Source organism: Triturus cristatus, chromosome 8, assembly GCF_964204655.1.
Source record: "Triturus cristatus chromosome 8, aTriCri1.1, whole genome shotgun sequence".
NCBI classification, from domain to species: Eukaryota; Metazoa; Chordata; class Amphibia; order Caudata; family Salamandridae; genus Triturus; species Triturus cristatus.
Window position 1 is genome coordinate 1060050549 of NC_140591.1, and position 72089 is coordinate 1060122637.

The following is a 72089-nucleotide window of genomic DNA, read 5'->3' on the forward strand; positions in this document are numbered from 1 at the left end:
TTGTGCAAGGGAGACTATTGCACATAGTTGCATAGTGTGAATCTTGGTAAATCTGCTCACAAGTGTACTGAATTTAGAACGTGCTAGATCAGTAAATGCAAACAAATATAATTACCCCTTCAACACCCAAACTACTTCATACTCCTAATACCTCTGCCTTATATTAACCCATCCTATATTTAAACTATCCAACCTTTTAAATTACTCCTTCTACCCTCACATTATATCACCAAAACTCACACACTAAACCAGGCCCGGCTCCAGGAACTTTTATTTGGGTGGGCCAAGTGTGCATTCGGGTGAGCCACTACAGGCCCGATTTGTCGCTTATATGTCTAGCCAGGCCTGCTTCCAGCCCTCCTTTATCTCTTCTTAGTCTACCAAGGCCCAGTAAAACACACTTGTTTCCAAATCTCTTTCTAAATATTATTACTCTCAAAAAGTGTTTTTTTTCTCCATGTAATGTCCCTTTGATGGGAAGAGGAGATTTCTAAGGTGGGAGTATCAGGCAAGTGACACTACTCAGGCTCCCTCCGTGCGAGCCTTCAGGAGGAATCCCTCTTCATTACTACCTCCACCTGACCCCAGACTCTGCAGCGTGCTCCCTTACAGGCTTTATTATTCACTTTTCTACCACCCCTCTTCAGTGCATCTTATCTCACAGCTGACCTTGGGCCCCAGCCCCATATGAGCCACCAACCAGTTGCATTTTCATTATTCCTGGTAAAAAAACATTAGTAAAATCACCTTCAAACTTGAAGCATTGAATATAGCAGTAAATGTAATTAGCATGCACTTTAATGTATGCTTCACAGTTTTCCTAATCACCCGACTGTTAATTAAAAATATACGAAAACAGAAAGGCCATGACAGGGTTGGATTTAGTGCTGGTGCAAAAGTCTTTTTTGGGGCCCTAACAATGACCTCTTTCTCCGTAGATACCTTTACTACCATCCTCCAACAGTGTCCTTCATCTCTCCGCAGCCCCTCCCCCTCATGACCTCCTCCTCAGACTCCATCACTGCCACCCTCCACCAGTGCCCCTCATCGCTCCGTAGCCCCCCTACCCCATGACCTCCTCCTCGCTTACCACACTGCCACCCTACACTAGTGCCGCTCATCTCTCTGTAGTTCCCCCCCACCCCATGACCTCCTCCTTGGCTTCCCTCACTGCCACCCTCCACTAGTACCCCTCATCTCTCGGTAGTTGCCCCACCCCATGACCAGCTCCTCGTATTCCCACACTGCAACCTTTAACCAGGGCCCCTCATCTCTGTTGCCCCTCTCTCATATGCATTCCATTCGTTGTATTGCGCTACTCATATCAGTGTAGGGTGTCACAGTACTTTACATAACGCACACATTACACAGAGACAATAAATCAGTCTACGGGGAATGTCACATAGGCCAATGAGGATTACACGTGTAGGAGTCACATGTCATCCATACTGGTGGGCAATATATTTTACAAGGCTTTAGTCTGGAGAAGCACAAACTCAGGACTTAAATAGTACTCCAGTGGTTGGAGGTTGGCTTTACTGATGAAAATGTATGACTTCCCAAACAAACTCTTTTTAGCGACATCAGAATAATGAAAGACTGGAGAAGTTCTAACTATATCACAACAGAAAAAAGGTGAAGTTTGTATGCAGCTCTTTGATGACAGTTCCGAGGTCACTGTCCTATTTTAGGATTGTAACTTCTGAACGGCAAGTAACACAAGGATCTCTGTGACAAAGGCAGTAACCCACCGATCTACCCACATAAAATACAGATTATCTGCATTTAAAAACTAGCAACAGACAAATGATTGCTCTCCGGTAAGATCATAAATCACCAGTTATCTGAACATTTTTTATTATTGTTGTACATCGGTTGCAGATTAATTGCCATTGCCAAAGCCCACCCGGCCCACCCCCTAGAACCGGGCTTGCACTACACTCCGTTTTGAAAAACTGCCCAGTCAGACCCACTGTGCTCTCAGGCACCATAGCTGATTCATCCACGTCATCGGGGAATGGTGGTGGGGTGCAGGAATCCATCCCAACCCCTGCAAGCGCTCTCCCTGGCTGCACCGGAAGTAGTGGGCTGCTCGACGTCACGGTGCACGCGCTGGAGCTTTTTCCACCGCGCGCCCAAATAGCCGTAGCCCAATCTCGCAACGTGGTGCGTGTGCTTCAGGCGGCAATTTGTTGCTTTTTGCAAGCACGTGAGCAGTGCTTGTACTTCAAACGGCGGCTGCGCGGTACTGGCCCGTTGCGGCGGCCTTTATAATTTATTTGGGTACATTGACTGTCAGTGTTCCCAAATAAATTATAACGGCCGCCGCAACGGGCCAGTGCCGCGCGGCCGCCGCCGCCCTCAAAACAGTGCCGCCTGGGGCGGACCGCCCCCCACCGCCCCCCCTAGCTACGCCGCTGGAGACAATGACTTTTAAAGTAGTTGGATGATCACCCAATGACACTGGAATGGCTTCTAAACTAATCTTGTTCAGTGGCGGCCGCCGCAAACAGTGGTGGGTGGCTAGAGGCTGTGCATGGGGAGCGCAAGGGGGGGATTTAATGATAATAAAAAGAAAGAGACTTACCTGAAGGTGCCGGCCGCCTCCTGCCTCGCGCCTTGGTCCTCCTGGTCCCAGCTGCTCATGGACGGCATCACAGACTCGCTGTGCAATCCCCACGCTGCTCTCATGGATTGGCCTGAGAGGACTGGTTTGACGCTCCGCTCAGGACAGGGAGTCTTTTTTCCCAACTCGGCTGTGCAATGCAGCCGGGTTGGCAGAACCTAAGTTGCCCATGCCAACCATAGATGCGCACTTACAAGTGCACCCCCCCCCCCCCCCCCCCTCGCATGGCACCGGACCTCCCTACAGTGCTGGCTCAGAGCCAGAAGTTGAAAAATAAAACGATGATAGTGTATTGTTTTTTTTTTCCAGGTGCTGGCTGGCTCTGAGCCAGTGGGCGATGCTCCTGCGCCATTGTGGAGGAGCCGTCCCTGACCTGTTTGAGATGGGGTGCTCCACAATGTTGCCTACAGAAAAGCTGGCACAGGTGCCTGAATAATGCACTTATCCGGACACCACTGGACTTCAGGAGCAGCAGAGGTATGCCCGGAAGATTTGGAAGCCTTGCACTAACACTGGCAGCAGATTCAGGAGCTGGGAGTGCTGGCTGCCATGACTGCCTTCAAGTCCCACTGCGATGGTGCGCACTCAATGAAGAGAGGGACTGAAGGTTTTCAAAATAACTGCAGAAAGTTGCAAAATACATTGCACAGCTGCAAGAGGTGCCCACAGAGCTGGTAAGGGAGAGCTAAAAGCGTCGGCTGGGGTAGCAAAAGTTAAGGACGCAATTTTAACTTTACCACATTTTTAGCTACTCACCCCGCTTTAAATTGAGAAATGAGGCATCCAGCGCAGCACATTTTGTTTCTGTTGCTCATTTCGTGAACAAGAAATACAATGCTGTTATCTTGTAGCAGCATGTATTATTTTCTATTGCATTTTTCTTGAATGTGAGATTACGTAAATTATACGAAGTTAAATGTTATCCAATGCTGCCATCTCGTGGTCAGAGAATGTATTACTTAAGTGCATTTTTACTTGTCAAAGGTCGTGTGTTTTGAGCTGCAAGTTTAAGGGCCATATGTAGGAAGGCAAATTGCGATCGCAAATGCTGAAATTCGCCGAATTTCGGCGTTTGCGATCGCAATTTGGGCAGTGTGCTATGTAGCACACAAAAACCCACATGCAAAATAAGGAATCGCAAATTTGTGATTCCTTATTTTGCTAATGCATTTAAGGAATCCCAAATTGCGATTGCTTAAATGTAATGTAGGAAGCACCCAAGTTGGGCAATTGTGGCTTAAGGAATCGCATATTACCACCAACCTCAGGTTGGTGGTAATTTGCGATTTCCTTGAAAAATGCACTTTTTTGCATTTTTCAAAGTGCCATGTGGCGCACATACATGCCCTTAGCGCATGTATGTGTGCCACATGTGCACACATGTTTATTTCAGGGGTGCAAAAGGGTGTCCTACTGACACCCTTGCAGCCTTGAAATTGCATTCTCAATTTGCGATTCACTAATTGAGAATCGCAAATAGAGAAAGTCTTCCTATTCATTCCTATGGGCCTTCTAGCCCATAGGAATGAATGGCAAGGTATTCCTTATTTGCGAATCTCAATTTGGGATTCGCAAATAAGGAATAGGTAGGAATCGCAAAATATTTTGCTAATCCTACCTACATTCCGTTTTACAATTCTCTAATTGCGATTCCCTAAAAATTGCAATTAGAGAATCGCAAAACACGTTGTACCTACATATGGCCCTTAGTGAGTAAATCTGGTCTCTCCGAGACTGGTTGTAAGTTAACGACGCTGTAATATTTCTGAGAATTCTACAGCACGAATTACTGTGTTCTGTGTGAACTTCACTGATTTGTCTACATTCCATTTGTCATGATTTTCTACATCCCCTGTCTTCTCTAAAGCTGCGGACTTGCCACTGAACAGGACATTGCAGAGCAACAAGATAGTCGTGCTCAGGAAGCTTTCTTGCGGGAGATTCAGAAAAGAATTTATATAAGGACGGGAAGGTGTACTCTAGGAGCACTACTCCCCATAATCATGAATTACTTTGTCAAACGACCCCCTGGTGTACAATCATATTTTAATAAATATATCATTGGTGAGTATTGTTCACGGCACACCGTTTATTAAGAAAGTAATTCTCAGGGGCCAATGCACAAAAGCATTTATGAGTAAAGCAGGCATTTCTCTTGGATTACTCCATTTTGTACTCATAGGGGTATATTCACAAGAACGTGTGATAACTACCGCAAGAGTAGCGTGACGCAACTTTCAATATTGCAGCCCATCGCGGGAAAATAACCCTGTGACAACGTGGGATTCACAACAAGGTGGTAGCATGCAATAGTCACCAGATAACGTGCCAAATGTCAGCGTCAAAATCAACGCCATACCACAGAAATGTGATACGAGAACGCAAAATAACATGGATGAGGCCAACCGCGGCACAAAAAGTAGCGAAAACCAGCCACAGACCTGCAAATCCCACGTGTCTGGTGGAACAATGCACTATAAAAACCACAGAAAAAATACACCAAAAATAATCCAAAGTGCGTAGCAACATGGATGCACCCTAACACAGCTCAGGGGCCAACCCGAACCCCACAACCTCCACAGACTACAAGCAAGGAATAACGGGGTCGAGCAAAGCCAAGGAGAAGAGGGAGAGGAAGACAGGGTGCAGACCGCCGGAAAACAAGACCAGCGTCACGAAGGTGACAGAACACTACCAGCAACTGACCCACAAGCAGACCACCTGGATTGCAGTCGGAGTGCCCAGGTGGCCAATCCAGGAGGCCAATAGGCGCCGGCATGACGTGACTACCTAAACCAGGCACAAACCCGCCACCAACAGGAAGGCAGCAACGGCGACAGGAGGTCGGATTCCAGAGCCACCTGAGGAGCTGAAGCAAACCCAGGCCACAGTGATCAGTGTGGAGACTGTGCAAGGAGTAGGGAGTACAGACACAGCTCGAGAGGACCTGACACAAAATCAACAGGGACTGGGGGGACAGGGGGAGTGGGCACAATGGCACACATGCACAACAAGGTGTAGCACACTGCACACCCACAATCACCCAGGTCCATAGTCCCGATCCCCTTGGCAACCTGCAGCACAAACACATCGCACAAACAGCACACCCGCATTGATGACAATGAGGAACAATGCACATAGCTGACACTGCAGAACAGATGACACCACTGGCTCCGCACATGCACAGAAACATGACTGCTACATCTGACGAAGCCAGAAACTACGAAATGGAAATGTACACATACAACATCACATCCCTCATGTAGACCAAATCTACACTGTCCCACAGAAGAATCCAGCACCCCACAAACAGTCACAATGTACATTGCCACACAGTCTGCATGCAAAAAACCTGCACAATGCGCCAACATATATGTCAACGCAAAGTCAATACGCATCAGTGATGCCGGAGAGGACCACCACACCGTTGACACCGATGCCCTACAACAGCACATGGATATCCCATGCAACCCCCCACTAGGACCCGGACAGCCAAGCTACTCAGAGGAGAACACGCAGCCTGCAACAGACCACACAGCAGGAAGCACCCGCAAGCACAGCTGGCCCACAACACTTCACCCACACATCACACCCCAATGCCATGTTCCTGCACGACATAAGGAGAAGACCCAACAGGTGTGGGTGGGGGCCGAACCCATGGAATGCAAACCAGGTCACATAAGTAGGTGTCCATCACCCCTTAGGGGCCACCAACACCCCACTAAGGAGACCCACACTGCCATAGAGACACATGCAGTCGTACATTCACAGTACAGAACCACCGGCAGGGGCGCACAAATGCCAGTCACACACCCATGTTGGCTCTGCGTATGACGGCCCTGGCCACTCCCCTTATGAATTGAGTGGGTGACGACAAAGCTACATGTCCAAGCTCCAACCTGTTGCCTGTGGTGACACGTCTGCATCCGATGTACACAGCACAATGTAATGTCATAGGGCCCAGGGCCCTCATGCATACAACAAGACCACAGGGACAAACGCAGATATTATGTTGAACTGGCTATGGGCACGTGCGCCCGGACCCTTTATTGGCAGGGCCACATGTACAGTGACGCCTGTGCGGGATGTGTGTGGGGTGAGTGTAAGCCAGCCCGCACGGAATGCCTAGTGCTGGCAACAACTTGAACATTGGACACCAGTGCAATGAAAAAAGCAAACACATGCATTACATAGTCAACTGCACAGCAACATGGAGGTAGCCGGAGTAAGGACAGAGGTCACCCGAAACTCAATCAGGAGGTTCCGTGAGTTGAAGTGCACTGAGGTAGGGGCACTAGAGATGAGCGCGCTCATGTGAAGGAAATGCTAGGATTGTGTCACTTTGTGTTAGTCCTGATGCAGATGTAGTGGGGTGTGTTAGACCTGCATCAACTTCCTCATTAACGTCCCAGGTCTCCCACACTGCCTGAGGTGACAGTTGCGTGCGCAGTCCACAGCGCATTACCCAGTAATGGTTCCGGGTGTGTGGCTCGACTACCACCTCCAGTCTGCATTTCTGCCTTGGGGATGTTGCCTCCGGCCCTCAAATTGTCTGTGCCATCTCCCGTCTGCACTCTTGGCACATCTTCCTCATCATAGTCCCAGCTCTTCAACACCGCATGAGGTGACATTGCTGCGCAACATCTCCACAGCACACATGGCAATCAGTAATGGACAATGGCTTGCGGTGCACTGAGTCACTGGCACCTGGAGTGCTGAGCAGGGTATCAGGCCGATGATGGCATCCACGACAGGTCTGAGCAACTCTGTAAGTCTGTCAGGACCACCGTTTCGACTGTGGCAGATGGCTGTTGGAAGTGGTCCTTGCGGTGGTGGCGTGTGCTTCCTGCTGTGATGCCACGTCCGGGCCGGTCAGGACTCGATTTGGTGTGTGAGAACTGCTGGGACACTCTTGGTCCCGGAGGCTGTGTACAGCGCAGGGCGACAGAGAAATGGCATTGATGACCCCAAGGCCAGCGCTTCAGGGGCCATCCAGTTTCTCAGAAGAAGGGGCCCAGACCTGACTAGTACAGAGTTAGTGGCCCCAGATGCACAGCGGCTGGCACAGGCACCCAGCCACGGGATGGTGACTTGCGGTACAGTCAGAAGGGACACGCGACCTGAGCGGGTCACCATCAACGTCCGAGGTGTATGTTGCGGAGGGTTTTGGGGGACAGTGGAAGGTGTCCTCCAGGGCATTACGCCGAAAGGTTAGATTTTATCCGGAAGCAGCAAATAGAGGAGTGGAATGCGGCAGCCTCGTTGCCACCACCAATTCGGTATCAGTTATATGAGGATGAAAACGGCCCCATGATCCATAGACTCAAGACGCCACCAAAGTTAGACCAGACAGTGTCCATGATTGTCGGGGAAAAGACTTAGTGGCACCGGGGCTGAGAGGGGATGCAGTCTGCGATGATGCCGGTACGCTGATATGAACTCAGCCAATGCAAAATGAAGAGTCTGTGACCTACTGGACTGCAGTGTAGGCCGGAGGCAGCGGTCAGCACGGACCATTCACTGAGTGTTGCTGGCATAGGTTGGTGGCCCCACTGGCCTGCGTAGTTCAGGTTCAGTGGCACCACGTGTTCGCTCACCTCCGTGACTGTTACCCGGCTTTCGTCCGGACTGAGCCGCATCTTCCTCTTACTCCTCTCCATGCGACCACTGGTGTGGACTCTGCCATTCCTGATTTGCACCAAGATGCTGGATGTGGGACCTACTAGTCCGAAGGGTAGTCCTGGTCCCTCATTCACATGTTGCTGGTTGGCGTTGAACAGGTTTAGTGGCACCACGTGTTGCATGGTGGCGTTGAACATGGTTAGTGGCACCATGTGTAGCAGGCTGGCATTGAACAGGGTTAGTGGCACCACGTGTCGCAGGCTGGCATTGAACAGGGTTAGTGGCACCACGTGTAGCAGGCGGGCGTTGAACCGGGTTAGTGGCACCACGTGTCGCAGGCTGGCGTTGAACAGGGTTAATGGCACCACGTGTAGCAGGCTGGCGGTGAACAGGGTGAGTGTCACCACGTGTCGCAAATAGCCCATATGGAACTTTGCCTCACTGATCGGGGTGGGTCTGGTGCTGTGGCCGCTGGCCTGGAATTGGGGTCACTGCCATTCATGAATCTGGACACATTTTCGCACAAGTGACCAACTGGGCCGAAGAGTAGTTCGAATGCGGCAGTAGAGTACATCAACAAGAAAGGAGTTAAGCGGGCCTGTGTCGTGGAGGCTGTGATGGACTGAGGAGGCTGACAAGGTCGCGGCCCTGGGGCTTGGAGCTTGCGCCGGCACGTCGTAGGCCCTCCTTGACACACACCGGTGTCGGCAGGTGATCTATGTGGCCTGGCTGCGCAGGGGCGGGCCTGACGAGTTCATGGTCCTGCGTGCCGGGGTCCGGCAGACACATGGCATCGCAGGCAACTCCGCTCACGAGGTTGCCTTGGCCTAGTGGCAGGGTTAGAGGCGCCGCCCTGGCAGAGACGTTGTGCTTTCCAAAAGAGGACCACACCCAGAGCTACGTGCTTTTTATTTACACCCCTATGCTGGCGTGGCATACGCCAGGCCATCCCACTCCAGTCACGCTTGAGGGAGGCATAACAGTTAACATTTGCGCAAGGTTCCCCACTGGCAGGGGTGAAATGCCTGCATCCACTGTCCACTGGACTCCATACACTGGAGGTGTGTGCCATCATGGATATGGGTGTGTTCTGCATACTGCGTTCTGTCCAGCACATCTCCGCCACTCTTGGCATTGTGTACTTTCCCAATCATGATTCTACTGCATCCTTCACACATGCCTGGTTGCCACATCTCCCCACATTCGGATGTTGTGTGGCTGATGTGCCATGTCGTTGATGGCTCATGTTTACGGCTTGGCCAGGTAACCATTGTGAGTTGTTCTGTCATGTCTGGTAGGTGGTCATGTTGTTGTGTATGTTGGTAGTGGTTTTGTGACGTGTGCATTGGCAGGGTTGTGAGTTGCATGGTTGTGGAGATGAGGTGAGTAGGGTGTCCATTTGAAACTTGCCATGGGGTTGTGCATTTCCCTTGTTTCCATCCTGGGTACGCTGGTTGCTGATGGACTGTCGGAGGATGGAGGACTCATGTACACTGGCTGTGTATTTGCAGGCAACATTTTTGGAGGTTCCGCGGTGTTCTGTCGTTGCCTGCACATTGATGTGAGACGTGTGCATCCTGTTGCGGTGATTGTATGCTGTGTTACCAGGGGACACAGGTGGGGCATCTGTGCTGTGGAGTGCCCCCAATACGTGCGTGCATCCTGCTATGGCGTATGATCCTTGCCTGGTCTCTAGCGGATCCTGGGCATTGTGTTGGACGTATGGGGACTGGGGTACCAGGGTGATGGTGATGTCCAGGATGTGAGAAGTTGGCCTGATATATGCTGTCCACTAGTTATAGTGGGCACCTTGTATCAGTCCAAACAACCCCTTATTGGTTATAGGTTAAAGACAGCGCTGGGCCTGATTCACAGAACTAACTTAAGACAAAATCCTAAACTTACTACTTTTGGTATTCACAGAAGTTAGGATTTTGTCTTAAGTTTGTCTTAAGACAAACTTAAGACTAACTTAAGACAGTCTTAAGACTGTCTTAAGACAGACTTAAGACAAACTTAAGACAGACTTAAGACAGACTTAAGACAGACTTAAGACAGACTTAAGTTAGGATTTTGTTTTAAGTTTGTCTTAAGTCTGTCTTAAGTTTGTCTTAAGTCTGTCTTAAGTTTGTCTTAAGTCTGTCTTAAGACTGTCTTAAGTCTGTCTTAAGTTTGTCTTAAGACAAACTTAAGACAAAATCCTAACTTCTGTGAATACCAAAAGTAGTAAGTTTAGGATTTTGTCTTAAGTTAGTTCTGTGAATCGGCCCCAGCCTTTATTGGAAGCTATCCTAGTGGTAGCTATGGAGGGCAGCCTTCAAGCTAAGTCTTGAAGTAATGTAAAGCAGCTTGTTTTGCCAGTCTGTAATCTCTTGAGTCACTAAATGAAAGATATCCACACCAGGTATATATAAAATATATGTATTTATTACTAAACACACCCTCCTAGTCTCTTTATGAGACTAGATGTCAAAACACATAAGTTACACTTCAATAATCATAGTAAAATAGCACAAATACACATCAGGCCCTAGGGACGAGCCAAACCATATACTAAAATAGTGTTATAAGAACCACAACTTAACTAGACACAAGGCCTAGAGCCTATAGAAGTGCTGGGACCCCAAGGAACCACCCAAGGTAGTGACACAGGGGACCCACAGGGGCCGTGTGCAGTGTGTGAACACAGCCGCGAGCTCCCGTTAGCTTCTATGGGGAAAGTCGCAGTTGGATTTTTAAAGATTAGGGACACTTAGAAATGAGTCAGGACCAAACCCTTAGGAAGTTCTAGGGCTAGCACCCACGGGAGCACCAGAGTACTCGTGTTACCTCACCCAGGGAAGCCGGGTGCATAGGTGTCTTTTGGTGTCGGGTCGCGTCGTCGATTTCAATGGGAGCTGGCGAAGAAGTGCTGCTGCCATGAAGATGCGAAGTGTCCGAAGAGATCCAAGCCTGGATGGAGGATGAGAAGAACCTGAAAGCAGAGGTGACAGAGTCTAGGTCACTTGCCAGTGACCAGGAAGGCGATGAGCAGATGCCCACCGATGTCGGGGGATTTCAGGTGAAAGAGGTGAAGCTTGACTCTTCAGCCACGAGGACCAGGAGGCATCGAGGACAACCAAAAGCTGGATTCGAGCTGTCCCACAAAGGATGTCGAGTGCTGCAGTGTCGGTGCCCGGATTGGACATAGCAAGGTCTGTGGGACTCACCACTTGGTTGGGAGTCAGGGCATGTCTGGAGCAACCAGGGAAGCCCAAGGAAATACAAAGTTACCCGCTCAGGGACCCACCAGTCAATGGACCAGGGATTGCGATGGGACCTCAAGACGAAACACAAAATGGCGGCCCACGGGTCACTCGGAATGACCAGGCTGACAATCTTCGGTGGATTCAGTGCTCGAGGTGGGGGCTACAAGTTAGCCCAAGTACAACTTCAAGAGACGTCAAGAAGTCAATGCACTTGCAGAAATGCACGGTGACCAGGAGTTCCGGTTCCACGCTACTCACGAGGGCTGCGGGCCTTAGCTTTGCTGGGGACTCGGGTTGGCCTCTGATATGACTGGAAGTCCTCTTCCTGGGCTGCAAATACTTCGGAGTCCGGCGGGAGTTTCGATAATGCAGACTGGCAAAATGCTTTGTTGGTGGCTGCCAAGCAGGGAAGTCACTTCTTGACCCCAAGGGAGATTTCTTCAGTCCTCTGGTCTTGAGCAGAGCGTCAAAGGTCCAGGATTCAGCTTTAGAGTTTCGTCCAGGGTAATATAAAGTCCTAAGGACTGGGGTCCAATACTTATACTGAGTTAGGGAGTTGGACATACTCTGGGGACCCACCTAAGGGAGGGTTTGGAAAGAGGGGTGGCTACACCCATTTCCTTTGTCCAGTTTCACGCCAGAGAAGGGTCTGGAAGCCCCTGAACCGGTTTGAGCTGGACTATGCACAGGGACACCAAATGAGCCCGCAGTGCAGGACTTCAAAGCACTCAGAGAGTGCTCCCACCCAGCCCCAATACACATAAGCCTGTCTGGGAGGTGGTTACACCTCCCTGTGACAGGAAACCTATTGTCCAGGCCTCCCCTGCCGGAGTTTCGGTCAGCAGCAGGAGGCCAGACCCGTGTCTGTGGCTGCAGCATCCATTTTGTGATGCCAGGGCTCTATTAAGTTTTTACCGGGTATACCAGTGGTGTCATGTCTCTCCCTTTAGAAGGGTGGGATCATACTCCCACACCAGTTACTGGTGTGGGTGTATGATTCCAAGGTGTTTGACACCAATCACGACATGTTTCCGTGCAGCCAGTCCAAAGTTAGCATTTACCGTTTGGTTATAATGCACTTAAGAGTATATGGTCAGGCTGCACTACAAACAGCATCAGAGAAGGGTCTCAGAATGCTGCAGAGGGGCTCTGTTCATGCAGGGGCACCCTCTCACATAAGAACCAAGCACTCTGCCTTCAGGAGTAATAAGGCCTGCCATAGGAGTGACTTATAGGTTTATATGTGTGTATATATATAGTGATATGAATGAATACTCCTCTCACACCAGGAATGACGACGCCATGTCTTGACAATCTGGATCAGATTTTAATCAACGGCAATGTCGGACGCGTTTCGCCTGAACCAGCAGGCTTGTTCACCAACAAAGTTTTGTCAAAAAAACACCATTTTAAAGCTGTGAACATGATCAGTCACATGATGAACTACAAATAAAGTGCATTAAAAGACAGACTCGTAGTTCATTTAGGTTCGATTACAAAACAAAAGCAGACATTTGCGGAATTACTCTCAATTGAAATTCAACTGGTACCACAACTATTCCTGCGTAAATACGCGCAAAAGAACTGTGCTGCTTGTCATGTTTATCACATACGTCAAACCTTAATTAGAGCTCTAGTGGGCATACGTAATGATTCTTACTGTTGTCTAACTAATTAGGCCCAAGTGGGCATGCACTGCATGATTTTTCAACCTCTTACAAGCACATCATGACTTTTCTTATTATATCGAATAAAGTGCTACCCAGTGTAAACTCACAAAACATACAATTTATACAATCTTACATTTAAAATTAACATAAAAAGAGAGAATGCAGAAAGAGAGTAGCAAAAACATAATCCTAATGACTTAAGTTTCAAGTCTTCATAGGTGTGTAAACAGGTCCTCTTCCATATTGAGGCCTGCCGGGGCTCTGCTATTAAGCTCTAAAATATAGCGGGACTCCAATTTTCTAAGATCTTTTTCCCTGTTGCCCCCTCTAATATTGGGCGCAATCGCATCAATGACAAAGTACGTAAGACCTACATCATTATTTTCATGGTATTTTGCAAAGTGACGAGCCACAGGGTACGTCTTGTCCCTATTCTTGATAGCTCGAAGATGCTGCAAAATTCTTTTGTGGACAGGTAAAATAGTACTGCCCACATAAGATAAGTTGCATGGACAATTAAGTACATAGACGGCAAAATCAGTTTTACAATCAAATTGCCCTTTGATGTTCTTTTCTTTTTTCGAGCAGCCCGTTACATATTTAGAGGTGTTCTTACCATGATGACACGCTTTGCACTTAGTGCATTTAATAAAGCCATTTTTGCGTTGCAACCAAGCAGCTTTGGAAGGTACAACAATAGGTTTGGGTGCCATATTGCTCACTAACATTTGCTTGAATCTCCCTGACTTCATGTTCACTGCAGTTGCGTTTAGTTCTCAAGCATTCCCCGTAGGGAATGCTTCTAATCAAGCTGTACGGATGGAAACTAGTTGCATGAAGCAAAGTGTTGCCTGCCGTCGGTTTCAATTTGTGAATCAGCTGCAAACTAATAACCTAAATTTGAAATTCACTAGTAACATCAGTGATTCTGAAGTCAATTTCCTTGATCTTACAGTTTATGTAAAAGATGCCAAGCTACAAACTAAAATCTATCGGAAACCGACGGCAGGCAACACGTTGCTTCATGCAACTAGTTTCCATCCGTACAGCTTGATTAGAAGCATTCCCTACGGGGAATGCTTGAGAACTAAACGCAACTGCAGTGAACATGAAGTCAGGGAGATTGAATTAACAAACTTGCAATCCCGCTTTAAATCTCGAGGTTATGGGGATGAATGCATTGATGCAGCTATTCACAAGGTTAAGAACAAAACGAGGGAAGATATTCTGTTTAAAAATACAAGGCCCAACAAGAAAGTCAAGAATAGGGAAATTGTATCGAATGACTGCAGAATGATAACAACATACAATAAACAGCATGGACAAGTAAGGAATATATTGTCGAGACCTTGGCATTTAATTCGCAATGACCCTATTCTGAACAAAATAGTATCGGCCAGACCTTTAATAACTTTCCGTAGAGCCAGATCATTCAAGCAAATGTTAGTGAGCAATATGGCACCCAAACCTATTGTTGTACCTTCCAAAGCTGCTTGGTTGCAACGCAAAAATGGCTTTATTAAATGCACTAAGTGCAAAGCGTGTCATCATGGTAAGAACACCTCTAAATATGTAACGGGCTGCTCGAAAAAAGAAAAGAACATCAAAGGGCAATTTGATTGTAAAACTGATTTTGCCGTCTATGTACTTAATTGTCCATGCAACTTATCTTATGTGGGCAGTACTATTTTACCTGTCCACAAAAGAATTTTGCAGCATCTTCGAGCTATCAAGAATGGGGACAAGACGTACCCTGTGGCTCGTCACTTTGCAAAATACCATGAAAATAATGATGTAGGTCTTACGTACTTTGTCATTGATGCGATTGCGCCCAATATAAGAGGGGGCAATAGGGAAAAAGATCTTAGAAAATTGGAGCTCCGCTATATTTTAGAGCTTAATAGCAGAGCCCCGGCAGGCCTCAATATGGAAGAGGACCTGTTTACACACCTATGAAGACTTGAAACTTAAGTCATTAGGATTATGTTTTTGCTGCTCTCTTTCGGCATTCTCTCTTTTTATGTTAATTTTAAATGTAAGATTGTATAAATTGTATGTTTTGTGAGTTTACACTGGGTAGCACTTTATTCGATATAATAAGAAAAGTCATGATGTGCTTGTAAGAGGTTGAAAAATCATGCAGTGCATGCCCACTTGGGCCTAATTAGTTAGACAACAGTAAGAATCATTACGTATGCCCACTAGAGCTCTATTTAAGGTTTGACGTATGTGATAAACATGACAAGCAGCACAGTTCTTTTGCGCGTATTTACGCAGGAATAGTTGTGGTACCAGTTGAATTTCAATTGAGAGTAATTCCGCAAATGTCTGCTTTTGTTTTGTAATCGAACCTAAATGAACTACGAGTCTGTCTTTTAATGCACTTTATTTGTAGTTCATCATGTGACTGATCATGTGCACAGCTTTAAAATGGTGTTTTTTTGACAAAACTTTGTTGGTGAACAAGCCTGCTGGTTCAGGCGAAACGCGTCCGACATTGCCGTTGATTAAAATCTGATCCATATTGTCAAGACATGGCGTCGTCATTCCTGGTGTGAGAGGAGTATTCATTCATATTCCGGACTCGGTTTGCGAGGTCTGCGCGACGACGCACCTGCTGATCAGGAGCGCGGTGGCTGTTCGCAAACGTTGTGGAAATATATAGTGATATATGTAACCTATATCAAAGTAAGGGGGGCATGCACCACCTTACCCAAGTTGCAGTAGCAGACCTGTGATGTCATTTTGGGTGGCTTTCTAGGGGTGGCATAATACATGCTTCAGCCCCTGGTAGGTAAGGGTGGGCGTAGTTCGCGAAGTAGCACTTCGCGAAGCTACGCAAAGTGAAGTTCGCACTACGCGAGCTACGCGTAGCACTTCGCGAACTGCGAAGTAACATGTTCGCACTGTGCAAGATGTTGTTTTCAATGATTGCACAGTGCGGACAAGCAACCGGCACTGTGCAATCATTGAAAATGGCATCTTGCACAGTGCGAGCTGTAGTTTTCTGCTGCTCGAGTAGATTTTTACTCGAGCTGCAACTTTCTCAACGCGAACTGGTAGTTTCTCATCGCGAGCGGTCGCGAGCATACGCGACCCCTCGCAATGAGAAACCTGACCTTCTCGCGTTGGGAATCTCGCCGGGAGGTTTATTTTCCATGCTCGCGATCGCGAACAAGGAAAAAGTCTCGCCAGGATGTCATTTTGCTTGCTCGCGGTCGCCAACTTGACGTTGAGGACCGCGAGCAAGCAAAAAATGACCGCAGCACTACGCAACACTACGCTACGCGTGTTCGCACTGTGCTACGTGCAGTTCGCGTAGCGCGAAGTAGCGCGAACTTCGCAAACTACGCGAGCGTAGCGTAGTGCTTCGCCCAGGCCTACTGGTAGGCCTCTGGGGTACCTATGCCCTGGGTACATAGTATACCATATACTAGGGACTTATAAGGGCATCTCAGATCCAATCTGAACTGTACCTAAAGTACATGGAACATTTTAGAGAGGAAGCAGCTAGGCTGGGGCCCTGATTAGCAGGGTCCCAGCCAGACTAAAGTCGAAAAACAGTGAAACACCAGCAAAAAGTGGGGGTAAACATGTGAAGCAGATCCTACTCTCCTACACAACCCCTCCCCAAACGCAGGGACAATAAACTAACCTTGACCAGTTGAGTCTTCATGTTCTAAGTGGAAATATCTGGAGAGTCCATATGCATTGGCCATGTTACTCCCAGGTCTATGTTCCACTGTATAGTCCATCCCCTGTAGGGAAATGGAGCACCTGAGCAATTTGGGATGTTCACCCTTCATCTGTTTTAGCCATAAGAGGGGCTTATGGTCTGTCTGAACAATGAAGTTAGTACCAAATAAGTATGACCTCAACTTCTTCAGAGCACAAACCACAGCAAAGGCCTCCCTCTCAATGGCTGACCAACGTTTCTCTCTGGGGGTCAACCTTCTGCTTATGAAAGCTACCGGTTGATCCTGGCCTTCATCATTCATCTGTGACAGTACAGCCCCTACCCCCAACTCAGATGCCTCTGTTTGGACAATGAACTTTTTGGAGTAGTCAGGACTTTGCAGAATGGGAGCAGTGCACATGGCCTGCTTCAGGTCATCAAATGCCTTTTGACAGCTAGCTGTCCACTAAACCTTTTAGGGGCATTTTCTTAGAGGTTAAGTCATTCAGGGGTGTCACTATTGATCCATACCCCTTGACAAATCTTCTATAGTACCCAGTCAGGCCTAAGAAGGCTCTCATCTGAGTCTGGGTAGTTGGAGCAACCCAGTCCATTATTGTCTGGATTTTGCTCTGCAATGGTTGAACCTGGCCTCCCCCTACAAGGTGGCCCAGGTACACAACCTAACTCTGCCCTGCCGTAGCCTTGATAGGTAGGCCTGCTTTTTGCAAGGCCTCCAAAACATTCCTCAGGTGGACCAGGTGATGCTCCCAGGTGGAGCTAAAGACATCAATATCATCCAGATATGCTCCACTATAATCTTCCAGGCCTGTAAGAACTTAATTCACCAACCTTTGGAAAGTGGCAGGTGCATTCTTCAAACGAAAGGGCATTACCACAAAATGATAGTGCCCCCTAGGGGTAGAAAATGCTGTCTTTGGCTTTGCATCATCAGCCAGTCTGATCTGCCAGTAGCCAGCTGTCAGGTGAAATGCGCTTAGAAACTTGGCTGAAGCCAAAGTGTCTATTAGCTCATCTGCCCTGGGGATGGGATGGGCATCAGTCCTAGTGACTGCATTGAGACCCCTGTAGTCTACACAAAATCTCATCTCTCTCTTGCCATCTGTGGCGTGAGATTTAGGTACCAGCACTACTGGACTAGTCCAAGGGCTAACTGAGGGTTCAATAACTCCCAAATCCAACATCGTTTGGACTTCTGTCCTTATACAGTCCCTGACATGGTCAGCTTGCCTGTAGATCTTATTCTTCACAGGCAGACTGTCCCCAGTGTCCACTTCATGAGTGCACCAGGTGGTCTGACTTGGAGTCAGAGAAAACATATGTCTGAACTGACTGAGAAGCTGTCTGCAGTCAGTTTGCTGCTGGGAAATGAGGCTGCCTGCCAAGGCTACACCATCAACTGACCCATCATCAGTGTTTGGAGAAAGCAGGGCAGGGAGTGGGTCACTCTTTTCCCCCTGTCCTTCATCAGTAGCCATGAGCAAGCCCATGTCTGCCCTGTCAACATATGGTTTTAGTCTGTTGACATGAAGTACCCTGTGGGGACTCCTAGGAGTTCCAAGGTCTACCAAGTAGGTGACCTCCCCTTTCTGTTCAACAATTGTATGGGGGCCTCTCCATTTGTCCTGGAGGGCTGCTGGGGCCACAGGTTCCAACACCCACACTTTCTGTCCTGGCTGGTAGACAGTCAGTACAGCCTTTTGGTCATGCCAGGCTTTTTGTAATTCCTGGCTAGCCTCAAGGTTTTTGGTTGCCTTTTTCATATACTCAGCCATCGTGGAGCGGAGACCAAGTACACAGTCCACTATATCCTGTTTGGGGGGCTCGTGAGGTAACTCCCATCCTTCCTTAAACAGACACAATGGACCCCTGACAGGGTTACCAAACAAAAGTTCAAAAGGGCTGTATCCAACCCCCTTTTGAGGCACCTCCCTGTATGCAAATAAAAGGCAGGCCAAGAGTATGTACCATCTTCGCCTAAGCTTTTCTGGGAGTCCTTTAATCATACCCTTTAAGGTTTTGTTGAACCTTTCAACTAAACCATTGCATTGAGGGTGATAGGGTGTGGTGAACTTGTAGTTCACTCCACACTCCTTCCACATAGCAGTCAAGTAACTAGACATGAAGTTTGCCTCCCTGTCAGATACTACCTCCTTAGGAAAGCCTACTCTTGAGAATACACCCAAGAGAGCTCTTGCCACCACAGGTACTGTAGTGGTCCTTAGGGGAATTGCTTCTGGGTACCTGGTGGTATGATCCACCACCACCAGAATAAACCTGTGCCCAGATGCTGTCGTCTGAGGATCCATGGGACCAACAATGTCTATCCCAACCCTCTCAAAGGGAACACCCACCACAGGTAGTGCTATCAGGGGGGCCTTTGTGGTTCCACCTGCCTTGCCACTGGCTTGGCAGGTCACACAAGAGCGACAAAACTCCTTAGTGTCTTCAGACATGTGGGGCCAGTGAAAGTGAGGGGCAATTCTGTCCCAAGTCTTGTTCTTGCCCAGGTGTCCTGCTAGGGGAGTATCATGGGCTAGTGTCAATAGGAAGCCCCTAAACTTCAGAGGTATAACCAACCTCCTGGATGCACCAGATTTGGGGTCTCTTCACTCTGAATAAAGGAGTCCATCATCCCAATAAACTTTATGGGAGCATCGAGCATTCCTAGCAGCCTCATCAGCAGCTTGCTTTCTGAGGGGTTCAAGAGAGGGGCAGGTTTTCTGTTCCTGTCTCAGATCAGACCTGGAAGGCCCCCCTCTCCCCAAGAACTCAACCTGGTCAGGTTCAAGCTCCTCTGGGACAGTTCATTCTTCAGGTTCAAGATCATGACCCTGAGGAGACTGATCTGCATTCTGAGTCAGGTGGGAAGGCACTGCCTTAACCCTACTGCTCCTCCTCTTGGGAAGCACCTGGTCCATTATGCCAGAATCCAGGGGCTGTCCAGTTTTAGAAATATTGGCCTGTGACCTAGTCACAGCAAAGACATGAGAAGGGATCCCTAACATTTCTGCATGTGTCCTGAGCTCCACTTCAGCCCAAGCTTAAGTCTCTTTATCATTGCGAAGCAAGCACTGTACTGGTAGGTCTGCTCTTACCACAACCTTCCTAAGGCCAGTTACCCCAACCCAGAAGAAGTTAACAACTGCCAGAGAATGGTCTGTTCTGACATTGCTAGCATTGGCCACTTGGTACATTTCACCAAGTATAATCTGCCCAGGAGCTACAAGATCTTTTGTCACCATTGTGACACTTGCTCCTGTGTCCCTGAATGCCAACGCCTCTATTCCATTTATTAAAGGCTGTTGTCTGTATTTGCCCAGATTACTGGGACTCATAAAGGGGGACATATCCATGCCCCCATCACAGACTAACACAGCCTGAGTTGGAACTCTGACTAGGCCAGAGTCAATCTCAGAACCCAGGGTCAACCCTACTACACCCTTATTCTGAACATTACCACCACCAATTGTAGCTGTACTGGGGGAACAGTTGCCTTATGGGCAATGGTGGTTGGAGTAGATTCTTTGGACTTGGTGCAATCACTGGTCCAGTGAGTTTTCTGTTTACAAATCTCGCACCATGGTTTCTTTTGGCCTTTTCCCTTGTTAGACTGTGAATCCCCACCTGAAGAAGATTTTTGGGGGCCTTGTGAAGACTTCTGGTCTTTACCCTTCTCCCTACCCTTATCAGAGTTTTTAGGATCTTGCTTCTTGGGTTCACCACCTTGGTTCTGTACCTTCTGCCTCACCCTGGTTCTGACCCACTTGTCTGCCTTCTTTCCCAATTCTTGGGGAGAGGTCAGATCTGAGTCTACCAGGTACTGGTGCAACAGTGGATTCTGGCAATTATTAAGGATCTGCGCCCTCATAATTAAATTGTACAATCCTTGATAGTCATGCACTTTACTGCCAAGTAACCAACCTTCCAGAGCCTTAGTAGCACAATCTACAAAGTCTACCCAGTCCTGAGTCTGTGTTGTTTGGGTATCCCTGAACTTTAACCTGTATTGCTCAGTGGTTAGGCCAAACCCATCAATTAAGGAACTCTTCAGACTGTTGTATTCATTTGACTCCTCCTCTCTAACAGTGAGGAGTTTATCTCTACCTTTGTCTGCAAAGGAGAGCCCTAAGATTGATGCCCACTGCTCCTGGGGGACCCTTTGTACCTAACAGGCCCTTTCCAGTGCATCTATCCATTTGTGGATGTCATCCCCACTCTGGTAGGGAGGGACAATCTTATTCAGGTTTCTATGGTCATGGGACCTTTCCCTATCTCTAGGGATGTTGCTGCCACCATGGGACTATAGTCCCAACTTTTTTCTAGCTCTGTAGAGCTCTAGAGCCTCCTTCTCTAGGGCTACCTGCTTTCTTCTGATTTCAAGCTGAGCTTCCTCATATTTAAGCAGTCTCTCCCTTCTCTCCTGAGAGGTTTCCCTCCTATGAGAGGAGATTGAGGTCCCTATGGATGAGTTAGAATGGTTAGACTCCACTGAGGGAGATCTTGACCTTCTTGGCCCACCATCAACTCTCCCAGGAGGGACAACGAGGGGTCCATTTTGGTCCTCTCCATCACTGTCTAGGGGAACCGGTTTTTCCAGGTCCAGATCATTGTCATCTGCCTCACCAGCCTCAGAGGTCAGGTCATGGGGAATTCCACCCCTAGGCCTTTCCTCAGGTGCTGTCCCACCCACTCTGCCTAGCCCTTCAGATCCTAAAGATCTGCTAAGGTCATCCAGCCTCAGTACGTCTATGAGATGCTGGTAGGTTGGACTTTTGCCTGTCTTCAGTTTCCTAGTTGTACATAATGCTCTCAGTTCCATGAATGGGAATCTATCATACTGGGAATCTTGAAGCCCATTGGCTTCTGGCAAGGACCTACTGGTTCCTGGCCTTGAAGACATTACTAGTTTAGTGTGGTGTATTGCACTACCTACTCTAGTGTGGCCTACTAAACTCTCTTGAGTTGTAGAAAGGGTGTGCTATCGCTTAACACACAACTCTAAGTTCAGTAGAACCTTCTGTATTCTAAAGCTTGTATTATATGTACCTAAGGTACCTTTAGTGGTTTTCAGTTAGTTACTCAATTGAGATTATCTGGTAAAACAATAGCAAGCTGGAATCCCACACGCTGCACACCAATGTGAGAAGTTGGCCTGATATATGCTGTCCACTAGTTATAGTGGGCACCTTGTATCAGTGCAAACAACCCCTTATTGGTTATAGGTTAAAGACAACCTTTATTGAAAGCTATCCTAGTGGTAGCTATGGAGAGCAGCATTCAGGCAAAGTCTTGAAGAAATGTAGAGCAGCTTGTTTACCAGTCTTTAATCTCTTGAGTCACTAAATGAAAGATACCCACACCAGGTATATATAAAATATATGTATTTATTACTAAACACACCCTCCTAGTCTCTTTATGAGACTAGAGGTCAAAACACATAAGTTACACTTCAATAATCACAGTAAAATAGCACAAATACACGTCAGGCCCTAGGGGCGAGCCAAACCATATACCAAAATAGTGGTATAAGAACCACGACTTAACTAGACACAAGGCCTAGAGCCAGTAGAATCGCTGGGACCCCAAGGAACCACCCAAGGTAGTGACACAGGGGACCCATGGATGCCGTGTGCTGTGTGTGAACACAGCTGCGAGCTCCCGGTTAGATTTTTAACGATTAGAGACACTTAGAAATGAGTCAGGATCAAACCATTTTGGACTTAGGAAGTTCTCAGGCTAGCACCCACGGGAGCACCAGAGTACTTGTGTTACCTCACCCAGGGAAGCCGGGTGCATAGGTGTCGTTTGGTGCCGGGTCGCGTCGTCGATTTCTATGGGAGCTGGCGAAAAAGTGCTGCTGCCATGAAGATGCAAAGTGTCCGAAGAGATCCAAGCCTGGATCAAAGCTATCGGTCTTTTATTCGGGGACGAGAGAGACGGGGAAAATCTAGCGGAACCCGCGATCACTATTACGATCCCAAAACGAAGGTGGATCTGAATCCTTGCATTCTATGATATGATCGTTTAAGCAAATACACATATATAGAAACCCTGTCCTGAGTTCCCTGGATATATTCTGTTGGATCTACAGTTAAAATAATACATATAATCTAGCTGAGGACCAGATTTTTTAATATAACTCCATTGAGAGTGGAATTCACAGACCACGTTAACTTATTCATAAAATATTCGGAATAGGGGTTAGCGATAAGACCACCCCCTCTGATCTCATTTAAATCATAGAAGGTTTTTTTAATTTTTCATGAAAGACGGAGAGAGTATTATTATTCTTGTCCTGATGAAGGTGGGATTTCAATAAGTGTCCACCACCGAAACGCGTCGATGCTTGTGCCTTTAGAACTGGTTAGATCCAGGAACTACCTCATGTCGAAATCTACTATGAAATAATAGACTGATGGTTCCATATACATTGATTCTCACTGGAAATAACCATTCTTCGATGAATGTAATGATTTCACGCTATGTTTTTGCTCTCTAGTCTCTTTTCTTTTTAACATACATTTTTATATTGTATTTTATCATTGTTGATAATTGCCTATGTGATTGTATATTTTTAATAAATTGTGTACATTTTATATCATTTTAGTTCTTATCATTTTGTTACATGTGGTTGTTCTTTGGGGTTCACACTGAAGCTTGAGTCTGGATTCTGATTTGGGTGCCTTCAACTCTGGTTAGGATGAATGGTGAATGATGCTGTATGTATGACACAATAGTATACATTTGTGAAAAAGGTGGTCACTATAGATTCCCAAGAGAATATCTTTTTTTACATACTCGAGGATGAGAAGAACCTGAAAGCAGAGGCGACAGAGTCTGGGTCACTTGCCAGCGACCACGAAGGCGATGAGCAGATGCCCACCGATGTCGGTTGATTTCAGGTGAAAGAGGTGAAGCTTGACTCTTCAGCCACGAGGACCAGGAGGCGTCGAGGACAACCAGGAGCTGGATTTGAGCTGTCCCACAAAGGATGTCGAGTGCTGCAGCTTCGGTGCCCGGATTGGACACAACAAGCCTTGGCAACAGCAACCCACACAGAAACAAGAAAGATGCTTCGGTACAGACCAGCAAGGTCTGTGGGACTCACCACTTGGTTGGGAGTCAGGGCACATCTGGAGCAACTAGGGAAGCCCAAGGAAATACAAAGTTACCACCTCAGGGACCCACCAGTCAACGGACCAGGGATCACAAAGGGACCTTGAGACGAAACACAAAATGGTGGCCCACAGGTTACTCGGAATGACCAGGCTGACAATCTTTGGTGGATTCAGTGCTCGAGGTGGGGGCTACAAGTTAGCCCAAGCACGACTTCAAGAGACGTCGAGAAGTCAATGCACTTGCAGAAATGCACATTAACCAGGAGTTCCGGTTCCATGCTACTCACAAGGGCTGCGGGTCTCAGCTTTGCTGGGGACTCGGGTCGGCCTCTGCGATGTCCGGAAGTCCTCTTCCTGGGCTGCAAATACTTTGGAGTCCGGCGGGAGCTTCGATAATGCAGACCGGCAAAATGCTTCGTTGGTGCCTGCCAAGCAGGGGAGTCACTCCTTGACCCCAAGGGAGATTTCTTCAGTCCTCTGGTCTTGAGCAGAGCGTCGAAGGTCCAGGATTCAGCTTCAGAGTTTCTTCCAGGGTAATCTAAAGTCCTAAGGACTGGGGTCCCATACTTATACTAAGGTAGGGGGTTGGACATACTCTGGGGACCCACCTATGGGAGGGTTTGGAAAGAGGGGTGGCTACACCTATTTCCTTTGTCCAGTTTCGCGCCAGAGCAGGCGCTGGAAGCCCCTGAACCAGTTTGACCTGGACTATGCACAGGGACACCAAATGCGCCCCCAGTGCAGGACTTCAAAGCACTCAGAGAGTGCTCCCATCCAGCCCCAAAACACATAAGCCTGTCTGGAAGGTGGTTACACCTCCCTGTGACAGGAAACCTATTGTCAAGGCCTCCCCTGCCAGAGTTTCAGTCAGCAGCAGGAGGCCAGACCTGTGTCCGTGGCTGCAGCATCCATTTTGTGATGCCAGGGCTCTATTGAGTTTCTACCGCGTATACCAGTGTTGTCATGTCTCTCCCTCTAGAAGGGTGGGATCATACTCCCACACCAGTTACTGGTGTGGTTACTGGTGTGGGGGTATTATTCCAAGATGTTTGACACCAAACACGACATGTTTCCATGCAGCCAGTCCAAAGTTAGCATTTACCGTTTGGTTAAAATGCACTTAAGGCCTGCCATAGGAGTGACTTATAGGTTCATATGTGTGTATAGATATAGTGATATAGGTAACCTATATCACAGTAAGGGGTGCATGCACCACCTTACCCAGGTTGCAGTAGCAGACCTGTGGTGTCATTTTGGGTGGCTTTCCAGGGGTGGCATAATACATGCTTCAGCCCCTGGTATGCCTCTGGGGTACCTATGCCCTGGGTACATAGTATACCATATACTAGGGACTTATAAGGGCACCTCAGATCCAATCTGAACTGTACCTAAAGTACATGGAATCATTTTAGAGATGAAGCAGCTAGGCTTGGGTCCTGATTAGCAGGGTCCCAGCCAGACTAAAGTCGAAAAACATTGAAACACCAGCAAAAAGTGGGGGTAAACATGTGAAGCAGATCCTACTCTTCTACACAAAACAGGTGTGGGGGACTTGGATGTGGCTGGCCGTGGGACTCCTCTGACTCTGGCGGGTGTTGTTTGGGGGGTGCCAGGGGCCAACAGGTGCAGCCAATCCAGCAGCTTGGTGTGGGGTGGGATGTTGCTTGTCCACTATGTTGGTGCCGTAGGCCTGTTAGGCGAAGATAGTCAGGATGCGCAGAATGGTTGTCCCTTTCAGCCTGTAGTGGACGGTGACATTATCAGATGTTGGGTCTGTGATGCTGGTGCATTTCCTGGAGGTCCGCTGTCTTTGTCTGCACTGCCTCTGTGGTTGTCCGGGGGGTTTTCCGGGTAGGGGGTGGTGTCCTGGGGTAGTGTCGGTAGGTGTTGTGGGCCTCTTGGGTGTCCAGGCACTTCCAATGTGGCCCTGGGCTGGTCTCCCTTTTGTGGTGCTGGCTGCCGTCCAACTTAACACCAGGTCAGAGCAGGTGTAGATTTACTGGTGCTAATGCGCCTTATCGCCTGTTTTGTGTTTTTATCGCCGATCTGTCTGGTCGTTGAGAATGTTGAGGAGTGGTGTGGTCTCGGCTTTTGGCATGGGAACGCCCACTCTGCATCTCATTAGCGATAGTTGCGGGGGTCCTCTGTGGCGAGGTTTTTTGCAGCTTCTATCGCGGGTAAACTGGTGCTGTGGGCTTTTAGCACCAGCTTGTGAATGGGGAGGTAAATTTATCACGACTTTGGCTGCGCTAAAGTGCTGTTAATTTGGTGATAGCTCCTTGTGAATATGGCCCTTAGATGCATCTCAAATTAAAAGACGCAGGCGTACATTAACCTTGGGATGATCATGACATGTACTTTTTTTGAGAATTAAAGATGGCAGATCTTACATGATGTTTCAGTTATTATAACACTGCCACTTAAGCGCCAAACATTTTAAATAACAGGCTTTGTGCTTAAATCTATGGACACTTGATTGGTAATTGAAATTAATTTGATAAGAAATGATTTGGTATGCTGGCACACTTGTCTTCTTGATACTTTCTCCAAGTATTATCCCCTCTTTCTCTTAAGTTCCCTTCTGTCTTAGATTAATTTCCTTCCCAGATTTCCACTCCTTACTCTTTTACATTTTGTGAGAAAGAAAACTAGAATGCTCTTTCCTACTTTCTTGCTCCCTACTTTCATTTGTTGGGAAAGGCTATTTGAGATTGGTTTGGGAGAGTATTTTGACACTCCGACGAGTATCCACACAAACGCTAAGGCTATTATAAAAGAGGCGCATCACACCTGGGAAATCACGCGTCATACGCATTCTGAGGCGACAGGTCGCAGTTGTTTGTTTACAGCAATTTTATTTAACCTTCACTACTAATATACAGACACGATTCCTTTTAACAAGATTTCCTTTAGCCACTTTGCACTTTCTAGTGGCATTTCTAAGACAATCCGGGTGGACCGACAATCTCATACCCTGTCCTTGTGATAACACGGCAACCCAGAGCACGCTACACTTTATCCTATTTTGTTCACTTTACAAGGAACCAAGGGGAAGATTTTTGGCACCACTATTAAAGAGTATTCGGCCATGTACATATGTTGATGGCTTCAGGCATCTGCATTCACTGACCAGCTATGCTATTTGTACTGTGGTGTCAAATTTTATTAAAGTTGCAATGGCTATTGGAAAGCGTTATGAACTATAATCAAATGGGAAGGAAAAAAACTTTTTATTGTATAATTTTAATCATTATAAAATTTCATTGCTGATGATGTTTCTTTTTAGATGTGATTTTATTAAAAAAGATCTGTAAATTTTAAATTGTAGTGTCTGTTTGTCAAACTTTTATAGTCCTGGCACTGAATAAAGTTATTCTTGACTTGACTAGAGTAAAGCAGACATTTCTGTAGGAGTACTCCATTTTGTACTCTTAGATGAATCTTAAATTTTAAAGAAGCAGTTGTACATTAACCTTGGGATGATCATGACATGTACTTTTTTGTAAAATTAAAGTTAGCAGAACGCCGCAGCAAGACTTGTCCTCTACCTGCCAAGACACTGCCACATCTCCCAGCACCTGCGCACACTCCACTGGCTGCCCATCGAGGCTAGAATCATCTTCAAGATTCTCACCCACGCACACTTGGCCCTCCTGGACACCGGACCAGCATACCTGAACAGGCGACTCAAATTCCACGTACCCCAAAGGACCCTACGGTCAGCCCAGCTCTCCTACGCTGTGGTCTCCTGCACCAGAAAGACCAGATCAGGAGGCCTCTCCTTCTCCTTCCTCACGGCCAGAGCCTGGAACGCCCTTCTGCTCCACCTCAGACAGACAACATCGCTTCCTATCTTCGCAAGAAACCTCTGAACCTGGCTCTTCGGCAGACCCCCTCCTTGATGGACTGGAACCTGCACCCCTCCCCCCAGCACCTTGAGACCCTTACTGGTGAGTAGTTGTGCTTAATAAACACCTGATTTATTGATTGATCTTACATGATGTTTCAGTTATTATAACACTGCCACTCAAGCGCCAAACATTTGAAATACCAGGCTCTGTGCTTAAATCGGTGGTGACTCGATTGGTAATTGAAATTCATTTGATAAGAAATGATTTGTTATGCTGGCACACTTGTCTACTTCATACTTTCTCCAAGTATTATCCCTCTGTCTCTTAATTTCCTTCCTGTCTTAGATTGATTTCCTTACCGATTTCCTCTACTTATCCTTTTACATTTTGAGAAAGAAAACTAGAATGCTCTTTCCTGCTATCTTGCTCCCTACTTTAATCTGCACTGGCCCCTCTTTCCATTTCTTCTGCCCCATCATTGCTTGAAAGAGACCAGATAAGACAAGATAAGATACCATCCAAACCAACAGTACCCCTGGCACATTTAGTGGCTTATTTAAAAGACCCTTGCGCCACCCGTGCATCACGTTGCGTGACGCACCAGCGGCACAATCATCTGCGTGATATTTACAAGCACAAGTAAAGCCACCCTGCTTGGCTTTAATGTGCTTGTAAATATCACCTCTTTTCACGCAACACTTTGTGTGTTAGGTTCCTGACATGTGTGTTGCTGTGGGTGTTCCCACGCAACACCCATCTCCACTGATGCATTTCCAGATTTACCAGCAATCGTAAACCTGGAAATGTGTCAGAATGCTACGCCACCCCAGGAGTGGCAGAGCGAGGTGCAACAAGGAGAGATGTTTTAATTTCTCCTCGTTCTTTTCCTCTTTCAATGCGTGCTGCATTCTACAGCACGCATTGGAAGAAGAAATCACCTCAATTAATCTCCCCGTGATGCAGGCATCTTTGCACCATGGTGCAAGTGTGCCTGCGCCGGCGCATGGCAGTAGCTTGTGCGCCTGCGCAAGGAAAGCACAGAGATGCAACATATTGCTGTAAATATGTCACATTCATGTGCTTTGAAACTAATACAGCAAGGTGCAGAAAAATGACTGGTTGCAACATGCTACATTCGTTTCTCGTAAATAGGACCCTTGGGGAACAGAGCATTGCCAGTTTTCTCTCGATTGAGACCCCAAACACTCCTAGGATGGAATGCTTCCTTTGACGGCCCAATGGAGTAAGGGCTGTCAGACAGAGGGCAGTACACCATCTGCCCTATTTAGGGTAGATGGTGGGATATCTTTTTTTCTGCGCTTTACTGCAAGGTAAAAACTGGTGAAGAGGGACAGAAAAAAACAAATAATGACCCCTGTACCCTGGGAAAAAACTCTAGTGGTGTGCGGGTCATTAGTTATTTGTTTTTGGTAATTTGTTTCTGAAAAACAAAAACTTTAGTCAAGTTTGGTGAGCAGCCATCTAAACCGATGGCTGCTGTCCACCAAACCTTTTGTACCTTGACAGAAACTGCTGTGAAAGTGCTTTCTGTTAAGGTACAGAGATCACAGCTGGGCTTTTGGTGATCTGTAAAGTGGCGGATGGGAGCCCTTCAGGGTGGTGATGTAAAGACCTTCGCTACACTGACGCCATCTGCCAAATACTCCATCTGCCAAACACTAGACATGGCCATCAGCCTGCAAAGCCACACTCTGCATTTGAAAAACTTAGTATGGCCTTTTTTAATAATTCCAGGAATCCTTATCTGGTTATGTCTGTTGTGTCAATACAGACCATACTAACTATTCCACAGTTGGTTTGAACCTGTGTGTATTAGGTGCCCAATGAAATGTTCTCTACCATTGGAAGCATGGACCTCAATTCACTGAAATGCCAGGGGTAGCAGAAGTGACATCACACGCCCTGTGACCTCCACTTTCACTCACACACACATACTTATACATACACACACATTCACACATATACACTCTCTCACACATAAACACAATCTCACCCGCCAGCACACACTCAACGTACATTTAAAAGCATTTTTTTTACTTAGATCAGTTGCCATGGAAGGGCATATTCCAGCATATTGTACTCCATTTTTATTACTCTATTAGTGAATAAGTTATTTTATTTATTCACTATTAGTGTAATAAGAAATTGACTAAAGCTGCCCCTGTGTTCCTGGCACTAAGTTTGCCACCTCTGAAGCCAGGGTTGCAAAGGGCAAGCCAGGGGTCGCAGCTGAGACCCCTGCTTACCCCTAAATGACGTCCAGGGTTGAAGGCATTCTCATAGGAGAATTTCACCGCCTTTATTCTTATAATAATGTCATATGCAGTTTAACGTTTTGTTTACCACTACAAGGCTGAGCAGATCTAGTTAAGTTTTCATGATGGCATGGTGACCTCAGGATCTCTTCATTCTTAAATCAAAATTCATAAATATCAAGTGGCTCCATGTCTTAAAAGTAACTTTCAGGAAGTCCTCTGTTTGCCATTCTACAGAAGAAGGCATCATGTGATTGTCTGTCCTTCACTTACCCCAGGAAATGTGCGAATTCGACCTTCAAGCATGCTTAACGCTGTTGGTTTGAAAAAGAAATAGACTGAAGGTCACCTACACGTCACGGGCCCCATGACAGGTGTAGTAACTTTACAGATTTCAATTTAGCGTTCATGCAAGGTACAATCATGTCACCGGTGTACTTTTCGGGACGATTTCAATCGCCTTACCAGCATAATGTGTTCAATTCTGTTTAGCATATACCAATCTTTAATTGTTAAATGTATGTACTTTGACTTAGATCGAGCCACTGGGTGCCCAAATCTCAAAACAATTTGCCCAACTAAGCAACAACAAAAAAAACGTGATGACGAAATTAAATAATTAAAACTAAAATTATTTACATCAGCTCATAGTGTCTCTTGTAATTGCTGCTGATAGAGTGTGCTTTAATTTGTTTCTTTTTAAAAGTGTTTTCTTCCTTTCCTGTTTTCAAATTCTTCTGCTGATTTTAGTTGGGCGTTTCCAAATGACAACTCGTGTATTCAGGGGGGATTCAGTCAAATTTATTTTCAAGGTTGCTGATCCCCATATTCATTCCTGTAAACATCTTCTGAAGATGCTCTAGTTGCCAAGCCGTTAATTGCTTTGAAACCTTCTTTTCTGCCAGTGTGACTGATAGTGATGGTCCCTATTTTTGTTTCGTTGGGGACATGGGTTACATTTTTAGGGGGCTTATTTATGAGCCCTTGCAACACTTTTGCGCCGCCGGTGCGTCACTTTTTGTGATGCACTGGCAGTGTAGAAAATGCACCATGTTGTGCCCTATTTACAAAGTGACGCATCTAGGCAGATGCGTCACTTTGTAAACCCCCGCGCTATATTATACCTGCGTCAGGTATAATGTATGCAGGGTGGGCGTTCCCCTGCATCAAAGCCTCGTAGAAGGGGCTCATTGAAATCTATAAGATTTCAGTGCACCACTTTTAGGACGCCATTGTGTGAAAACCTTACGCCTGCCTCATGGCAGGCGTAAAGGTGATGCAGGCCCTTTCACATTGGACCTTTTAGCATGTGAAAGGACATATTGCTGGAGTTGCGACTGTTTTCAGACACACCCCAGCAATGCACAACTTTAGTGCATACAGATAGGTCAGAAATATTCCGTACTTTAAATACGGCGCATCTATGATGACATAAGGAGGGTGCACTGAGAAGTGTTGCATCACTGCTTTGTTGCAGTGATGCATACATGAGGCCCTAGGTATTTTCAGGCATATCAGAAGCTATTACGTGGCCTGGAACAACAATTTAATAAAATGTAAAACATTTTTTAAATGATTATAGATAACTTTCAACCAAGTTTACTAAAAATTAAACCAAAATAAAATGATTAGTGAGGGGGTGTACTTTTTTAAGTATTGTTTAAAATAATATATATTAATTGCATTAATATATTTAAATTATTTCATTATTTAATACACTTTAAAAGGTCTTCGCCCCAGTGGCATACATGTTTGCCAGCTAGATGGAACTGAGAATACAGTAGTAATGGTACTTTTATTAAGTTTACAGTCACAAATTAAAGCTTAGGAGGCTTTACAACATTGTTGGAGGAGGTAGAATATATAAGAATACATCTACGTGTGAATCTCTACTTGGAAATGTTGAACAGCTCTCTGTTGCAAAGGTCTGTGCCCCAGTGGCATACGTTTGCCAACTAGACAGAACAGAAATTACTGTCATAAAGTTCCTTTTATTACCTTTACAGTCGTAAATGAAACAAGAATAAAACGAGGCTTCCCCTCCTCATTGGAGGAGGTAGAGGCATATAAGTCTACACCTAGGTGTAAATCTCTGCTCGCAAATAGTGAAGAGCAAAAAAGTGGAGCTACACCTAGGTGCAATCTTAAATATTCATGTGAGTACATTTACACAATAATATTTACCTTTGTGCCCAATAATGTCCGCAGTGAAAGATAAAAAATGGCAAATCCAACATCTGGTGCCATCTAGTGTAATAAGATGCTAGCTGTCTCATCATTAATAAATATGGGAGGCATGCTTTTAACTCTATAAATGTTGTAGGATGAGTGTATGGCCCTCGAAAGCACAGGGCTAATTGAATTGTTCATCTTCTGATGATGACGTTTGTGGTTGAGGGTTTAATTTCCTGCTGGTTGGCTGCCCCGAGAATATGCCTTTTATTTGGCAAATTTTGCTGCAAGGTGGGAATTGATGGGCATATTTATGTAGGTTTTGTGTTGCCATGGAGCCACGCATGGGGGTGCAAGGGCAACACAAAACCTAAGCTGGATTTATCAAGCCATGCTATGCCACCTTGCATGGCCCTGTATTACTTGATCGATCCAGTGTAATGCAACACCGCAACACAGCACAAATCGCTGTGTTGCGGTACTCTGCCCTGGGAAGGTGTTCCACGGGTAGATGCGTGGGTCCAAGGACTTTGGCGCATTCCTATATTTACCAACAGAGGTAAACCTGCGGATGTGTCAAAATGCTCAGGTGAGACTTAACGAGCATCTTTATTTCTCCTTGTTACTTCCTCTTTCTGTGTGTGGTGCCCTATCGTTACAATGCCTCTCAGGATTGTTTTTGTGCAGGAAGGTCTTCCTTCCTGAACAAAAGCCATCCTGCTTACAATGCAGGCACCATTGCACCATGGTGCAAAGATGCCTGCGTTGGTGCTATGCAGCAAACTGTGCGCCAGCAGTAGGAAATGTCAGGAATGTGCCATATACTGGTAAGTACAGTGCATTCCTGCCCTTTCCCTATCACCCAGCACAGTGCAGACAGCGCAGCAAAGTGACTTCTGTGTGAAAAGTTTGTAAATATGTCCTTAAGTTTCAGTGTCTTTTTGTGCTTTAGAGAGACTCGTATAAGGCGATCAGCTGTGACCTTTCTGTTTCTGTATCAACAAACCAAATTACCTTTATGTAGCTTTCTTTTGTCATACTATTGAGAACCTAGGAGAATGTCTCACCGGACAGCCACAAAGTGGCCTGATCGGAATGCTATGTCGATTGTGTTGGTATGCAGCAGATACATCTGGAACATCACTTAGTCAAAACATTGCTGGAAGAGAGATTTTGCAGAAATGTTGGGAAGAATGTGTTTAGTTTGAGAATCTTTTGTATTGATGAATCGCCGAATAACACTCTATCACGTTAAATAGTATCTATACTCAAGTAAAATTTCTAGCATTGCTTTTAGGTGCACAGTTCTTACAACACTGCGATAGAGCGCTGATGAATTATCTTAATTGCTACCTTATGAATGCTGTAGAGTGGTACTTATTAGAAAAAAGCAAAGCCACATCTTGCTCATGATCCAGGGCCACTGGAATTATGTGATTCTGCGGCCTCAGCTTTTTCCGCATAATTGTGGATTTGCCACATTTGCCACAAAATTCCTCTGCTGCATAATTGAATCAGTGACAGAATATCGGAAACACAAATATCATGTGGACAGAATATCATGTAAAAAAATCGAGGACAACAATATTGCGAAGGTAAGTGCAAATAGATAAGTATAAATTTTGTATTCGTCTCTCCAGATCTGCATACCATGAAGATATATATATCGTCAAGGTATATATATGTGGAGTTGTACATGTCAAACTTTACTTACCCATAGGAAATTACATTCCGAATATTCTTGTCCTCAATATTTTTTACAAAAAATTCTGTCCCACAATATTTGTGTTTCTGATATTTTGTCCAAAAACTGCATAATTTGCAGATTTTAACAAAAAAAGTAGTTTCTTGCTAAAACAGATACAAAGTTACTAAAAAAGTTGCAACATGTGTTTGCACACTGTTGAAGGCCCTTCATAAAGATTAACTGTTCATCTTTCAATTGCTTATTTCTGTATTTGGTTGTTAGACTGGTACTACTGAGTGAAATTTTTGCCTAGAGAGTTTTACCAAGTGGAAAAATTAGAAAATAATGAAGCAATACTATAAAGATTTACCACATTCTGCCACATCAATTTATTTTTCTTGCAGCATAATTTAGTGAATCCTGCTACATAGTTTGGTGCTCACCTGCTGCATAATGCCTGTGGCCTTTGAAGGAAGTGGCCCTTAGGGGCCACCGGGTTATTTACATCCACCTGCAATGCCTTCCCAAGTAATGAAGAGTCGGTCAGACAGTAGAGAATACAAACAGGCTTTAATTAGCAATACTGTGCAGAGGAGTCCAATCTGACCTGCACCCTAAGATGTCTGCCGAGGGACTGACCCCCCCAACAGCCCACAACACTTAATCATTCCTCCCAGAACCCCCAAACCACGCCCACAGTGGAAAGTTACCAGCTCAGGCCGAACGTGAACAAAGCAGGCACAGAAGTATTGGCTACCACCTGCCAGATGGGTACATCCTATCAGTGTCTCAAGGTTGCCATGCTGAGGCTCGGCGTCTCCTAACATGGGAGCAAAGTTACACACTAGGATAGGAATGCAAGGGCAGAATGGCCTATTCATTAGTAAGCCAGAATCCAACCTTAAGCAGGGAAGGGAATAATAGCTGAATACAGTGTTCTGCTGAGGCAAGCAATACAAATAATGAGGCCTAGTTCAGACACAGCCTAATGAGGATTATGAAATATAAAATGGAGTCACGTGTGCTAACTGAGGCTTACACATTACTGGGATAACTCAGTGGGTTGCATAAAAGGGATATGAATGATGCCTAATTTAGCCGCACACTGCTAACCTAATATAGCATAGAACAAGTGTATAAGATAAAAGGATTTTTCAAACCTAACACCTTGACTGTGACAACATGCACACATCAGCTCTCCACATGTTGTAGGTACTAGGTCATGTTGATATTGAAACTACAGAAAGTTATGGTAACTCTAAAAACACTCATGTGTTATTGAGTTGCTAGATTGCACCGATTATTCACATGGCTGCAAGGTGATGTAATAGTAGCACTATACAAGAAGCACTCGCTAGAGCTGCCGATTGGGCATCTTTCTCAATAAGACAGAACACTACACATTGCTAATTGATTCTACTATACCGACACTTCATAAGAAGAGTCAACCTAAACTTACAGAAATCTCGAGGTGACTACTAAAAGACATCCCTAGTCACCCACTTTCCCAAAAACTGAGGGGCATATTATCAAGGGCCATATCGCTGCTTTTCCAGCACTTTTTGCCGATAAAGCGGTGATATTTTTATCGCCCTATTAGCAAGCCGGTGCTAACATGCATTAGCACAAGCTTTCAGGCGTTAGCTTCCTCTTTTTCTATCGCCTTGCATGTCAGAGATATTTATCGCTAATGACATGCAAGGTAGGCGTTCCTAACCAGAATTACACGTTAAAAGTCGCTAAGACTTCATCGCTGTATTATCAAAGATGTCCCACGATAAAAAAAGTCGCGTTAAGCCCTGCAGATCGCAGGATTTTAACACCTGATAAAAACCTTACTAACAATGGTGCTACATGGAGGTACATAAGGGAGACTAGCCCTGATCTCCATCTGAGGATCCACAAAGACTAAAAACTTACAGGTTATGCTGCATTATTAGTACCTTACCATGTAGGTGCATGTAAGCCAGTTACAGCGTATTTCTGCTAAGGTGCCGTTGTGTTGTGTTGTAAGGGGGTACATTGCACTACGAGAAACACGACACCCCATCACATCACAGGGGCTCACAATGTCATTCTCCCAGTGCCCCCGGTGTTCCTTCTGCAGAGTGGCCATGTTAACTGTGGGACTTGCAGGCACTCCATGGGTCAGATTGCTGTTAGCTGAAATGTTATTGCCACTAACGCGCTTTTCCAAAGCTATCGCAGTAATGTGTACTGCATGTTAGCGGGCGTTATCGCGTTCTTTCCCGGACACTATCACATGTTACCGACGTGTTGATAATACGTTGATAACAATGCGCTAAGTTTCCGGGAAAGTATGCGATACAAAAAACTGATGATACCTTGCGCAGGCGATCTTTATCGCCATTACTAGATAATTCTCTAGCAAAACTGTGGTATATTCCACATACACTAAAAATCGTGTTATTTATTGAAAACATGCCACACTAGACACCATCAATATGATTGCCCTAGTAACAGAAAAAACATCAGAGAGAAATCCTGCTCATACTATTGAAAACTTGAAATTCCTGAATCATTGCAAGTCTCGAAAGATTAAAGAAAAAAACTCAAAGGTTAAGTTTTCATCACTAAGGTGAACTATTTAAAAATCACAGATGAGCAAGGCCTCAAACTTTCGAAGAACAACCTTCTAACCCATTAAACATTTTGTCAACCCAAATCAAAAATTCTGTAACTGAGTGAAATTTGGGAAAAATGACACAAAATTTGCAGAATCATGTGCAATGCAAATCTGGCATTTAGCGCTATATTGTAGTACAAAATGCAAAAGGTGCGCAAAACACATAGGTGCCTCGACTAACAGCAGCTTGCTTTCTGTTTTATTCATATTGTTCTTTTGCTCGCACAATCACATTTTTACCAGGATGAACTTATAATTTCATGGCACGGTATAATGGTGTCTTTTTAGCAATTTCCCAAAACAAGCTTAATGCAAAAAGCCAGAAATGACTTGAGATTCAGCCAGTGTACAGAAAATTTCATCTGGGCCTACTCAACATCCTTTACTTCAAAATGGGGCTCTCATCCTTTATCACACCAAGAGGAAACTTTTCAAAATATGAACTCCTTCAGATCTCCTCTTTTCTGCCTTAAAACTACTATGTCACAGGGTTCAACTTACTGTCAATATGCCAGTGTACCCCTTATTTACAGTTTAAAAAACAATAGTATAATAGATGTTTTAACTCATATCAAGGCAAAAGACACACAATTGATGAACGGAATGCAGAACAAATCAAAACATTATCCCCCAGTCATGACATCTGGGTTAAATCCATCATTCTTTTGCTCACCATGCCACCCCAGTTTAGACCTGGCCATATGCAAATCAGTCTTGAGCCTGTGCCTCATGGGAACAGTCCAGCCCGAACTGCCAAGCCAGGTCCTCCCTGGACCAGAAACAAGCATCCTAGGACCGGTTTCGGGGTTTCGGGCTGGACTGTTCCCATAGGGCACAGGGTCAAGACTGATTTGCATATGGCTAGGTCCAAACTGGAATGGCATTTTGAGCAAAAAAACAATGGATTTAGGCCCAGATCTCTGTACTGGGGTGAATGTATGACATTGTTCTGCATTCTGTCCATCAATAGTTCTTTTTGCATTTGTTACCCCGAGTGGGACGGGTATGCTCAGACGTGAGTCCCGTGCTCTCCATGCCACTGGAATCAAGCTATCCTGGCTGAATAGGGGTGAAACCCCAAAACCGGTCCTAGGATGCTTGTTTCCAGTCCAGGGAGGACCTGGCCTGGCAGTTCGGGCTGGACTGTTCCCATAGGGCACAGGGTCAAGACTGATTTGCATTAGGCTGGGTCCAAACTGGAATGGCATGGTGAGCAAAAAAACGATGGATTTAGGCCCAGATCTCTGTACTGGGGTGAATGTATGACATTGTTCTGCATTCTGTCCATCAATAGTTCTTTTTGCTTTTGTCACCCCGAGTGGGACGGGTATGCTCAGACGTGAGTCCTGTGCTCTCCATGCCACTGGAATCAAGCTATCCTGGTTGAAAAGGGGTGAAACCCCGAAACCGGTCCTAGGATGCTTGTTTTCAGTCCAGGCAGGACCTGACCTGGCAGTTTGGGCTGGACTGTTCCCATAGGGCACAGGGTCAAGACTGATTTTTATATGGCTGGGTCCAAACTGGAATGGCATGGTGAGCAAAAAAACGATGGATTTAGGCCCAGATCTCTGTACTGGGGTTAATGTATGACATTGTTCTGCATTCTGTCCATCAATAGTTCTTTTTGCACTTAACTCACAACAATGCATTTATCTTGAAAAGTCCATCTTTATGCATGGTTCCAACTTGAATCTGAGCTCTGAATGGCTGCTAAACATCGCCCAATTCATGGACTCTCACACCAAAATATGGTGAATAGTTTGCCAACCCCGGTTGGCATATCTGTCTTTTAGATTTGGCCACAGTACATTGATGAAAAGGTCAAATGTCAAAGGCCGGCTGCAGTGTGGACCCCAGAAGCCATACCTAGCAGAGTGAGAGGTTTAGGAGTGACCAGGGGAAAGATATCCAGCATATCCTGGTCTGGAATTTAGTGAGTCAAAGTGATAGTAATCTGGCATACAAGAGAGATGCCTTGTGGCCCTCCGCATGTTCCTAGAGACCTCAAGTCACCTCTGTATGACACCACAACCCCTGGAGGTGACATTCCATGCTGGACTACCTTGCTTGAGGGATTCAATGCACAACTATGAGTAGGCTGCAACAACACAGCGAGGAAGCATTGCCAGTTCCACTAAGCTTCAGAAAACAGGCCCCTTAGCCTGCCTGCGCTATGTAAGATCCATGGTGCTGAACACATCTCGCAAAAAGACAAGTGAGATAAGAAGGCCTTTCAGGCTCCAGCTACTGCAATCTCTGAAAGAGCATTGCAAACATCACATGCACTCAGAGATGGCGTCTTTGTGTGGGTGTGACAGAACACCCTCTGAGGCACCTTGTTTCAATGGAGAGGACCAGAAAGAAATAACAGATCAAGGTATGGGCTTAAACAGAGGAAGCTGACACACAAGAACATTCACTGGGTGACTAAACTATCCAGTGTAGTGAAAACTGCAGCCAATTACTGAAATAACAAGTGTCACAAATTTCACTGGTTTTATATACAGGAGCTTCAACTCCAAGAAATGTAGGAGGGATAGCTAAACAGTAAAATAGTTGAGTCATTTGCAGTTTAAATTGGAAGTTATGAAAAGTTTGAAGGATCTTCTAACATTGAGGCAAATATGAATGAAAAGCCAGTGAATGTTTAACAATTCTAAATGTCCCAAAGAAGTGAGGTTCAAACTTGACACTTAACTGCCGAGTATGCAAAATTGGAAAGACATTCAGCATGACATAGATTTTGAATTATCTGCCCTCTACAAATATATAGGTTCTCCAAGTAATCGATGACTGCAGCATTCATTGGAGTTATCTAAGGTGCAGATCAAAAAAAATTGGGAGCTAAATTTCTGGGGACAATAAAAATAGGGAACATATGTTGCAGAAAGAGTAGCATTGTTGTAACCAAATCCATTATTGGTAACTCTTCAAACCAGTTGTTTTGCATTGAATTATTATAACACTAAGGGCCTTATTACGATCAGGCTCGTTTAGCCTCTGACCGCAGGAGCCAGTCGGCCAGTTGGAGACCGGCACGTAATCCCAATGGACTGCATTTCCGCCGTTTGGATCACAATGCTTGCTTTCTGACAGGCTTTTCATGCTGGGCTTTCTGACATGGAAAGCCTTTCAGAAATTGACTCGGGGGGCCCCTAGCAGGGCCCCCTTCTTCCTGCTGCCTCTGTTTTGGGGCCGAGGGGGCACCTATGACACCCCCTGTTAATCCCTGGACTGTGTGGCAGGTACCTTGAGGTGCCTGCCACTCGGTGCACAGATTAACAGAATCACCAATTTCTCTATGGGAGCTTGTGCTATGGCCAATTTACTGCCGCAGCACAAGCTCCAATTGAGAAATGGGAGTATGCGACTGCACCAGAGGTCGGTAGGTTCCGAGACCATGACGTGTCGATCGGAAGCAACTCTGACTGACATCGTAATCGAGCCCTAAGTATTGTTCAAGATACTGATTTGCTCTTTCTGTATAACCAGTCATTTGTTGATGGAAGACATGCAATAACAACTGTTGGCTGTCAAGTGATGAGCAAATTGTCTGCCAAAGATCGGATATGAAACAAGAACCTCTGCGCTATGTGGTTGTCCATGTAAGTAAAGTACATATGTTAGAAAATGATTGTGCATACTGTCAGCTGTATGCAGAATTCAAATTGAGAGAAGTGGGTCATCTTATAGGAAACATCAACAATGACCATGATAATAAGATAACCCGCAGAGTGTGGTAGATACACAATAAAATCCGATGATATCATATGACACAGCTGAGTTGGTAGGAGCAAAGGTTGTAAATACACAGCCTGTTTGTCATGCATCACCTTTGCTTGAGTGTAAACTGTAAAAGAGAGAACATATAGTTCAACATCATGATGAACAGAAGTACACAAAAATGAACAAATTATCGATTTGAGAATAGTCTTTACCTCCCAATGTCCTGCTCCAGCTATGTCATAGCACATTCTCAGTACTTTTTTGTAGTAACTTTGTAAGAATAATTAGGACTTGGTGGTAAAAATAAACTTTATGATAGTAGGTCAGTAGCGTCTTAGTAGCAGATGTACGATCATTTGCTTTTGCAACTCGCTAATTGCGAACAATTGCGTGCCACAATTGGCGAGTCACAAAAGCAAATGTACAACAGCATCAGAGACACTGTTAGCTATTCTCAATGCGGTCTCAAAATGCAAGGCTTATGACTATCAAAAAGCCACTCGCAAAAAGTCAGCAAATCAAGTAAGACAATTCCATCACAAACAAAGAAACGTCTACAAAGTCATGATAATGATTACGTAGTAAAGACTTAGAAACAATGGTAGGCACGCTAGTGGCTTCAACAAAACTCTCTTCAAAAGGAGACCACTAAGTATCTGTTGTGTAACAATTATCTACACAATGCATAGAAGATAATAATATTATCATATGCTTAAGACCAACGCCCAAGGTGTAATTTCTTTACCACAATGGAGCCTGGGACAGACACACCAAATGGATTAGTCCTGGTGAAAGTCTGGAAGTCAAACAGTCAACAAAGAATGGGATTTTGTCTTTTTTCTGAAGAAACATTTTAAAAGTTCGTCTAAGTCTGAATACAGAAAGGGACTTTGTCGCTTTTTGACAAGAAAAATCATCCTCTAGTGGAGTGGACCGTTGCTGAAATTATAGTTGCCACCATGGAACCAAAGCATCTAAAATGCTGGACCTTTGGAAATTCCTAGCTGAAATGTTCCTAATGCAGAATGGGGCTAAGTTGTTCTTTTTGGGGTGCTGAGTGCCTTGAGCTGTTCGATGTGGAATTGTCACTCTGATACTTTTTTCCAAGAACTCAGGTGAGGTACATAGAGGCTATCAGTGCTTCCAGCAGAGGACAACAACAGGGTTCAGTCCAGGTGCTACGGGCCTCCTGCAGCTTATTGTGTCCCTGTAGCCACATAGGAGGTCAGCCACCTTATTTTTGAAGTCCACTTCATTGGCCTGGGCACAAGTGGGAGTAGGTCCAGCAGTTCAGACTAGACCTGCTTCAGCCCTGTGAAGTGACCTTCCCCTCATAGGCCTCAAACAGCAGGTACAGTTCTCCCACAGGTCCATTGAGTGTTCTAAGGATGTGGCTATGGGGTGTCATATTTAGGCCTGGCATCAGGAAGTGGGTTGGAGTGACTCCAGGCTCTTCCTTATCCGTTGGATTAAATATTCCCAGGGGCACCCCATCCACTAATGCAGCAGTTCCTGTTTGCCCTATTTCAAACAATCCCACAGTGCCGTTCACTCTCAAATTCCAAGGTGGGGTATCCCTTCTCCCTTTGTGCAGAGCCTGAGTGTCCAACCAGAGGAGGGGATTGTGTAATAAGCAGTCCCCTACTCCGTGGTCGCTCAAAACCTGTTCTAGGGGTAAGTTCCCTCTTACTTGGTTTGGTGCCAGCTTTACCATGGGGACAAAGGCTGTGGCTTTTTCATGTTGGTCTGTCACCTGTCCCAAGAGGCGAAGTGCACACCACCAACCTGAAATAAGCTGGGCAGGTATTTTAAGGCTGGGTAGGTTTCCTCTATGTTAGTACTGAAAGCAGGAAAATCCCTGCCAGATAGGGTGGGCATTCCTCCACCACTGCAGAACAGGCTTAGCCTCCACTGACCTGGCATGTGTGCAGGTCCCACAATGTAAACTTACAAAATAATAGTGGTAAAAACAACCAAGTTATCACAATGGCAATCCCATTGTGTCAGCTCCTGCATAGAGCGTTTGGTGCAAAAACTAAAAGTGTCAGTGGGATTAGGAGTCTTTGGCCATGTGGCAAACCGGTGCAAACAGCCACCTACCTTGCACTATGTGAGCATTTTTACTTACTGTAGAACGGGGTCAACAACTAGACGTTTTCAGACCTAGGATCCATGCTTTTACTTGTTACAATTTCATCAAAAATTTGTAACTCCTGGTTCCTTAACCCACACTGAGTGTTGTCTTCTGTTTATTTCTAATTACTTTCTTATAGTACTTAATTGATTTGGAAAATTCTACCGCTTGAGTTATTGACACTAATGTTGCTCTGGGGCTGCCTAAATATGTTACTCACATTTTTACTTGAGGGAAAACTTTTGTTTGACAATCAACACTGTGAGAGCTTCACCCTAAATGTCACAATACACATAACGTACCCTAAATACAGTTAAAAAATACATCTTTCGAAGAATGTTCTGTAATAGGATTCATACTGTATATAGTTCTGACAAGTAAACTCTGAACAGAGTTTGCAGCTCTTGCAGTAAAAGTAAACAACTTCCTAGAGCTTTCCTCAAAGTTGCTAAAAGACTGGGCCCCTTCATGCCTATGCCCTACCTCTCACCCCTAAGTTTGCCCTTGCATCCCACAAGATTAATGGCAGCCTTGAAACCTTCATGACCATTCCCATCGCAATGAACAATAAGGGGGTATAGATTGTGTAGGTATGCTTTCCCTTCATTGCTATGCAGTCCATCCTTTTTGCCTGGCTTGGTGAAAGCCCATGTATTCACTGTGGCCAGTGGGTATACCAGTAGTATTTCCTAATGTGTGGGACAGTGAATCCACCATCATACACGCCCTTGCTGACTGTTTTCTGCAAAACTTAGAGCATACCTCCCTTTCCCTCACCCGTGCCTAGAAATCCCTCCACAACATCGGACCCAAATACCTCAGCAAAAGAGTCTCCTTCCACGTACCCAAAAGGAACCTCCGCTCCACCGACCTCGCCCTGGCAGAGACCCCATGCATCTGCAGAATCAGAGCAGGCAGAAGAGCCTTCTCCTACGTCACAGCAAAAACCTGGAACGAGCTCCCAGTCAACATCAGACGCTCCCCCAGTCTGCACACCTTCAGTGCCTCAAGACCTGGCTCTTCGATTGATCTGGAGCTGCACCCCCCCCCCCCCCCCGGGTGAGTAGAGCGCTTTATAAACCTCTGATCGATTGATTGATTTCCCGCAGAAAAGTCCCTAGCACTCCAATGACTATATTGAGAAAATCCTGCAGTATCCAAAATGGTTATTGTCAAAATATTGACCACAAAAATATTATCTTACATATATGTTGACTCAGAAATATCAAGGTGCACTTAATCAGCTACATTCATCACCTGTTGTGGACCCTGTCTCACAAAAGTCTCTGTCATGTTGTGTCCTCTCTACAGGCATCCACAATTTTAGCCCAAGGTTGAGACACCCAGTTCAGGATCCCTTTTCAGCTTTTCTCCGTCACCCTCAGGACCCTCATTGTCCTGCAGCAGGCTTCCATTGGATGCCAATATGCGAAGGTGGCTCTACATGTTATTTCAGAGTCACACATGCAGAGACTCATCATCGTGTGTATAAACACACTACTTGCACTGTTAGGGAAGCTCCACTCAGCCTGGTAGATTTCCTACTATGAAGCCATTGTGCAGATATCCAGGCCATGTCCTCTCCTTAGTTCATTGTTATTCACATAGAAAATGATTGGCCTTCAAGTGAACTTTAATGAATGGTAATGCAAAAGCACTGTCCCAAAAAATGGGAATTAACTGAAAAGAAAACAAATTAAATGCTTTCAAAGGACAAGTCTTAGTACAATTGGTACATACTGTTTGTAGTCAGAAATGTTTGAGGTAAATGGAGTCTCTGACAACATATACGTCTTTCACCTCCACTAGAGTTAAGAGTGATATGATAGTACTTCATTTGATGTCATTAGAGTTCAAATGGCATTAGATGCCACTTTTACTACACCTGACATTATGGTGAATTAATATATTTCCCTATCATAAATATGTGATCTTTCAAATAGGGGTGGGCGATAAATTCCTCTCAGCTGACGGAGTTGGCAGAGTTTTGGCTACTCCACATTATGCATGTAATGCAAATTTCTGGCCAAATTCTGCCAACCACTGTGTGGTGGAGTTTTTTTATCATGCGCGGCTTGCCAATGGTAAGTTGGTGAGCGAAATTTGGCATACCCTAGAGTGATTTTCGGCTGCTCGGAGGGCACCTGACCAGATTTTACCAACTCGGGCAGTCGCGACCCTTTACAGTCAGATAGCTGCCACTCAAGTACAAAATAAACTTGAGAAGCAGTGCACTCTGGCACACCGCGTAGTGCCATTGATGCTGATTTTTCAGTGCCAATCGAACTCCATGAGCTAAAGATCAGCGTGAGCCTCACAACATGCCTAATTCCACCTCTCAGCAGAAATTCTGGGAATCTCATGGAGCTTTCATGTAACTCCATTGAGCTCCACGAAGTGAAACTCTGTGAGTTACCCCCACACCTACTTTCAAACCATGAATACAGAGCTATTTCCTATTTTAGTTTATTTGCACATTTCTACCAAAGGTAGGGGTCAGTACACTTTGCATATAACAACTGTTGAGTTGAAATAACCTTTTAAAAGTAACCAGCCTGACACCAAAGAAAACTCATGATGCAGGCCAGGTAAGCAATGAAGTAAATCTGCTCACTGTGAGATTAGACTCAGCAAATATAACAAGTGACAAGGCAACAAGGTCATTCTTAGATAATTTCCTTAAGAAAGAATCATCTTTTCAGTGTGAAAATAAAGGGCCGTATTTACAAGCTGCATTTTGTAGAACATAAGTTAGTATAATAGTGGTACAACCTAATAACTACAAAATGCGCTTCACAAACCACCTGTAAGTCTTCTAAGGGGCAGATTCTGATCCGAGTTGGAAAGTGTTCCGACTGACACGGACCGGGAATGAAGTCCGACCGACTCATACAGGTGCCGTCCGACCTGGCAAGTACGATGCGTCCAGGTCGAAATCCAACCGACTCGCACGGAATCAATGCAGACTGACCAAAACGTATGGAAAACAGTCCCCCGCTTAGAAACTGACCCAAAACCTTCCGACCGACACGGAATGGCTATAGTTCCGACAGACACGAACACGCGGCGTACAACCTGCCAAGTACTATGCAATGCGCTGCGGGCGAAAGCGTGTCGCACGGAGTCCAAGCCATACAACTGATCCTTACGGAACTGAGAGATTGGCAAGAAAACGAGCCCGTCACGACCAGCGCGTATGTGAAACATGCAATATAGCACAATGTCAGTGTGACCGACTCAGATCACCCCGCAAGTGACGCCATAGGCGTACGACCCGGTCTACTGAACGTCTCCGTCAGGCCCTAAAGAAATCATGGAATTGACACAGAAAAAGGCCAAACAGGCAGTTAGAAAACCAAAAAAATGCAGAATTCAAACCAAGACACACCCACAACTCCACCTATAAAAAGGCCAAAGAATCCAGACCATGATCCCTTGCAAATCACACAGACCTGCAAACAGACAACACCACCACACTGAGACATACAGCCACAACCTACACACCACACACCACTAGCACCACACAATAAGCACACTGACAGACACCCAGCCATACACATACTCACCAACCCTCACTACCACCCCCACCCCCATCCATCTCCACCAACACCCATCACCATGCCCCCAAAGAAGAATCCAAAGTTCACAGACAGTGAGTTGGAAGTCATGGTAGATGAAATCATCAGAGTAGAGCCACATTTATTTGGCTCCTTGGTCCAACAGACCCCCCTATCCCAGAAAGACAAGATGTGGGCAAGGATTGTCGACAAGGTGAACACACTAGCCCCTAGCATGCGCACAATGTACGACTTCAGGAACTGGTGGTACGACATACGCAGGAGGGTCAAGATACTCATTGGCAAAGAACATGCCCTGAGCGACTGCACTGGTGGCGGCCATCCCGCAAAACCGGTGCATTTCACTTCCTGGGAGAAGAAGGTGTGAGCCATGCTCCCACCAGTTGGCCTCCATGGATTGCCTGGAATACCAAAGCCTGGTGAGTACACAAACAACTATTCCAAATTGTGATGTAATAGCAATCTGCACCCATAGACATTAATGTCAGAGGGACAGAGAAAACATTCACTGACATCAAGCCACATCAACCTAAAGATAACTATCCTCACAGGTGTATGCCACCTAGAGAAACTCAATACCTGCAATGTCCCAGTAACATGTACCTAGGTCAATACATGTACAAACCCACTGACAAATACACCAGGGATTTGGCCCCAAACACCACCAAACACCGTCAGCCATCATGCTACCACAGTTACATACACTACCAGGGAAGCAGACTCACAGGAAGGAAGGTTTTGTGTGCCGGGAAGGTGGGTGTAGCTGAAAGCATGATGGGTTTTGTAGTCCCAGCCCATAGCCATCATCACACATGTCCCAGATGTAGTCCCATGCACCATGCTCACCTCACAGGGAGTGGCAAAGTACTGACAAGATTGCAGACACTGGCCTCTGGTGTGGGGTGCATAAGGCCTTGCTGGGACTTGGGCTCCAACAAACACCAGGACACCACTGTCAGACAACTTGAACATGTACTCAGACTCACTGTCATGGAAGCATGGTCCATGGTGGCCTATCTGGTCTAGGGGTGAGGAGGGGTACCACCTCAGATTACATCTCTCAGAAGGCCCTGTCACACACACCACTCACACCAACACCAAACAACACACTTGGGACTAAGCACAACCTGGGACTCAAGGCAAATCGACTTCCAAGATGCCTGCACTGAGCCCTGGGGGAAGGAGCAGCAAGCCATGGTGCCATTTGTGTTCCAATGCAGATTGTAAGTACAAACATACCAGCTCTGTAACAGGAAAGATCCCCATTCCCAAAACTCACTAAACTGAAAACAAACTCACAGCAAGGCAATGGGATACAAACACCAGCCACATGCAGCAGTCATCTTGTCTGCACACATTCACTAGCAGGAAAGCAGAGTCACAGGAAGGAAGAATGGGTTTGCTGGGAAGGTGGGTGGAGTCAAATGCATGATGGGAGTTGGCGTACCAGCCCATACTCATCATTACACATGTCCCAGGAGTAGCCCCATGCACCATGCTCACCTCACAGGTAGTGGCAAAGTGGTGACAAGATTGCTGACACTGGCCTCTGGTGGGGGGTGCACAAGGCCTTGCTGGGACTTGGGCTCCAGCAAACACCAGGAAACCACTGTCAGACAACTTGAACATGTACTCAGACTCACTGTCATGGAAGCATGGTCCATGGAGGCCTATCTGGTCCAGGGGGGAGGGGGGGTGCCACCTCAGATTACATCTCCCAGAAGGCCCTGTCACACACACTACTCACACCAATACCAAACAACACACCTGGGACTAAGCACAACCTGAAACTCAAGGCAAATCGACTTCCAAGATGCCTGACACTGGGCCAAGGGGGGAGGAGCAGCAAGCCATGGTGCCATTTGTGTTCCAATGCAGATTGTAAGTACAAACATACCAGCTCTGTAACAGGAAAGATCCCCATTCCCAAAACTCACTAAACTGAGAGCAAACTCACAGCAAGGCAATGGGATACAAACACCAGCCACATGCAGCAGCCATCTTGTCTGCACACATTCACTAGCAGGAAAGCAGAGTCACAGGAAGGAAGCATGGGTTTGCTGGGAAGGTGGGTGGAGTCAAATGCATGATGGGAGTTGAAGTCCCAGCCCATAGTCATCATTACACTTGTCCCAGGAGTAGCCCCATGCACCATGCTTACCTCACAGGAAGTGGCAAATTACTGAGAAGATTGCTGACACTGACCTCTGGTGTGGGGTACACAAGACCTTGCTGGGACTTGGGCTCCAACAAACACCAGGACACCACTGTCAGACAACTTGAACATGTACTCAGACTCACTTTCATGGAAGCATGGTCCATGGTGGCCTATCTGGTCCAGAGGGGGGGAGGGGTGCCACCTCAGACTACATATATCAGCAGGCCGTGTCACACACACCCCTCACACCAACACCAAACAACACACCTGGGACTAAGCACAACCTGAGACTCAAGGTAAATCGACTTCCAAGATGCCTGACACTGGGCCCTGGGGGGAGGAGCAGCAAGCCATGGTGCCATTTGTGTTCCAATGCAGATTGTAAGTACAGACATACCTGCTATGTAACAGGAAAGATCCCCATTCCCAAAACTCACTAAACTGAGAACAAACTCACAGCATGGCAATGGGATACAAACACCAGTCACATGCAGCAGCCATCTTGTCTGCACACATTCACTAGCAGGAAAGCAGAGTCACAGGAAGGAAGCATGGGTTTGCTGGGAAGGTGGGTGGAGTCAAATGCATGATGGGAGTTGAAGTCCCAGCCCATAGTCATCATCACAAATGTCCCAAGAGTAGCCCCATGCACCATGCTCACCTCACAGGAAGTGGCAAAGTACTGACAAGATTGCTGACACTGGCCTCTGGATTGGGGTGCACAAGGCCTTGCTGGGACTTGGGCTCCAACAAACACCAGGACACCACTGTCAGACAACTTGAACATGTACTCAGACTCACTGTTATGGAAGCATGGTGGCCTATCTGGTCCAGGGGGCAGGAGGGGTGCCACCTCAGACTCCATCTCCCAGCAGGCCCTGTCCCACACACCCCTCACACCAATACCAAGCAACACACCTGGGACTAAGCACAACCTGAGACTCAAGGCAAATCGACTTCCAAGATGCCTGACACTGGGCCCTCGGGGGAGGAGCAGCAAGCCATGGTGCCCTTTGTGTTCCAATGCAGACGTACCTGCTATGTAACAGGAAAGATCCCCATTCCCAAAACTCACTAAACTGAGAACAAACTCACAGCAAGGCAATGGGATACAAACACCAGTCACATGCAGCAGCCATCTTGTCTGCACACATTCACTAGCAGGAAAGCGGAGTCACAGGAAGGAAGCATGGGTTTGCTGGGAAGGTGGGTGGAGTCAAATGCATGATGGGAGTTGAAGTCCCAGCCCATAATCATCATCACAAGGAGTAGCCATATGCACCATGCTTACCTCACAGGGAGTGGCAAAGTACTGAAAATATTGCTGACACTGGCCTCTGGTATGGAGTGCACACGGCCTTGCTGGGACTTGGGCTCCAACAAACACCAGGACACCACTGTCAGACAACTTGAACATGTACTCAGACTCACTGTCATGGAAGCATGGTCCATGGTGGCCTATCTGGTCCAGGGGGGAGGAGGGGTGCCACTTCAGACTTAATTTCCCAGCAGGCCCTGTCACACATACCTCTCCCACCAAGAACAAATAACACACCAGTGTGAGGCACGGGAGTGCACGTTTCGCAATGTCCATGTAAGTCAATTAAACTATACATGAGCTGTTCATGCACACAGCTCTACGTGCATATAAAATGCATCTGGTCATCAGGACAATGTTCCGAACCCACAATGGCACCTGCCTTTGATAATTGAGGACAATGCCATGCACATACACTCATCATGAGGCATAGTACCAATTTCAATGTGTGTGATACATTGATGTGTGCTGAACCACAACATTCATTGTGTGTCTCTTCCACCCACAGGGGCAGCTGGGGAAACTGCAAGAACAGACAAGGAAGATTGCCAGTCCAAGACTCTGGTCGACACGGAGCTGGTCGGTGTGGATGCCTCTCACTCCTCTGACGACCACCACAAACAACCTGAACCCTCCAGTGTGGATTAGCGTGCAGCATCAGTAACAACTGCACCCCTTCCACCACTCCTGCTACATCTGACAACACCCAGATGACCCCTACTAACATGGACAGACCAGGCCAAACCAACACCGAGGGCACAGCAACACAGGGCACCCTGGAGGTGGCTGCCAATACCACCAGTGCCATCACAGGAGGAGTCCCAGTGTTGTCTGTGCCTGCAACAGCAGGACCTGCTCATGGGTGTAGGGGTGGTGGGAGTGGGGGCAGGCTGAGGTCACGTCATGCCCATGGTGATGCACCCCAAGCTGATCCCCAGTTGGTACGCATCATTAATGTATACCAGCAATGCACCGGAGACTTTGGCCAGGTTGTGGGGCACCTCAGGGACATTAAACATCATGCCAGATTGGATGCACACATGTCGCGGGTGGAGACACACATGGCCAGCATGGAGTACAAGATGGACAAGTTGGATGATGTCTCGGCGGTGCACAGATACATACTTGGATGCCTAGGTCAGATTGCAAACAACATCGCCCCACCTCCCTTTGTGCCCACAACATCAGTTGCCACAACATCTGCAAATGCCACAGGGAGGTAGGTGGACTCTGATGGAAACTCCAGCGCACCGCCCCAGCCTGCACCTGAGGGACCCCCCAAAGAAGATGAGGGGACGTCCAAAGAAGGATAAGTGAGAGGCAGCTGACCATTCACATCCCCCAGGAAGTGAACACCTGTTCCTGATGTCCACCATTGTGTGCAAACCCTTCACCTTGTCGACTGTCCCCAACTCTCCCATATGTGATGGAGGGTCTGTATTGAACCAATAGATCTAATGACTGTGGACTTAACTCTGGTAATTTCATCTACCAACACTACCAACTCCCCTGTGAACTTTGGATTCCCATTGCACTGTACAGCACTTCATGTCACCTATATCATTCACACACATGTATGTAAATAAACACTTCAACATCGCAATTGAAGCCTCTGTGTTAAATATAACTGGGTTTGTCACATATAGGTGATGATATGCTAAAGTAAGACTGTGCAGACAAACCACTAGAGCAATCTAAACACTGAAATTTGATTTATGTTGATGTGACACATATGAGAGGTACACACTACTAGGTCAACACAACACTGATTCACCATGCCCATCAGATTGTTTGCCTCAGACATTGTGAACTGCAAGTACACACAAATGCTGAAGCAGTGGCAATCAGCCCACAGGTACAGCATGCCAAGGATTATCAGATGTGTGGACACTGAGGAAGCCCACCACAAACAGATGTGTATCTTTATTACACACAGTGGTGGCTGGTGTTAAGGGGCGAAAGGGGCGTTGCCCTACTAGCTTCAGGACCAGGGCATCGGGAGCAACGGAAGGAGAAAGAGAGACTGTATTGTATGCCATGCAGCAGCTGCAAATTAATTGCTCACTGCTGCGTGAGATTACAAATTCAGGTTGTTTTTTCTGGAAGGGATGAGGGCAGAGACCTCCTGCGTATGTGCTGCCCGGAGCGAGGACTATTGCTCGCCCTTGAAGCACATACAAGAAGAGTGATGTCAGCCTGAAGGGAGTGGCCAGAGAAAGCGCAAATGGTTTGTTTTAAATGGGGCACTTATGCTGCGGCCCAGGCGGTTTTAGCATCGCGTTATTGAAATGAATGGCAAGGGGCAGGGCTAGCCTATCTGAAAACAGAGTAGTGGGTGGCAACAATTGGAACTTGCCTTCGCGCTACTTTTAGGCCTCCGCTCCTTATTGGATAATGGGAGCTGGGCGCGTGGGCTGAAGGAGAGTTTGGCTGTGCAGGCGCAGCTGGAAATTCAGCAAAATAGGTATTTACGCAGCAGGTGTGCTGTATTCGATGTGTTTCACTGTTTGCTGCTCGGGACAAATACTGGCACGGTCACCGGCTGCAGTCACTGAAGGAGAGCGCCACGAGGTCAAAATTATACAGAGTGCAGGTGGCTCAGTCCCAGCATCTCCTCTGACACTCCTTTGATCGTTGCATCGTTGCCCGCAGACACACCATCTCCCTTAAGAGTTCCACTCGGCCTGCCATGCCGCCAGCCTGGCTATAGTACCGGGGTGACTGCGAGGGAAGGGCATGCTGCTTACACCGTGCTACTGCAACAAACACAAGTAAGTCTCACTGTGTCCACAGTCCACTTTCTGAAACCCGTGTCTCGAACTCCAGGATGGAGCAAAAGAGCTTGCATTGTCGTCTACTAATTAGCATGTTTGCTTCCTGTTTTTTTATTTTGTAATTGTAGTGATTGTCTGTGATGTTGAAAGCTGAGGCCTCCGTTCACAGTAAGCCACTGTAAATGAAACTGGGAACCTTTGCTGGGGATAAGATTGTTGTCATCTGATATAAACCCAAAAGTGTGCAGTAAGTGTGGCGTAATGCTCCAGTCCAGGTTTTCTCTTTCAATTCTGGGACTTATGCTTCGGCTTTTTTAATGAGATACACAAGCCTACAAGGATAAGGAGACTGCAGATCAGGGGCGAGAATATAGATATTACCAAAGGGTGTGGAGGGGGGGGGGAATTTTGAAAGTGATTTATTTTGGCCAAACAGTAAAACTGCAAAATAATTTAGATGTTTGAGACTCTTGGGAATGAGTACCCATTAGAAATGAGAGGTTTCTAAACGTATAGATTTTCACCTAGAATAATGGCTCGGAGTTCACTGGCTTCTGTCAATAATAAATCAGAGCCCTGCATCTGAGCTCGAGGAAGGTCTTGCTGCTGGTCAGAGCTGTAGTGACAGAGCAGCCAGGGCTCTAGTGTGGGACCACAGATGTGATGACAAAGTGGTCTCTGAAGGAAGGGACGATTGTTAGTCCCCTGGGAGATGTGTTCATAAAGGAGTCAAGATGAAGGTGTAGAGGAAGGTTTTACCTCCAGTTAGAGAAGTAGCAATCAAACTTTTAATGACCTGAGCTCGCAGATGTTTTTTCACTAATCATAAATTTAGGGGTAGAGCAGGTTTTTGCTCCAGTTCATCAGGTGTTCATACAGTGATGTAGTTTAAGGTGGGAGAGGCTGGTCCCCTCAAGGGGGGTATATTCATATAGCGATCTAGGGTCTAGTTCTGCAGTTATACTGAATAAGCAGCTACCTACATCATTATCATATGAAATCTCTTTATTGATGTCATAACTACACTTTCACAATTGCCTTATTAACCTTTTTGCCTACTCAAATTTGCTTGATAATGCATCATTTGCCCACTCTTTTTAAAACGTTTCTCAGGGAAAGAAGCCCCCAACTGAACTACGCTTATGACAGTCAGGCTTGCTCGCTATGCTCCCAGCAGGTCACTTATCGATAACGTTTACGCCCTGCCACTTTCGAATGTCACCAGCCGCCACTGATTACACATACACAACAAGTAAATTAAACATCTGATGCAAGTTACCCTCACATGACAGTGATCCAAAAGTAACCAAGAATGGCAGACATGCCAGCACCGGAGTGTGTGGGATGATGCATCTGTGAACCATGAAAGGTTGCACTCTGTGACCGTATTGCGCGATTCAGAGGTAACATGTCACCAAAAACCAGCCAATGGACCCTGTGAATGACAGACATACAACAGTAGTGAAATCACTAAATCACTGCATACATCTACAATACACATTACAAACACAATTTCAAAGAGTTGTGAAAAGATACAAAGAATCATGGCAACACTGATTGGGCGGACATACTAACTCAAGGGACACATCAATGCAACAATCAGGACACGTAGCATGCAGAAACACATATGCTCTCACAGTGCACAACACAGACACATATCAGGTGATGCAAGAATTGTTGACAACACATCACTGTATACTCACAATTAGGAGAAGAAGTTGTTGATGAGCTGAGTCCGGACACCCCCCTCACCCTCATTGTCACTCGCAACATGTCCAAGGCCCGGGTCCTCCCATGCTGGTGGTTGATGGCCATCATCATCTTCGATGAGAGGCACCTCCTCCCTCACTGCCATGTTGTGTAGCATGCAACTCACAATAAATATCTTGCACACCTTTTCAGGTGCATATTGGAGGGCCCCTCCTTTCCGGTCCAGGCAGCGGAATCGGCTTTACAGGAGTCCAAATGTCTGCTCAATCACTCGCCTGGTCCGCCCATGTGCTTCATTGAAACATATCTGTGCTGGTGTGACAGGGTTCCTAAGAGGTGTCAGCAACCACGGCATGTTGGGGTACCCGAAGTCACCTGCATACAAACAGCCAAACATGTCAAGGGTCAGGAAAGAGCGTGTAATCCCAAGATACAAAAAACACACAGGGTAAAGTGCAATTACACACTGACAAGCCAGGCACACTGGCTCTGCGGCTGTGACATCATATGTGGTATCCTGCTATTCCGCATGATGTAAGCGTTGTGAGCTGAACCAGGAAAACAGACACAGAGATGTTAAATTGTCATGTCCGCAAGACATACCACTAGGGCATTACTAGAGTGAAAATGTTTACAGTTGCGGTAAGTCTGCTCATGGGTCTGTGGTGGTACCAAAGCCACTTGTGTCCCATCTATAGAGCCAATGACATTTAGCATCCCTCCCAGTGCATAGAAATCTCCCTTTATACCTGGCATTTGTTGTTGGTTTGGAAATTGGATGTATTGGTCCAGATACAACAACATTGCCTCCAAAACATCACGGAGAACACGACTGAACATGGTCTGGGACATCCCACCAGCACCAGCCACTGTGTATTGGAATTGTGGCAAAAAAATGTAGGGCTGCCATCACCTTCACCTTGGGGGTCAACGCAGTTGGATACGCACGCCCAGGTTGTAAATGTGGGAACAACTGCTCCTCCAAATGCTCAATTAGCCGGCTTGTGAAGCAGTACCGTCGGATGCAGCTACGTTCAGTCATGGTTGCAAGGTCTGGGAAGGGTCTGTGGACATTAGGGCACCTGCAGTACATAGGGAAACAAAGAAAGTATTTCAGTTCCCCCACATCTGTGGCTAACACCACATGCTGCATCACATCAGGACACAATTGAGTCAGGTGTGTGCAATTCAGCATGGACACATATGCCAGCCATTTGCCCCTCACCTATCATGTCAGCTCCACATGGTGACACTACAAGTGCCATGCTCTGCTGTCGACATACTGTGGGCCCTGTCACAGTACATTTCAACAGATGTCACATAACAAACACACACCTCAACAACTAGTGAGGATAGTTGTGTTGTCAAAATGACAAGGGACTGGCAGTCACACACACGGGGAACATGTATTGCAACATGGACACAGTCACCATGTGACGTCTGATGTACACGTTCCAACCCCACCATTACACACAGGATGTGCAAACAGGCTTGTCTGCATGGCAAATGTGGATGTCTGTGACACACAAATACAACACCAAATCACATTCCCAAAACTGATGGAGTTTGGGGGGATTAACAACTCCCAGATACAAATACGTCCATGTGCCTAGCACTATATGCAAACACTCATGATGTACCACACACAGCAAGCCCAGGGACACACTTGACATATCATATGCAATGTAGGGTTCATGTAACATGGCAATACACAATGTGCCCCTGTAACTATGTCCCGGCCACGTGTGTTGACCAGCAAATTCCTCAAGCACATTAGGGAGGTGCATCACACACAATGCCTTATTGTGACCATGTAACATGGCACATCCTGGTAGTGTGTACCATATTGTGCACATCAAATATGACATGTGTAGACATGTACCCACACATGTAATGACGCATGAATAGTGATTGCCTGTACTGTGTGACAGGCTGTCACTGTGTTGTCCAGCCCCTCAGTCCATGTCAAAACATTTAGGCTGGCAGCCTCTGACCATCAAATGTAATGGTCACACAGGTGTGTGCGATTCTGAAGGACGCGTTGGACGCTTATGATCCAAGGCGTACGCACACCTTGGCCATATACTGTAATGTCTATATATGTGGGTGCGATTCTGAAGGACGGTCGGACACCTAGGATCCAAGGCGTACGCACGCCTTGGTCATAGACTGTAATGTCAATATACGCGGGTGCGATTCTGAAGGATGCGTCAGATGCCTAGGATCCAAGGCGTACTCATGCCTTGGTCATAGACTGTAATATCTACATACTCGGTTGCGATTCTGAAGGACGTGTCGGACACCTAGGATCCAAGGCGTACGCACGCCTTGGTCATAGACTGTAATGTCTATATACACATGTGCGATTCTGAAGGACACGTCGGATGCCTAGGATCCAAGGCGTATGCACGCTTTGGCCATAGACTGTAATGTCTATATACGCCGGTGCGATTCTGAAGGATGCGTCGGACGCCTAGGATCCAAGGCGTACGCACGCCTTGGTCATAGACTGTAATGCCTATATACGCGGGTGCGATTCTGAAGGACGCGTCGGGCACCTAGGATCCAAGGCGTACGCACCCATTGGCCATTGGCAGTCATTGAGATGAGCCTTGTGTTTTGCTACGTGTACGACTCGTGTGCTGCCAGATTCAGTTGGGCCACTACAATAATGTTGCAATTTCAATGGTGTCATGATGCTGAAAGTTTGAACGACGCTGAAGGCATGTCCGATGCATTCACAGACATGGATTTGGCAAATTCGGATAATGCGAGCGAGTCTGACCTATCTCTTTGGCCGCATAGAACAGATACTGCCTCTGTAGCACAGATATAAGGCTGTGCGTTCCCCAGAGACAGCACTTGCTTGCACTACATGCCACAGGAGTGCATTACATCACACCACTGCTGCTGTCTCTGCATCCTCTGTATCCTGCAATGGCACGTACTGTGGAGAGTGCCCCACCATTCACTGAGGAGGAGAACCAGTCCCTGCTGGACAGACTCCTCCCACAGTACTGCAAGCTGTATGGGAAACCAGGGGAGCAGGTGAGTGTAGAGTCCTCTGCCTTGGCATTTGAACATGTTATCTGACTGGCACTACTAGCATTGTGCTCACCAAGCGCAAGGCTGCACACAGAGTAAGTTTACGTTTCTGAGTGTGCTGATGCATGTACCCAGCTGGCAATGTTTCTGATTGGCCTAGTGCCCTTTTTTCTTATTTAAATGTGTTCATGTGTGACCTAGTAGTGACTAATAGTGACACTTCCTGACCTGCAAAACCTAGCAATGATGAAGAGGGGACTGTGACAATGTCTGCCATTCCAGCCATTTCAGCAACCAAAGAATTTAAGGCCAACTATGAACTGCTGCAATACACCAGACATGTAAGGGTACCAATCTGCTGGAGGGCCTCATGGTGGTTTGGTAATTAGAAATTGCCAGTTCATTGCAGTGAGATAGTTGGTGATGAGTTGCACCACAGCTGCAGACCCTAGACCCCAGCTCTCCTCATCAGCTGTGTTGCAGATACAGTGCTGTATGCTTGGCTGCAAAAGTAAAGCAAACACCGGTCCACCCCCCCCCTTCCCCCCCGGTAGCAAATTTGCAGACTCAATTGATATGTTGTTGTTGCCAGTGTTCACTAAGCAATGTGGGTCATGCAATCTAGGGAGAGGCTGGGGAGGGGGTGTAAGTGGAGTAGGCCATGTGAATGGTCTACCCGTGCTGGTACACATCCTGTTTAACTCTGTGCCTCACAGTGTCCGGTCTGAGCAGTGACTGTGTGTCCACTCTGAGGCCATCGGTTTGCCGGCACTGCTATGTTGTGAATTGGGGCTTCCACGCAGCACAAATGCCCATTACCATAGTTGCACTACCTGTATACATGATACTCGCTGCAAAATTCAACCTGTGTGTACAACTGTGTGTTTGGGAACATGGGGCATGTGTAGTGATGTTGTCTCACATTGTCATCCTCACAGGTCACTGCCCATGAGAAGAATGAAATATGTCAGACCATCGCACGGCAAGTTAGGTCGGTGGGGGTCTACAGACGCTACATCCGCCACTGCCAGAAGAGGTGGCAGGACCTTTGTGGCTAGACCTGGAGGATAGCAAGGGTTCAGCTGAAGCTGTCGCCTCCTCGCAGGAGGGGTGGACGTCGGAACCTGACCCCCCACATGCTATGTATCCTGGCGGTGGTCTTCCCAGACTTGGATGGGCAGTTGAAGGCCAGACAGCAGCAAGGAGGGGGTAAGTCCATGCCTTGTTGGAATAATTGTTTTAACCTGCAGTTTACAATCCTTCAGCCAAGTTACACTCCCACAGTTGGCTCAGACAAGTCCCATGTAGCTAATTTTGTTGATGCCCCATTCACATCTGATACCCAGGTGTGTCCCTTCCACTCTTTCACATGTGTCACTTGGGTTGTGTGTATTTACTGTCGTCCAAGGGAATGTTGACAGCAACATCATCAAAATGTACATTGACTTGAGCTACATGGGTGAGGCTAATCTGGGACATGTGTCAGATCATTTATGGATTATTAACCTGTGCTCTGTGTGTGCTCAACATCTCTGCACCAATTGCTGTTGTGGGTCAGCATAGGAATGTGAGGTATTGACCACACACCCATGCAGCAGCCATGTACAACCATGATACCTCAGACATTTGATTTGTATGAGTTCGAGAAAACACATGGTCACCTGCTTTGTGCTATTGCTAATCCCATGTATCACATGGCCCATGGACAGGTCTGCCTTCTCCGGTCATCTGAGACACTCTGAGCTCCTAATATTGTGTGTCAGCCAGCACTTCGACCATTGTAGATGTTTATTATCATGTGTGTGACTCTGTGTCAAGCTAGCCTGCCATAGCTTTTTTTCTTTCTGAGGTTTGCTACATGTTTGTCATGGACAGACATCTGACATGTGACTATTGGTTCTGCACACAGGGAAATACATATGTGTGTAGTCACTATGATGCATGATGGTGTATTCAACAGCTTTGTGTCAGCAGCTTTACTATGTACTTGTGATGTGCTCTGTGATCAGGTGTACAGGGTTGTAGACTCACAAACTGTGATGTGTCATGTTGCTTATGTGGCTTTATCATATTCTGTCAAATGTGTGTAGCATACGGTGACAATGTATACATGACCACTTATGGAGTTCCATTCACAGTGCAAACATGAGAGAGACACGTTGCTGAATGTGGAGTTGGCATGCACTGCCCCTGTGACGGTAGTCAGTACTGACTGATGGGCCAGACAGGCCTGTGGCTTTATGTTACACACTATTATCTGGGGCATGCTGTATTGTGACGTGTGTCGTATACTGCAGCCACAATGTGCTAGCTTTATGTTTCAAGACATGGGCCGTAATGGTGTCTGGCAATGGGGGTATGTTCATCATAGCAACAATGAGGTCATGCCATCGCAAATGCTGTTCCAAAACCTGAGTCAGTGACCTGGAATGTGACATGTGTGTCAGAACTCATGACAGTAACGATCAGAGCAGAACAGAATACTGGGTAGTCTGGTGATGCCTGCACATGTGCTGTCCGACATCATCAAAACTATGGGCTGATGGGTCCATTGTCATAATGGGTACAGAGGACATGGTTCACTGGCAGACTGATAGGTGCCAGGTTCACCTATGTGTGGTAGATTGTGATGCTGTTTTTAAATGATGCCAGGCCTTGCACAGGGATGTGTTGCATTTCAGGTCATGTGTCCAGTAAATACAGGTGAGTGATGTGAATCTGTTTCTCCTCCTTGTTCACAGCATCATCGGCAGACACTGGAGGGGACAGCTCCACGGACCGTGAGGAGGGGTGCAGCCAGACTGGTTCAGCTGTAGAGGAGTCGGAGGGAGCCAGTGGCACGGAGGATGAGGGGAGCCACACTGAGGGTGAGTCAACAGCCACTACATCTGCTGCGGATAACAAAGGCTCAAGTGATGATTCCCTGGAGGAGGCGGGTGTGCCAACACCAGAGGGCAATGACAGCGAGTCTGTCCCCACCACCTCCATCTCCACCCTCCCAGTTGCTCTCATCCCAGATGTCCGTGGAGCCCGCCGTGTTAGGGCGAGAGTCTCCTTTAGTCCAGGCACTGCTCCCCCTGCATCTGTCTACCCTGCTGCCCTGAGTGTGGAGTCTGTGGACCTGCTGAAGCAGATCCATGTGGGGCAGACATCAATGCTGAGTGTCCTCCATGCTCACACTAATCTCTTGACACAATTGGTGTCCTTCGTGGAAGGCATGTCAGCAACCATGTCTGCCCAACAGTGGATCAGTCAGTCCATGGCCTCCTTATTGACGGCAGCAGTGTCCCTCCTCCAGCAGTCCCTCAACCCACCTACCTCTGGCACATCCACAATCCCCACTACCCTCCCCGATCCGACCACACTCATACCTTGTTAGAAATGGGGGTCTCTAATTGGCAAGGGCTTGCACCTTTGTCTAAATAGGGACCCTTCTTCCTAGTCAGGATAAGGGAGTTACACTGCTCACCCCCTTGGTAGCTTGGCACAAACAGTCAGGCTTATCTTAGAAGCAGTGTGTAAAGCATTTGCACAGAACCAACAGTAATACAGTGGAACCACTACCAACGGACACCACACCAGTTTAGAAAAATATCCAATATTTTTACATACTTAAGACAAGACCAAAACGATAAAAATCCACAATACAGTACTTAAAAATCTTCAGTTATCAAAGTATCCTTGAAAAACAGTTCCTTGATGTCGATAGCTCCATCCGGGGCTATCGTGTCATGATGAACAAACAAATCCAAACAGTTCTGGCTGACTGCGGCCTCGCGGGTCAGCTACGGTGTCGGGAAGACCCGCAAACAGTACCTTTCAGAAATGCAGGTCGTCGATGACCTCTCGTTGTCACACACGTTGCAGGTCGATCTCATCTCTGACTGAGTCAGGAGCGCTGGCATCGGCAGGCGTCGGGTATTGTGGTGCGAAGTGCAGTGGTAGGGCGTGCAGTGCCCTTAGGTCACAGTGCGAGCAGCAGCTTGGTGGAGGCGTCAGATGGCATCGTCAGTGAGACATGGGTTGTGGTGTGAGATGAAGGCAGTGCTCGTCAAGGGGCTGGCAGGTCACGGTGTAGCAGCGGCGTCGTCGTTGCTGAAGCGCTGTCACCGGCTGACGAACTGGAGTCGATGGTACCGGCGTCGGTAGGCCAAGGCTGCGGTGTGGAATGAGGGTGGTGCATCGTGTAACTTTACGAGCAGTGCCCTCAAACCACAGTGCAAGCAGCGGCGTCGAGTCTGGCGTGGAGCGCCGTCATCGGGGATACCAAGGCATCGTCCTGAAGCGTGGCGGTGCAGAGTGCGGTGCCCACAGGTCGCGGTGTGAGAAGCGGCTTGGTGGCGGCGTCAGCAGGCATCGTCGATGAGACCTGGGTCACGGTGCGGCATTGCGGCGGTGCTCTCTGCAGTGCCAAAGCTTTGGCGTGAAGCGAAGCGGTGCATAGGCCGGTGGCCACAGGTCACGGTGCAAGCAGCGCTCGGTGGCGGAGTCAACAGGCGTCGTTGGTGAGACCAAGGTTGCGTTGCGGCGGTGCCCTCTGCAGTGACTTCAGGACGGCGTCAGGCTTGAAGTCTTTGCTGGTCCTGAGACTTCTTGAATAGGGGGCAAGCTCTACCTCAAGCCCTTAGAGAAACTCACAAATGTAGATTGCAGAAAGTTCAGTCCAGTCCTTACACTGCCCAAGACAGAAGCAGCCACTGCAGGCCAACACAGCAAAGCACACAGCAAAGTGGTAGTTCCTCCTCACGGCTTCTCCAGTTCTTCTTCTTGATCCAAAAGAGTTTTAAAGTTCTGGGATCTGGGTCCCCCTTTTTATCCCCAATTTCTCTGTGTTCTATAATGGCTGACAGGCCTTTGCCTAGTCCAAACGAGTTCTGGTCAGTCCTGGACCACTTTTTTCCTTTCACAGTGTAGGCCAGGGACATCAGACGCACCACAGGAGGTGGAGCCAGCATTGTGGAGGGAAACCACAGCCCTATTCAGGTCCCAGGTGCAACTCCTCCCACCCATCTACACGTAGATCTTGCTATTCAGCCCTGTTCTGACTCACCCTGTCTCCTGGAATCCCCCAGACCCTGTCACTCAAACTCCAGACAAGGAACACACAACCTAGCAGAGGCAGGCTTGGATGGTTAGACAAGAAAATATCTACTTCCTAAAAGTGGTATTTTCAAACAAAGAATGTTAAAACCAACTTCACTAAAATATGCATTTTATCATTCTGAGTTCAGGCATACTAAACTCGAATTTCTACCATGTTCCTTGGGTCAGTTAGGATTATAGGATGTTATAATCATTCTGTCCTATGGGGAACAGGTAGCCTTGCAATAGTGAAAAACGAAGTAGGCTGTAATTCACTATCAGGACATGCCACACATACCAGGGCATGTCCTACCTTTCACATACAATGCTTCCTGCCCACGGGGGCACCTTGGGCCTACCAGAGGGGTGACTCACATTTAGAAAAGGGAAGGTTTAGGGACTTGCAAGTGTGTGCACGTGCCAAGTCGACATGGCAGCCCCAGGCTGCGCACAGGCTCTGCCATGGCAGGCCAGAGTTACACTTTACGAGCTGTTTGTGTGGGTGGCACAATCCAGTGCTGAATTCAACCAAAATCATTTGATTTATAGGCCCTGGCACTCACAGTGCATTTTACTAGGGACTGACACATAAATCAAATAGGCCAATCATGGAACCACCAATCCATAACACAATTTAAACAGGAGCACCTGCACTTTACCACTGTACAACAGTGAGGAAAGTGCACATAATCATTACACCAGCAAAAACAGAGCAAAAAACGGGAGGTCAGAAAGCAAAAAGGCAGGGGAAACTCACCAAAAGATGCCAAGTCTAAACACACCAGCACGCACATATAGGGGACTGATGGCACACACACAGGGGATAGGATACAGACGCACTGACAACCATCCACAACCACTCCGCAGTCCTCAGACACCTCTCCCACCAAAACCTCTTCCCTGGACTCCCCTGGAAAGCCCACTTCCCAGAAGTTCTTCCTCTGTGAGCTTGGCCTCTTCCCCTCAGATACACCTGTGCCAACTCACAAGGGGAAGAGGAAGTCACCTCGCTGACAAGAACCAGGAAGACCTCACCACATTCACACACTCCCATCACACACTCTCTGGCAAAAAGCTCCCATGCCACCACTCCTTGTGTTCCCCCACCACACCCTGCCCCAGGTTCACCCACCCACCGGTGGCACATCCCCAAAGTCATTAGGCCCTCCCCCCTTCCACAGCCTGTTCCTGCTCATGCAGTGGAGCCCGTGTCCCCCCAACTGTCCTGGCCACTGCAGTGGAGCCACCGCCTACTACATCAGACATCCTCACTGCAGTGGAGTGTGGACCCCCCTGTGTCATAGCCACTGCAGTGGAGCCTCAGCACACTCCATTGGACATGCTCACTGCAGTGGAGACCCCACACACTAATCATGACCCATCCACTGCAGTTGCTCCTGTGACCCCTGTACCCACCACCACTCCCCTGCCCCATTCCTGTCCCCCCTGATCCTGTCCCTGTGGTGCCTGGCCTGCCACCATAGATTCCCCTCCAAAGGATGATGTCCCCTACTGTGTGCAAGTGCAGACAAGCTATGGGTGACATGTTGTCAGTTGTCCCCCATCATGGACTAATTTCATAGACTGGCCATTGGCCTTTTTGCATTCCGGACTGGACTTTCCCCCTGTACGTTGCTGAATAAAGCTGTTTTTGTTTACTTATTTGAATGGCATCTCATGTACATGATCTTGCTAAGGAGTGTACTTAAGTTGCTGTTGTGCTCTTGTCATTTGCCAAAAAGCGATATGATGCTGTGATGTGTCTCATGTGTGCCATGGTACATGAGTCATATTGCAGTATTTCTCCAACTCATCATTGGGTATCCAGTCAGATTCTCATTATCACAACTTCTTTTGCACAGGGATTGGGACAGCCTTTGAAGTACTTCATATCTTCAGTGCAACTTGCCATTAATATGTTTGGAGTATGTGCTGGTGACTTAAGGGACACTGCAGGACACAGGCTGATGTGACCAGAACGTTCAGGCAGAATTAATAGGTGGCTCACTGGCAGACTCCTAGTCTGACATGGCTTGGCCCTGCACACACAAATGTTGGCACAGCTGAGGTTACACATGAGTGGCGTCACCTTATGGCAATGTGTGATCCTGTGTCATTGACTGGGCCCATGTGTTGTGTTCTGTGTGCATGTGTCAATGGGTTACCTTGCTTTTTTCCACACAGCCTACATTCCCTGAAGATGTTCCTGACTGTGATGCCTGCTGAGTTGTCCTGTGTTTGCTGTAGGTGTTAGGACTAGGTTTCCTGGGATGTGGGTGCATGTTAAATACTGGTCATATGGGAGTTATCGATGGGTGTGTTTGATGTAATGGCCATGGTATATGTGCAAACTCACATGGGACATGATCAGGATGCACCACAGCACTTTGCTGTTACCAAAATCAGGTTGTTTTCACTTTTTGGTGGCTTCATGTGACTGGGTAACTTGTATGTGTGTGTGAGTGCTCACACTCATCAGATCCTGGCCTTCAATGTCTGATGCTGTTAAAATGTGTTCTCTGTGGGTCTCCATGTGCTCTACATTGGTCTGGGACTGTGCCAAGGATCTCAATGTGTCAGATAAGTGTCACATCATGCACATGCACCTCATAATATACACTGTGGGAGTAATTTGCAAGGGATGTTGCCTGGCCATGTGTGATGTGCTTGTACACCTTGGATCCCTCCTCCACCCCTGGGATTGTCACCGGTGCATGTGCAATGTCAGGAGTCCATGTGGTCTTGGCTGCTGCTCATTGTTGCAGATCAAGGTGTGTTGCATTTGGAGTGGGCATATGTGAATGTTCTCATGTCTGGGACCCAACATGCATTGTGGGCTAAAATCACAGTCCATGGCCGTTTAGTTTTCTGAGTGAGTGTGATGGCAGTTTGGCTGTCACTACATGCCACAGTGTGCACATGTGACTGTGCTCTACAGTAGGGTGTACATCCAGATTTTTAATCGCAAAGGGCTCATCATACAGGCTAATGTTGGCACAATGTGGGCTCTTTGTGGGTATTGATGGAGTGGGTCTGTCTCTTGCTGTGTTTGTTGCTGTGCAGCCCAGCTTAGGTCACATGAGTGTGTTGTGGAATCACTAATGTCACAATGGCTGAGTGCCCACATAGAGGTAGCCAGTTCCTGGGGGACTTCTGGATGGCAGTGTGTACAGATGTATCTTGTTGGCTAAAAGAGCTCTTGTGGCTGAAATCTCTTCTGTGGCCCACTGTGAAGCTCTGGCCTCTTTCTTTCTTGAAAAGGTTCAAGCCATCTACCGTGCCTTTTCCAATACTGAGCCAACCGCTGAGCACACCAGCCCCATTCCAACTACAGGTGAGACTTTGGTGGTATTCCCTAGTCTCTCGATGGAAAGATTTCTAGAACTAGCCCGGAAGACTAAATCGGGTTCGCCTACAGATCCTATGAGGCCAGCTCAGTTTAGAGATTCCGCTACTATCTGCCTCCCTCCACTTTGTCATCTTCTAAATCTCTCTCTGGCCACTGGTGTTGTCCCTCTTAAATGGAAACAGGCTGTCGTAACACCTATTATGAAAAAGCCCACAATGGACCCCTTGAAACTCGAGAGCTACCGCCCGATCTCTCTCCTCCCTTGGGCCTCTAAAGTCGTTGAGTCCCACGTGAACAAGGTGCTAACCAAACATTTTGTAAAGGCAAATATTCTCGATTCTTCTCAGAATGGCTTTCGGACTGGTCACAGCACCGAGACCGCCTTGCTCTTTATGACAGAACATCTGCGCACTATGCTCGACTCTGGTCAGACTACGGCACTGATATTACTGGATCTCAGTGCCGCATTTGACACGGTGTCGCATGGGATTCTACTTCAACGGCTTAGGGAGGCGGGTGTTATGGGCATTGCTCTCGAGTGGTTCCGTTCTTTTCTAACTGGTCGGACCTTCGAGGTTGCCACGCCGCCTTTCGAGTCCAAGTTCTACTCGCTGGAGATGGGTGTGCCTCAGGGTTCGTCGTTAAGTCCCACTTTGTTTAATATATATGTGAGACCGCTAGCGGATATCGTCAAGCACTGGGGCCTGACTATGGTCTCCTATGCGGACGACACGCAGCTGGCGGTCGCCCTGAGTGGGGACTGCGACCTTGAGGACCCCAGATTCCGGGATGGGCTCTCGGCAGTGGCTAGCTGGATGAATGCCAATTGCCTCCAATTAAATGCTCAAAAAACTGAGGTCCTGATTGTGGGCAAGCGGACGGACCTCTGGGGCGATAGGTGGTGGCCCCCGGAATTGGGTGTGACTCCTGTACCAGTGTCAGAGGTAAAGAACTTGGGGGTTTGGATAGACTCTGCTTTGAGCTTTAGTGTCCACACAAAAAAAGTGGCGGCCACTTGCTTTGGCATTCTGCGAGGGTTGCGACCCATTCTGAGATTCTTTGATGCCCCTACCAGACAGCTGGTCATTCAGGCATCTATACTATCGCGGCTTGACTATGCCAGCTCGCTTCTGTTGGGGCTAATCAGGCTGAAATTGCACGGATGCAACGTGTCCTGAATGCCGCAGCGAGAGCCCTGGTAGGATTACCGAGGTTCTGTTCTGCGGAAACTGGCTGCCTATGGTACAGAGGATCCATTTTAAGACTTTGTGCCTCTCGTTTAAGATCCTTCAGAAGGCCTCTCCTCAGATCCTCTCCACTTTTTTGGTGCCTTATGTGCCTTCGCGTCCTCTTATATCTCTAGGTCAAAACCTGGTGGTGGTTCCTCGGTTCAGGCTATGTAGGGCCGGAGGCCAGTCCTTTCGGGTTTTGGCCGCAAAGTTATGGAATTCTCTGCCACCCCACATGCGTGAAATGGATGAGCTTCTGATGTTCAGGAGGGCCATTAAGACGCATCTGTTTCCCTCCTTATGTTAGTATTCTGTTCTGCGCTTGTCTGCCCTTTTTTGCCTTGTTGTGTCGGGACCTTTTATCCGAGCGCCGGGACGCCCCTTAGCTGGGGCAGCTGTGCGCTATAAAAGTGCTTTTAACATAACATAACATAACATTTTGAGTTAAACACCACATGATGTGTGGTACTAGCCTGGGTACACTGAGACACACACACATGTTGTGTTCATTATGCAGTGTGGGGCTGGCTGGTCATGTTTGTGCACCTGCACCCATGCATTGGTATAGCTTTTCTGGACATTATCTGGAAGTCGGTGTAGGTATTGCCGTACTATCCCTGGGACTCCTACCTCATCATCGGCACATTCTTCAGGGTTATTATGTTCCATTGGTGCAATGGTGTGGGTTTTGATCACCTGATGGCTGCAATCTACACAGGATTCCTTGGTCTGTGTGTCTGTTTGTGTGCATATGTGTGTATGTGTTCTGGTGGCCACTACTTACATTGTGTAATTGTACATTGGAGGCATTGTCAGCCCCCATGTGCAGAGCTACTCTGCACATGTCAGAGGGATGTTAGTCGATGCTGGACACTTCCACCCAACAGATCTGTGTGTGTTTGCAACACACCCACTACTTAGCCACTGCATTGCTTGTGGTCTCTGCACATGTCAGAGGGATGTTAGTCAACGCTGAACACTTCCACTCAACAGATCTGTGTGTGTTTGCAACACACCCACTGCTTAGCCACTGCATTGCTTGTGGTGTTACGACCTGGAATTTGACATGCAGATTTGCATTAGCTGTCAATTTTGGACAGGCACTCACATTTGGCTCACTGAGGTGGGGTGAGGTTTTGTCCCATTGATGCAATGTTCCCAATATGCATGGATTTAGGATGCCACACCCACCTTTTGGTCAGAGTAGGGTGGGAGGGATCAAGCCCCATTGGCAAAATGTATCACATGGTATAGTGTTTTTGACCCCATATCCACCTTTTGATCACAGATGTGATGTGAGTTACAGTGTGTGTTCCCTTTCAGTGTCACTGTTTCAGGGACTCCACACACAATACACAATCTTGGCATGAGAGGGTGAGAGGTGTGTGGCCTAAAAGCCGTGTGTGTTGGAATGCTGTTCGTGATAGGCATCCCCCTTCTAGGTGGAGTATGCTGGTAGTGATGGGCATCCACCCCATGTAGGTTGGGACTGCTGGTAGTCCACCCCCATGCAAGTGGAGTCTGCTGGTAGTGATAGGCATCCCCCTTGTAGGTGGAGTATGCTGTTGGTGATGAGCATCCCATCTTGTAGTTGGAGTATGCTGGTAGTGATGGGCATCCACCCCCATGCAGGTTGGGACTGCTGGCAGTGATAGGCATCCCCCTTTGTGGGTGGAGTGTGGAGTTTGAAGTTTGAAGTTTATTGGTTTGTATAGCGCTGAATCACCCGTGAGGGTATCTTGGCGCTTAGGACAGCAGAGAACATCAGAGTAAAGAAATTTAGAAGAGGTGAGTTTTTAGCAGCTTTATGAACTGAGGTAGATTCTGGCAATTGCGTAGATGAAAGGGTAATTTATTACAGAATACAGGAGCAAGGTAAGAGAATGCTTTGCCTCCACTGCATGCCTTTTTTACCCTGGGGGTGGTGAGCAGAAGTTCCGAGCTTGATCTAAGTGCTCGTGCTGGGGTGTATAAAGCTAGTTTGCTCGAGAGATACGAGGGGCCTTGGCCATTGAGGGCTTTATAGATAGTGCAGCCTATTTTAAATGTAACCCGCTTTCTCACCGGGAGCCAGTGTAGTTAGTTAAGAAGGGGTACAGAGGGTGTTCTGGCGGGGACGTCGGCAACAAGACGGGCGGCAGTATTCTGCACAACCTGGAGTTTGTTGAGGGAGGCTTCGTTAGCTGAAAATAGGAGGGCATTACAGTAGTCAAGTCTACTTAGTACCAAGGCTTGCATTAGCGTTTTCTTGGTGGATGAAGGTAGAAGGGGAAAAACCCTTCTAAGAAGGCTGAGGATGTAGAAGCATGAGCCAGCAGTATTATTAGCATGTGCCGCAAGAGTTAGTTTGTGATCAATTCTGACACCTAGGTTCTTGACCACTTCTTTAGGGGCAGGACCAAGTTCTTCTGGCCACCAGGTAGGCGACCAGTGTGTGACAGCTCCTCCAAACAACATGATTTCAGATTTCCCTGCGTTGAGTTGTAAATAATTAGCCCACATCCAGGCAGCGATGGATTTTATGCCTTCTGAGAAAATAAGTTCAATATCAGGTCTATTTTTGTCAAATATGAGGAGGAGCTGTGTGTCATCTGCATATGAGATGGGGGTGAATCCCAAGGATCTCATGAGTCTGGCCAGAGGGATGACATAAATATTGAAAAGGGTCGGGCTCAAGCAGGAGCCCTGCGGGACCCCCTTGGTAACTTTAGTAGAGGTAGATTTAAAGGTTCCTAGAGTGACAGTCTGAGTTCTGTCATTTAGGAAGTCGGTAATCCACTTCAAGGCCAGCCCTTGAACACCTATATCCTGGCATCTATCAAGTAGAATCTGGTGGGAAATAGTATCAAATGCAGCTGACAGGTCAAGCAGCACCAAGAGTGTGCTGGTAGTGATAGGCATACCCCCTTGTAGGTGGAGTATGCTGGTAGTGATAGGCATCCACCCCATGCAGGTTGGGACTGCTGGTAGTGATAGGCATCCACCCCCATGTATGTTGGGACTGCTGGTAGTGATAGGCATCCCCCCTTGTATGTGGAGTATGCTGTTAGTGATAGGCATCCCCCTTGTAGGTGGAGTATGCTGGTAGTGATGGGCATCCACCTCCATGCAGGTTGGGACTGCTGGTAGTGATAGGCATCCACCCCCATGTAGGTTGGGACTGCTAGTAGTGATAGGCATCCCCCCTTGTAGGTGGAGTCTGCTGGTAGTGATAGGCATTCCCCCTTGTAGGTGGAGTATGCTGTCGGTGATAGGCATCCCCCCTTGTAGGTGGAGTATGCTGGTAGTGATGGACATCCACCCCCATGCAGGTTGGGACTGCTGGTTGTGATAGGCATCCACCCCCATGTAGGTTGGGTCTGCTGGTAGTGACAGGCATCCCCCTTGTAGGAGGAGTTTGCTGGTAGTGATAGGCATTCTCCCTTGTAGGTGGAGTATGCTGTTGGTGATAGGCATCCCCCCTTGTAGGTGGAGTATGCTGGTAGTGATGGGCATCCACCCCATGTAGGTTGGTAGTGATGGGCATCCACCCCCATGCAAGTGGAGTCTTCTGGTAGTGATAGGCATCCCCCTTGTAGGTGGAGTCTGCTGGTAGTGATGGGCATCCACCCCCATGTAGGTTGGGACTGCTGGTAGTGATAGGCATCCCCCCTTGTAGGTGGAGTATGCTGCTAGTGATAGGCATCCACCCCCTATGGGCTAAACACTGCTGGTAATTATGCCCCCACTATTGGTTGTGCCTGCTAGTAGTTATGGCTATCTACCCCCTATGGGTGTTGAACTTGCGGTCTGCGGGGTACACATCGATTCCTGTTGTTTAATCGGTCATAGATGTACAGTGCAGGGATGACATGCGCAATCGGATACATGCTCCACTGTTTGTTTCGTGGCGCGAATCGAAGAGACTCCTGTTCTGGATGCTGAGACGTCCTGTGGGTGACGAACCGTTCGGCGCGTAGGAAGTGCGCATCGTACTTGCCCGGCCAGAAGCTGTTGTTTAAATGCCTCCGGACGAGTCGATTTCAGCGGTTATGGTTCCGGCTCGTACGGAACAAGTTGCAGATTTTGGAGCCTACGGCTCGGTCGGCAATCGGACACATTTGCGCATCGTACTTCCTTGTCCGGACGGTTCAGCTCCAGGACCGAGTGGGTTGTAAGGTAAGGCTGCGAACGGCTCTCTGAGGGCTGTCCGACCCGGATCGGACTCGGCCCCTTAGTAGTAAATGTGGGAGGGACTATGGGAGTGGTGAGAAAATGGGGATTATCTGTTACTAAATGACAGAGAGGCAGGGAGGGGTTTTAGTGAGAGATAAGGAGTTTAGGGATGGGCATGATCGTAAAAACATCCACCAACAAAAAAGTAAGACCATTGCGATTGAATTCTAAAGTTACTACTTCCCTAAAGATGACAAAACAGTAGTAAATGTATCCAGTACAGTCTTGGAGCAAGTCTAGCACCCCGCAAGGCCACCCATAGGTACTGCAACACACTCCCATGGAAAATAATGGAGGCATGAACAACACCCCATAGGGAATAATGCTAAAGGAAATACATTGTTTTGACTTTTAATTTAAATGTGTATAACATTATGCAAAATTATATATTATTTACACACATAAATGGTGAATAGTCAAAAGTCATACGTTTACTCCAGTATGTAAGAGAAAATGAACACATACAGATTTAAGGGCATATGTATCAAGACCTTTTCCCATTCCCAAACGGGTTGATTCTCAGAATCAGCCCGTTTGCAAATGGGAAAATGCCTTTTGGGATGTATCATCCGAAAAGGTCATCGTAAATTAGAGAATCGCAAAATTTGCGATTCTCTAATTTGAAATTGCATTTAAGGAATCGCAAATTGCGATTCATTAAATACAATGTATGAAGCACAGAAAAAGTGCGATTTGGCCTTAAAGAATCGCAAATTACCACCAACTGAAAGTTGGTGGTAATTTGCGATTTCTTTGAAAAATGCACTTTTTTGCATTTCTCGAAGTGCTATGTGGCGCATAGACATGCCCTTAGGACATGTGTGTGCGCCACATGTGCACACATACATATTTCAGGGTGCAACAGGGTGTCCTTTTGACCCTGGCACCCTTGGAATTGCATTTTCATTTTGCGATTCTATAATTGCGAATCACAAATTGAGAATGTCTTCCCATTCATTCCTATGGGCCTCCTAGCCCATAGGAATGAATGGGAAGGTATTCCTTAATTGCGATAAAAGGAATGCCAAGGAATCGCAAAATATATGCAAATTTTGTATTACATCCCGTTTTGCGATTCTCAAATAGCGATTCTCTAAAAATCACTATTTGAGAATCGCAATAACGGTATTTGATACATATGCCCCTTACTCATG